Source organism: Culex quinquefasciatus, chromosome 1 (genome assembly GCF_015732765.1).
Source record: "Culex quinquefasciatus strain JHB chromosome 1, VPISU_Cqui_1.0_pri_paternal, whole genome shotgun sequence".
NCBI classification, from domain to species: Eukaryota; Metazoa; Arthropoda; class Insecta; order Diptera; family Culicidae; genus Culex; species Culex quinquefasciatus.
In genome coordinates, this window is record NC_051861.1 from 64,851,986 (window position 1) to 64,924,074 (window position 72,089).

The 72,089-nt window shown below is 42.9% G+C and overlaps 3 protein-coding genes and 4 long non-coding RNA genes across 7 annotated transcripts; 4 read left to right on the forward strand and 3 right to left on the reverse strand.

The window, feature by feature from the left end:
* Window positions 1–26,437: 26,437 nt before the first annotated feature.
* Window positions 26,438–28,966, forward strand: LOC119770086 (uncharacterized protein K02A2.6-like). The gene has a single exon (XM_038264294.1). It carries the CDS (start codon window positions 26,438–26,440, stop codon window positions 28,964–28,966), a length of 2,529 nt encoding a protein of 842 aa, XP_038120222.1.
* Window positions 28,967–29,067: 101 nt separating this feature from the next.
* LOC119770090 (uncharacterized protein K02A2.6-like) lies at window positions 29,068–30,789 on the forward strand. Its single transcript, XM_038264300.1, has one exon. It carries the CDS (start codon window positions 29,068–29,070, stop codon window positions 30,787–30,789), a length of 1,722 nt encoding a protein of 573 aa, XP_038120228.1.
* Window positions 30,790–49,469: 18,680 nt separating this feature from the next.
* Window positions 49,470–50,088, forward strand: LOC119766560. Its single transcript, XR_005276981.1, has 3 exons — window positions 49,470–49,780; window positions 49,856–49,932; window positions 50,000–50,088. It is a non-coding gene; the product is annotated as an uncharacterized LOC119766560 (long non-coding RNA).
* Window positions 50,089–53,425: 3,337 nt separating this feature from the next.
* LOC119766552 lies at window positions 53,426–55,813 on the reverse strand. Its single transcript, XR_005276977.1, has 4 exons — window positions 55,724–55,813; window positions 55,564–55,655; window positions 55,396–55,460; window positions 53,426–53,492 (listed from the first exon to the last, which is right to left on the reverse strand). It is a non-coding gene; the product is annotated as an uncharacterized LOC119766552 (long non-coding RNA).
* A 205-nt stretch (window positions 55,814–56,018) lies between these two features.
* On the reverse strand, window positions 56,019–57,578 carry LOC119770091. The gene has a single exon (XM_038264315.1). The coding sequence runs from the start codon at window positions 57,576–57,578 to the stop codon at window positions 56,019–56,021; it is 1,560 nt and encodes a 519-aa protein (XP_038120243.1).
* A 4,215-nt stretch (window positions 57,579–61,793) lies between these two features.
* LOC119766550 lies at window positions 61,794–62,500 on the reverse strand. The gene is made up of 4 exons (XR_005276975.1): window positions 62,265–62,500; window positions 62,105–62,196; window positions 61,937–62,001; window positions 61,794–61,875 (listed from the first exon to the last, which is right to left on the reverse strand). It is a non-coding gene; the product is annotated as an uncharacterized LOC119766550 (long non-coding RNA).
* A 6,009-nt stretch (window positions 62,501–68,509) lies between these two features.
* On the forward strand, window positions 68,510–69,618 carry LOC119766555. The gene is made up of 4 exons (XR_005276978.1): window positions 68,510–69,067; window positions 69,143–69,219; window positions 69,287–69,359; window positions 69,417–69,618. It is a non-coding gene; the product is annotated as an uncharacterized LOC119766555 (long non-coding RNA).
* Window positions 69,619–72,089: the final 2,471 nt, after the last annotated feature.

A 72,089-nucleotide genomic window follows, 5' to 3' on the forward strand; every position in this document is an offset into this window, starting at 1 on the left:
TAAAATTTAAGAATTTAAAATTTAAGAATTTAAGAATTTAAGAATTTAAGAATTTAGAATTTAAGAATTTAAATTTAAGAATTTAAGAATTTAAGAATTTAAGAATTTAAGAATTTAAGAATTTAAAATTTAAGAATTTAAGAATTTAAAATTTAAGAATTTAAGAATTTAAGAATTTAAGAATTTAAGAATTTAAGAATTTAAGAATTTAAGAATTTAAGAATTTAAGAATTTAAGAATTTAAGAATTTAAGAATTTAAGAATTTAAGAATTTAAGAATTTAAGAATTTAAAATTTAAGAATTTAAGAATTTAAGAATTTAAGAATTTAAGAATTTAAGAATTTATTTCAATTTCAATTCGGTTTTATTTGTGAATAATCAAATTACAATTTGTACATATTATGAACCTAACAGAGTTTTTGTGTTCATTTCAGCTGTGTGTTACGTCTTAATTCGGTTTAGAGCAATTATTACTGTTAATTAAATGCACAAACAAGAGTAAGAAAAAGTTTTCAAAAAACTTACGCAATTGCTAATGATAGGGGATAGGAATAGAAAAAGCTTACAACTAGATCACAGCAAAATTTAATCAATTATAGATGTGCTTGATCATGAGCTCCCCAAGGGCCAGGAATTGCTCCGCTTTGTTACGGCAGGTCCGGAACCGCGTCATCATCTCCCCTGCGAGAGCAAAGAACTCCGGCAGGGTAAAGAGATCTTCCCCGGTGACTTCTTGTTGGGCCGCATTGCCGCTACCGGCAGCGACCACGCTGGCGAACGATCGACCCCATCCAGGAGGGAACGCTGGGTTGTCCGCTGGAACTGTACGATGACCAGCAGCCGGCACGGTTACGCTCGTACTTCGCTGAGGAGGGTGGGACGCTGCTGCTTTCTTTTCCTCTTTTCCTGCTCCTCGATGTAGGTTTTCCGTGCGCTGCATCCACGGTAGTTGCTGGTATGGTTACCTCCACAGTTGGCGCACTTGATGCGCGCCTTGGTTTGCTCTGCCTTGTCCCCCAAGTCCGCCTTGCACGGCAGTGCGCACGCCTCCGAGAGGTGTGTTTCACCGCACTTCACGCAGCGGGGTGGGAGGTTGCAGTTCCGCGAGCCGTGGCCAAATTTCTGGCAACAATGGCATTGCGCTGCGTCCGTCGGGTTCTTTGAGTAAAACCGCCAGTTTACCCAAAAACCGTCCAACGCCTTAGTTTTCCGCAGGTCTTGAATTTTGACGGTGCCGCGGTCGAAGTACAACAGGTACAGTGTGTGTGTACCTGTGACCGTTGTCTTCCGCGAGAGGACTTTTATGTCACGCGGCGTAATTCCAGCACCCGAGAGGTCCTTCTTTAGGTCGGAGATCGGGCGGTCTTGGTACCCTGCAAGACGACCTTCACGGCAGTCTTCTGCACGGGGTCGAATGTGTAGAACTTGAAGTTTTTATTCTTCAATTTCTCCACAACCAGGTCGAAGTTCTTGCTGTCAAATGTGTAGACTTGCACTGACGACTTACCGATTTTCAGACAATATCCGAGGCCTTCCAGCAACTCGTCAATATCGTCCGTCAACGTGTCCAAAACATAGATTGGAGGTGGTCTACGTTCCTTTGGAGAATTATTCGTTTTTGACGTCAACACTTTCTTCCGTGCACGTTCATCGTATTCGTCGTCGTCGGTAGTGCTGCTACCGTCGGTGTTGTTGTTGTTTTCTTCGTCGTCGCTCAGCATCTGGAACTCGTTCCTGATGGGAATGTTGGCGGATGTCGACGTGTTGGTCGTGGCACCGGAAGTACCGGAACGGGTTCGCACTGGTGATCTCGGAACATATCCGGGATGAAGTAACTTTTTGTCGATGCCTTCTGCGCTCACGCTCCCCTGCGCGATGGCGGTCGACACGGCGTTGGCTTGTTTACCTTTTTGCACACGGCCGGTAGACGAACTTCGCGGATTTTTCGAGGCCGCACTCGAACTGCCACGGCCGGCCTTTGGCATGCTGCAGGAGCAAACTCGCGGGTAATCACGGTAGACTACGGCGGAAAATTTCTAAAAAACTATAGAGCACTGAGCACTTGACTGCTGCTTGCTCTCGTACGTACACGGAGGTCATTTAAGAATTTAAGAATTTAAGAATTTAAGAATTTAAGAATTTAAGAATTTAAGAATTTAAGAATTTAAGAATTTAAGAATTTAAGAATTTAAGAATTTAAGAATTTAAGAATTTAAGAATTTAAGAATTTAAGAATTTAAGAATTTAAGAATTTAAGAATTTAAGAATTTAAGAATTTAAGAATTTAAGAATTTAAGAATTTAAGAAGAATTGTGGTGCAGAGTATACCGTATATTTTTTAATAAAATGTATATCAATTTTAATAATATAAAATATGATGTGTAAACAACGTAACATATGTTTCAGCAAAAATTGTATGGTCATCAATTATATAATCAATTATATAATTAATTATATTTATTATTTATTTGGTATAGTCTAATACCTTTTTATGATTCCTTCATTGAAAGTTCAACAAAATACATTGAACATTTTGGTTCATATAAGAATCCAAATTGGTAGCACCATCACAGGTACAATTTATGATTTGACAATTAAATATACCTAGTATTTTAACACATATATTTAGTCTGTTCAAAAACAATTTAAGATCAGAAATCAATCTTTAAACAATAAAACCAGACATTAAAAAATACCCCAACATCCATCAATTCCAAATATACAAATGTCCCTTCAAAAGACTACTTAAATTTAGTAATAATAAAACATAAAATTTATTACAAGTACATAATAATAAAATGCTTGATTTAACCCAACTTACAAATTTTATGTAAGCGTGCACTCACACCAACTTGCAGTTACTTTTCAACACGAAAGAGAAGAGAGAGCTTGCAGAAAAGTACGGGAACGGTTTTGCTGCAACTTCAGCCTCTCTCATTGCAGAAGTTCTGCCTGGGATAAAAGTTACTTTTGTTGCAGAAAAGTACGGGAACGCTCTGCTGCCGTTTTTGTGCAGAATTGCAGAATTCTGCAGTACGGGAATAGACCTAGAAATTAGAGTGTTTTGTATGTGCCTGTGCACATCGGATCGTTGGTAGCGGGAGAGTAGCTTTGGAGCATCGCAAATCAGAGAGAGGTCTTTAGTCTGGTTTTCAGTGTTGAAGCGAGCAGTTTAGTTTCAAGTGGTGGGTGGTGGGATCTTGAATTAAAGAAAAGACTCTCGCTCGGTTTAGGCCAAAAACTACGACAGGAAGGTCTTTGTCGTAACTCAGGCCAGGTCTTTATTTATTCTTAAAAACTCGGAAGCGAACCTTCGGTTTGTTTCTGGTCCCACCACCCACCTCATAAAACACAACCGCTCGCTACAGCATTAAACGCCAGACTAAAGAACTGATTCCGAATAATCCAAATTCCGATCGCCGAAGGCCAGTCCCGACACAGTCGGTCCACAAGCGCACAAACACACACGCAACTCTCTCAAACCTCAACCACGCCGCGTGTGTTCATTCCGAATTCATCAGCCTCACTCTCACGCCACATCCGCAACGATCGTAGTATTCGTTCGTTTCTGCTCTCTCTTTTTCCCTACCAACGTGCGCGTCGCGCACACTTCAATCCACCTCGTCGACGCGCTCCAACTTATACAGGCGCACACGCGGAGCAGGCTCATTACATTGCACACGCGGTTGCTCACTCTTTGTGTGCATCTTCGTTGTCTAACGGAAATCAAGAAACATTTGAGTTTCAACTCTAACATTTCAAATGGTCACATTTGATTACTTTATAACATTTTGCGCTCTTTTGCGAATTCCTCAAATTCTATCATAATTGCCCGCTCTATCTGCGACATTTTTTTTCTCCTGTACTCTAGACTCAACCAAAAACCTCAAACGCTTGTTCTCGCTCGCACTCCCCATTATAAATTCTCCCTAGAATTCAATCAATAGCTCCAACATAAGTCGTGTAGGGTTTCAGGCTACCGTTTCTTAAATCTTCGCTCCAAACTAACTGAAGTTCTCAAAACCAACGCTTGTTCTCACTCAAAATCTCCATAATAAATTCTCCCTAGAATTCAATCAATAGCTCCAACATAAGTCGTGTAGGGTTTCAGGCTACCGTTTCTTAAATCTTCGCTCCAAACTAACTGAAGTTCTCAAAACCAACGCTTGTTCTCACTCAAAATCTCCATAATAAATTCTCCCTAGAATTCAATCAATAGCTCCAACATAAGTCGTGTAGGGTTTCAGGCTACCGTTTCTTAAATTTTCGCTCCAAATTAACTGAAGTTCTTAAAACCAACGCTTGTTCTCACTCAAAATCTCCATAATAAATTCTCCCTAGAATTCAATCAATAGCTCCAACATAAGTCGTGTAGGGTTTCAGGCTACCGTTACTTAAATTTTCGCTCCAAACTGACTGAGGTCCTCAAAACCAACGCTTGTTCTCACTCGCATTCCCGATAATAAATTCTCCCTAGAATTCAATCAATAGCTCCAACATAAGTCGTGTAGGGTTTCAGGCTACCGTTTCTTAAATCTTCGCTCCAAACTAACTGAAGTTCTCAAAACCAACGCTTGTTCTCACTCAAAATCTCCATAATAAATTCTCCCTAGAATTCAATCAATAGCTCCAACATAAGTCGTGTAGGGTTTCAGGCTACCGTTTCTTAAATTTTCGCTCCAAATTAACTGAAGTTCTCAAAACCAACGCTTGTTCTCACTAAAAATCTCCATAATAAATTCTCCCTAGAATTCAATCAATAGCCCCAACATAAGTCGTGTAGGGTTTCAGGCTACCGTTTCTTAAATCTTCGCTCCAAACTAACTGAAGTTCTCAAAACAAACGCTTGTTCTCACTCAAAATCTCCATAATAAATTCTCCCTAGAATTCAATCAATAGCTCCAACATAAGTCGTGTAGGGTTTCAGGCTACCGTTTCTTAAATTTTCGCTCCAAACTGACTGAGGTTCTCAAAACCAACGCTTGTTCTCACTCGCATTCCCGATAATAAAATCTCCCTAGAATTAAATCAATAGCTCCAACAGATGTCGGGTATGGTTTCAAGCTTCCGTTCCTTAAATCTTCGCTCCAAATTAACTGAAGTTCTCAAAACCAACGCTTGTTCTCACTCAAAATCTCCATAATAAATTCTCCCTAGAATTCAATCAATAGCTCCAACATAAGTCGTGTAGGATTTCAGGCTACCGTTTCTTAAATCTTCGCTCCAAACTAACTGAAGTTCTCAAAACTAACGCTTGTTCTCACTCAAAATCTCCATAATAAATTCTCCCTAGAATTCAATCAATAGCTCCAATATAAGTCGTGTAGGGTTTCAGGCTACCGTTTCTTAAATCTTCGCTCCAAACTAACTGAAGTTCTCAAAACCAACGCTTGTTCTCACTCAAATCTCCATAATAAATTCTCCCTAGAATTCAATCAATAGCTCCAACATAAGTCGTGTAGGGTTTCAGGCTACCGTTTCTTAAATTTTCGCTCCAAATTAACTGAAGTTCTTAAAACCAACGCTTGTTCTCACTCAAAATCTCCATAATAAATTCTCCCTAGAATTCAATCAATAGCTCCAACATAAGTCGTGTAGGGTTTCAGGCTACCGTTACTTAAATTTTCGCTCCAAACTGACTGAGGTTCTCAAAACCAACGCTTGTTCTCACTCGCATTCCCGATAATAAAATCTCCCTAGAATTAAATCAATTGCTCCAACAGAAGTCGGGTATGGTTTCAAGCTTCCGTTCCTTAAATCTTCGCTCCAAATTAACTGAAGTTCTTAAAACAAACGCTTGCTCTCACTCAAAATCTCCATAATAAATTCTCCCTAGAATTCAATCAATAGCTCCAACATAAGTCGGGTAGGGTTGAAGCGTGCAGCCGGCTAAGTCCAAGGCACTTCGACTGGATATTTCGGATCAAACACTTTCACTCTCTTTCACTGTCTCATTTACTGACTGCCTTTATTTGATTTCAGCTTGGGTTTTTATACTAAATCTAGTTATTTACTTAATTATTTAATATCTTATATTTTTACCCCCACTCTAGTTTTTGATGTTGCATAATATATCCGTCCTTTTCGGTTTCACACCAAAAATTCTTCCTCTAACTTATATAATATATTTTTGTCTCATTTACAACCCCCACTCCAACCTGTATTTTTCTTGATATAATGAAAAGTTTCCTTAATTCCCAGAATTCTACAATATATAACTCTCTTTTTTCTTATTTTATTTATTTTCCCCCACTCTAAAAATCCTTCCAAGTTATACATAATATCCTGGCCTATTTTATTTCTCTCACTCTTAAAATCCTAATATAAATGTTCTATTTCTTTCCACCGCGCTCTAATTCTCAGATTTTTCTCAGAAATTAGTCGCAGTCCTTTATGACTTAACCCATAGATAATGTAATCTTTATTTATTTTCCAGTCGTGCCTGTCCTTTTCACAGATATTGTTATTTGTTTGTTTCTCGTCGGGCACCTTTCTGCGCGTGCCACTTAAGTGGGTCATAAAAGTGTTGTCGGGTTTTCCCGTCCTACGCTCCTAATTGATTTTTATTTGTCTTCCTTTTTCTTACAACTCTCCTGATTCGCCTTTTCCTAATATTTTCGTTTTTAACAGAGAAAATCTACTGTGAATTTTTCTGGTAAGGCGAGGGTCGCTTCATATCCCCACACTTACGAGCTAGATGTTTGTCTGCTAAAGACGATCATCTACTGTCAGCTAGGTATATGTTGGAAATTGGTTAGACTTAATATTTAACTTAATTTTGATTGTTATTACAATTGATTCTGTTCGATGATGATGATTATTAATTGATGATCTCGCTGATGTTGTGGCTGATGAAAAAACTATCAACCTTGATGTTGATGTTGTGGCTGATGACGTTCCTTCCGTGTTGAAAAAAAATTATATTGTTGTCATATCCACTCTTTTATTCAATATCAATCTTACGGTTTAAAATAATCAAGTCATTGCTTGGTTTTCAGTGAAAATGATTCTTGTCAACTTAATCTGATACCATTCTGTTTATGTCGTTTCTTTTCCAGCATATTTGAAGAAATTGTGTGGAGATTTGCGTCAATCCTTTATGTGTGAATACACTGTGCTATCCATTCAGTTGTTTTTAATTTGTAGCGAATTGCAGTTCCATTCATTTGTTTTGATCAGCATTAAACTGTGATTATGCAGTTTCATCCAATTGTAACGAGTAGCGATTGTATAGTATCCAATTGTTTTGATCTATATCTGATGTTCAGATCATGTTTCATCCTTCGTCTCATGAGTTAATCGTTCATAAAGTATTCGGTTCCATTCACATTTATTTTGATTGAACAGATATATCTTTCCTCCACACAAAGTTATTGCTGCACTGTTGCCATCGTTTTTCCAATTATCAGATTATCAATCCATTTGAATCAAGTTTCACCTTTCACCTCACAAATCCTATCATACCTCAACCGTTTTCGATTAATTGTTAGAGCTCGAGGAACTTCTGCGATGCTTGTTGATCTTGATGTCCCATTGGTGAACTCCGGAATCTTAATTTAATAAGTGTAGTGTTTGTGTATGTGGGTTTATAATTTAACGTGTATTTGTTTTTTTTTTCACTTAATTTTAAAACATTTTATGATCTTTTAAATTGTATTGTTGCATTGTATTGATTTTTCTTATCATTATTATTATTATTTATTACTATGCCCAGTTGAATATTTTACCTTCTTTTTTTAAATGTGTAAAGTAAATCTTTCCCAGTTCCTGAGGGGAACACCCGTGAAGAGAATCGGGGCCGGCATTTACAAAGCGGATTCAGTGGCAGTTTTTCACTCAACTAATGTTAACATGGCGACCTATGATGTCGTGATAAGGTCCAGTTTGTGACGATACACTACCTTCCCTTTACTAAGCAATCGAATCCAGAAGGGAAAAGATCACCAGTTGTGTTGGTCCGAGCCGGGATTTGAACCCCGATCTACCGCTTACGAGGCTCGGTCATTAATGTGCTATAATATATATTCCTTTCTTGTCATGGCTAAAAAAATAAAAAAATAATTATTATTACAAGGAGAGTAGCCTACCTAAGATTTCGCTTGCGGAATCATCCTCCTCTCTCTCTTTTTATGCTGGAAATAGGTCGTTAACGCTGGTTTTTGTATATTTACTAATTATTCTGGAACTACCTTCTATATAATAAAAAAAAAATGAAAATTATTATTTTTGTTTGTCGATATGTCGAACCATTTATCATACTTAAAACATTCTTTTACACATTCATTCTGGTCTGCAGTACCTTGTCCATATAAACACTCATTCATTCATTGATTCATTCAGTTCGCATCTCATTTTTGTTATTTTTTTATATTTTTTTTTTTAAATTTGATTTTCTTGAGCTCTTTTTTATGTTATCCTATTACGACGCCAAATAATTTATTTTTAATTTTAATTACTTGAACGATAATTATATAAGTTCCTAGGAAAAATGATGATATTTCCGAAAATATTGAAATTCTTTTCATAATCGCTTTCAATAGTCTTATTAATTCATGATCCATTATTGGCGATGCTAATAAGGAATCGAATTTAAACCCTTGGTGACTGGTATTTTGCCCTGCCAAGGTTCTATACATTATCGTTGCTGCAATTCTGCCAGCGTTTTGTCCGAAAATCATGTTTCTCATTTTGTTTATACTTTCAGGATTATAAATGCCAGTTTCTATCAAATTTGGAATGGCTTCATAATTCCAATCTGTTACTAAGTCAGAAGTTAGTATAATTGGATTGTATGTTTCTCTTAATCTACTATCTACAGTGTACCAACGACCTCCTAAAACATATTTTACCGGTAATAACGGACTACAATCTATTTCGGTTCCCTTGTCTTGAATATGTCATGTATTTTCATTCATTTCATTCACACTTTAATATAATATCTTGTACTTTTCCATAGTTATTAGAGTGCACTCTTTTTTCTTTGAATATTTGTTTTTTTATACCACGTGGATTTTCAAAATTGTTAATTCATGCTATTATTCCATGCATTTAGTTTACATTTCTGTGATTTGATTAGTAAATAGCATTTATATTTATTAATGTTTTAGTTTAGTTAAGGCACTTTAAATACTTTCCTCTAATGTTTTAATCGCATGCAATCTATGACTATTTTAATCATTATAAGTTTAGCTATTTCTATGTTAATTATGATTCATGCATCCATATTAACTTATAACATTTAATTATCTAATTTAGTCATTAAACTTTTTCAACCTATTATTATGAATCTTCTCTAATTTATTACCATTTTTAATTACTGTTGTTTGCTCACTTGGCAAATCCACCACTTCATAAGGACCTCTCCATAAGCTTTGTAATTTTTCCCGACACCTGATGGAATAGTTTCAACTATAACTAGATCTCCATACCAGGGTTGCCATTCTCTCGCATTTTTGTCATAAATTTCTTTTCTTTTGTGTTTTGAAGCCAATACATTTTGTACAGCTTTGTCGTGAATATTTTTAAAATTTGCTTTCATCTCTGTAACATAATCATCGTAATTTAGTTCTGTCTCCGTAACATTGTAGACTGAATTCGGAATTCTAGCTTGTCTACCATATAATAATTCAAAAGGTGAATATCCAGTAGATGAGTTTACTGTGGTATTAAATTGAAACGTGAAAAATGGTAATAACTGATCCCATGTTTGAGGATTTCCTGCAATGTAATTTCGTAAGAACGTTTTAAGTTCTCTATTTGAACGTTCAACTAAATTTGCCTGTGGATGATAGGCACTTGTATTAATTTTCTTGATTTTTAATATTTTGCAAGTATGTTTTAATAAATTACTCATAAAATTAGCTCCTTGGTCTGTTACGACTTCTGCTGGAGCACCAAATCGACAAATGAAATGCTCTACAAAAGCTCTTGCCACTGTCGTGCTTTCTTGATCCGGTAAAGGAGCAACTACTAAAAATCTCGTAAGATCGTCTTGAATGACTAATCCATACCGATTATTGTCTTCGGATATAGTTAAAATTACTATATCCATATAAATTTTCTGAAAAGGTTCTGTCGACGTTGTCGTAATTTTCATTGGAATTTTGTGTTTTGGCCAAATTTTATTTTTTTGACATAATTCACATTGCTTTACATAATTTTCAACGTCTCGACGCATATTATCCCATGTGAAAAGAGGACTAATACGTTGAAGCATTCTTCTTCCACCTACATGACCTCCTAATGGTGAATCATGAAATTCTTTTAACACCGTATCTCTGTCTTCCATTTTAACAAACATTCTAGTGTCATTTGATGCATATAATGTGAATATTTTGTTATATTTTCCAGCTATAAATCTTAAAATGTTTACATCTGGATTGTGTTGCAAATTTCTAAACGAAACAATTTATATGTTTCGAACTGATTTTATGAAATCAGGACAATTTTCAAAACTTTTACTAATCCATTGAAAAGTTCTTCAATGTTTGTTACTGATTTAACTGAGCCATTGATAATTAAACCATACATTTTGTGTTCCGGAATGGATAAAATATTATCATACAAGTAATCTTTCATACCATGTGGTAGGTCAACTAATTGAGATAATTCTTTAAATGCTGTTTTACTATTTAGTATTACGAATGTGGCATCTGCATCACTTTCGTTTAGCATTGTTTTTGTAAATTTAAGTAATTTAAAATCAATTTCATCCTTATTTTGAGCATCGAAGAAGTCGTCCAAAGAATACTTTTTCCATGAATCATCTTCCTTTTCATTTCCAATATCGATTGTTTGTAATACGTCGATAGTTTCATTTAAATCCTCTTCATTTTGCGAGATATCATTTGTTATATCTATGTTGATATCATCTATAATTAGATTTTTCGAATTTCCAATTTGGTTTGATGAATCCTTTTGTTGACGTTTCTGTTGTCTGGTCACGACAGCAATTAAATTATTTTCTGAATTAATTTCCTCAACATCTTCATGTTTAATGCGAGAAAGAAAATCTGCAACAACATTTTCTTTGCCTTGTTTGTATCTAATGTCACACCCAATTCCTTGAATTTTTAATCTTAATTTTGAAAGAGTTGGTGAGGTTTCTTTTAATCTCCAAATTGCAATTAATGGTCTATGGTCAGTATAGACAATAAACTGTTGATTAAAAATATAGTGTTTAAAATACTCAATAGCCCATACAATAGCAAGTAATTCTTTTTCAATTGTATAATATTTCTTTTCAGAAATACTTAATGCTCTACTGGCGTATGCAATTGGATTGTCATTTGTTTTGGCATTTGATAATACTGCCCCTACAGCATAATCACTAGCATCTGTAGTAATCACAAATGTATCATTATAATTTGGACGAACTAAAATTGGTTCTGTCATCAAGCATTGTTTTAAATCATGAAATGCTTTTTCACAATCCTCTGACCATTTGAATTTGACATCCTTTTTAGTAAATTATTTAAATGTTTTCGTTTATCTGCCATATTTGGTATGAATTTTCCGTAAAAGTTAACTGTTCCAAGAAACGAACGAACATCTTTTATGTTTTGAGGACGTTTTAAATTTTTAATAATATTTATATTATCTTCCGTTGGTCTAATTCCATGTTTGTCAATAGTATGACCCAAATATTTAATTTGTGTCTTCAAAATGCTACATTTGGACGGTTCCACTTTCAAATTATGACGACTTAAAGCATTTAAAATTTTGAACAGATTATCGTTATGTTCTTTTGTGGTATTTCCGAATATAATAATGTCATCCAGATAGACAAAAGCCTTCACTGGTTGAATTTCAAAAAGAATAATATTCATTAGCTTTTGAAAAGTTGCCGGACTGTTTTTGAGACCCATAGGCATTCTTAAAAATTCATAATGTCCCTTCCAAGTAGAAAATGCAGTTTTAGCCGCATCTTTTGGATGAATGAGTATTTGATAAAATCCTGATTTTAAATCAATCGAAGAAAAATATTGAGCATCACCAATGTTATCCAGAATCTCGTTTATTAATGGAATCGGAAAAACAAATGGTTTCGTTATAAGATTTAATGCTCTAAAATCAACCACGATTCTGTATTTTTCTTGCCATCAGCTCCCACTTTCTTCGGGATGCACAGTACAGGAGCATTCCAAGGACTTTTGCTAGGTTGAATAATTCCTAATTTAAGCATTTCTTCGATCTGTTCGTCAATATGAGTTTTCGTAGATTCTGGCATTCTATATTGCCGTTTATTAATTGGTATTAATTGGTCGAGGAAAAATAATTTATTGAATTTTCGAATCATGAAAACTATGGCGTCATGATTTTCATTATTTAGATGTTTTAAATTAATTGTTTCTAAAAGTTTTTTTAATCTTTCTTCGCCGCATACATATTTGAACTTTTTATATTCAATGACGTCACAATCTTTGTCAATATCCAAGTTTAATTCCTTGGGAATGCATAATTCATCATCAAAATTACTTTGAGGTGAATTATGTATTTCATACGTTTGAGCATTATTTTCACAATAAGCTATAATATTTGCGTTTTCTTCATTCCCGTCATTTTCATCGTCACTTGAAGTAGATATCTCTTCACAATTAATATCTGCAAGATTCTCCTCATTTTTGTTATAATGATTATTAAAATATAATCTTGGTTTTGTAAAACAATGAAATTAAAATTTTTATCAATGAAAAGAGTGTGTCTCTTCAAGAATTCTGCACCAATAATTCCCGGTACAGGTAAATTCTTCATAACATAAAATTTTGTACTGAAAATTGTGTTACCAATCAACAATTCGATTATAACTGAACCCATTGTTTCATTACACGTATTATTGATGCCAGTTAAAGAAATATTATCTTTAAAATTGACATGAGAATAACCTATTTTATTTAAAACATTGCTTCTTATTATATTAACACTTGCACCTGTGTCAAGCAAGTAGTGAATAAAATTAAACGGGTTTTGTTTTGAAGCAATTCTTAATCTAAATTGTAGAAAAGGAGTTAAAATTATTTTGAGAATTTCGTGAGGGGGGTTATAAAATTCTCTTTGCTCTCTTAAACTATTATTATTCCAAATATTATTCCGATTATAATTCCGTCTCCTAAAACGATTTCGAGCTCGGAAATTAGAGCGTCTATTGAATTTTCCATTTTGCCGGGTATTTCGGACGCCAAATCTATCGAAAACCCCAAAAATTAGTTTTTCGTTGTGGATAATATGTTTTAGAATTATTAGACATATTATTCTGTTGAGAGCTATTTTCTCTATTAGCGTTAAAATTTTGGTTCGGTCGATTGTTTGAATGATTTTGGTTAAAATCATGATGTTGTTGTTGATGCCGGAATCTATTATTTTCCTGCGTAACATTTCTGTTATCATTATTCCTGTGGTAATTTTGGTGATAATTATTTCGAAAAACTGGTGCACTATTCGCTAAATTACCGTTATTATTATTATTGTAGTGTTTACATTGGCTTCTGAAGTTGGTTTTCACAGTTGGTGTCTGTATGTTCATTTTCTGTACGTGTTTCTGAAGATCTTCAAATTCTTCATCACTGACGTAATGATGTTCGAGAGTATTCAAAAATTGCCTAAAATCTGTTTCCACAATATTTCTCGCAGTGCGCTGTAATTCAATGTTGTTTAAACCCGCAATGAAATGAAGTTTAAAATTTTTCATAACTAAACTGTTCTTATTGAAGTCTTCTACGGACTCTAAGTCTGCAAGAATTTCCAATGCTCTGTTTTTGTATGACTTAAATTTCTCAAATTGCTTTTGTGAGATTGTACCAATTGTTTTGAAAATATTTACCGATGATTTTTACACTGAATTCTTCAATCATATTCTGTTCAACCTTTTCCCATGGTAAATTTGAAATTGAATTTGCAAAAATTTTGCTCTACCTTTTAATTTCAGTTTAATTACATTGATCAAAGGGGTATGAGACACTCCTTTTGGCATTTTACTGTAAAAATAATTAATTTGATCAATAAATGAAGTTAAATCTTCTGCATGTCCAAAGAAATCTGGAATGCAATTAATTGCTGAATCCATTGGAAATTCGTAAGAACTTGGATTTTTAGTGTTCTTTTTAATTTTTAAACTGACGGGAATAATCTTTAAATTTTCTACCTCGCCATATTTCTCCTCATCATCAGAATATATAATTAATTTTTTAGCAAAACTTCAAGAGCTTCTTGAAGATTTTTGTGATCTTCTTTGAACCCATTGTTAATTTTGTTGAACTCTTTAGGTTGAAGAGTATCCCTTGAAGCAATTAATAGTTGCTTATAATTTTCAACAGCTTCTGCTATTTCTATTGTCTTCTGTTCGATTTCTTCTTTAGATTTAGGAATAGCTTCCAATAAATTTGCTATTTCCAACGAAAAATAGTTGTCCAATTTATTTAATTCTTCCATCGTGATTAAGGAAGGAAATTTGTCTTACTTTTAAAAAAGTAAATTATTTTCTGCAGACTCTCAGGCTGTTTCCTTAATTAGAGAAATCCACAAGTTTTTTTAAGTTTAGAGTTGGTCAGAAAAACTCTAAGTCCCCGAAAAAAAGGTGTTAGTAAAAATATGGAAAAAAATGGTACTTACCAAATTATCATTTTAAGATTCTTGTGACACTTCTAACACTTTACTTTTCTATTACAAAACTTTTCTAACTGGTTAAGCCAGCAGAAATGACGTTCCAGTTTCAGAGTGAAACTTTCCGCTTGTCACCACTTTGAAGCGTGCAGCCGGCTAAGTCCAAGGCACTTCGACTGGATATTTCGGATCAAACACTTTCACTCTCTTTCACTGTCTCATTTACTGACTGCCTTTATTTGATTTCAGCTTGGGTTTTTATACTAAATCTAGTTATTTACTTAATTATTTAATATCTTATATTTTTACCCCCACTCTAGTTTTTGATGTTGCATAATATATCCGTCCTTTTCGGTTTCACACCAAAATTCTTCCTCTAACTTATATAATATATTTTTGTTTCATTTACAACCCCACTCCAACCTGTATTTTTCTTGATATAATGAAAAGTTTCCTTAATTCCCAGAATTCTACAATATATAACTCTCTTTTTTCTTATTTTATTTATTTTTCCCCACTCTAAAATCCTTCCAAGTTATACATAATATCCTGGCCTATTTTATTTCTCTCACTCTTAAAATCCTAATATAAATGTTCTATTTCTTTCCACCGCGCTCTAATTCTCAGATTTTTCTCAGAAATTAGTCGCAGTCCTTTATGACTTAACCCATAGATAATGTAATCTTTATTTATTTTCCAGTCGTGCCTGTCCTTTTTCACAGATATTGTTATTTGTTTGTTTCTCGTCGGGCACCTTTCTGCGCGTGCCACTTAAGTGGGTCATAAAAGTGTTGTCGGGTTTTCCCGTCCTACGCTCCTAATTGATTTTTATTTGTCTTCCTTTTTCTTACAACTCTCCTGATTCGCCTTTTCCTAATATTTTCGTTTTTTAACAGAGAAAATCTACTGTGAATTTTTCTGGTAAGGCGAGGGTCGCTTCAGGGTTTCAGGCTACCGTTTCTTAAATCTTCGCTCCAAACTAACTGAAGTTCTCAAAACTAACGCTTGTTCTCACTCAAAATCTCCATAATAAATTCTCCCTAGAATTCAATCAATAGCTCCAACATAAGTCGTGTAGGGTTTCAGGCTACCGTTACTTAAATTTTCGCTCCAAACTGACTGAGGTTCTCAAAACCAACGCTTGTTCTCACTCGCATTCCCGATAATAAATTCTCCCTAGAATTAAATCAATAGCTCCAACAGAAGTCGGGTATGGTTTCAAGCTTCCGTTCCTTAAATCTTCGCTCCAAATTAACTGAAGTTCTTAAAACAAACGCTTGCTCTCACTCAAAATCTCCATAATAAATTCTCCTAGAATTCAATCAATAGCTCCAACATAAGTCGGGTAGGGTTTCAGGCTACCGTTTCTTAAATTTTCGCTCCCAACTGACTGAGGTTCTCAAAACCAACGATTGTTCTCACTAAAAATCTCCATAATGAATTCTCCCTAGAATTCAATAGCTCCAACATAAATCGTGTAGGATTTCAGGCTACCGTTTCTTAATATTTCTCTCTAAACTAACTGAGGTTCTCAAAACCAATGCTTGTTCTCACTCCAAATCTCCATACAAAATTCTCCCTAGAATTAAATCAATAGCTCCAACATAAGTCAAGCAACGTTCATCTCACAAATTTCCTTCCAAGTGGCCAACGAGCAACGCTCATCTCACAAATTTCACTCTCTGTGGTCAACGAGCAACGCTCGTTTCACAAATTTTACTCTCAGTGGTCAACAAGCAACGCTCGTCTCACAAATTTCATTATCAGTGGCCAACGAGCACGCTCGTCTCACAAATTTCATTATCAGTGGCCAACGAGCAACGCTCGTCTCACAAATTTCCTTCCAAGTGGCCAACGAGCAACGCTCATCTCACAAATTTCACTCTCAGTGGTCAACGAGCAACGCTCGTTTCACAAATTTCATTGTCAGTGGCCAACGAGCACGCTCGTCTCACCAATTACATTATCAGTGGCCAACGAGCAACGCTCGTCTCACAAATTTTACTCTCAGTGGCCAACGAGCAACGCTCGTCTCACAAATTTCATTATCAGTGGCCAACGAGCAACGCTCGTCTCACAAATTTTACTCTCAGTGGCCAACGAGCAACGCTCGTCTCACAAATTTAACTCTCAGTGGCCAACGAGCAACGCTCGTCTCACAAATTTTACTCTCAGTGGCCAACGAGCAACGCTCGTCTCACAAATTTTACTCTCAGTGGCCAACGAGCAACGCTCGTCTCACAAATTACATTATCAGTAGCCAACGAGCAACGCTCGTCTCACAACTTTCACTCTCAGTGGCCAACGAGCAACGCTCGTCTCACGAAATAATGTCTAATAATGTTGCGTATTCCCGAAAAGACACGCGGCAAACCAGCCTCGAAACGACGCGCCGCACTTTCGGCAAATGAGCGCTGTCAAATCCCATACTACGCGTTTTGTTTTTCTTGATCTTTTCTTCGAATCGCGTGGCATTGGCTAGGTATGTTTTTTTATTGCACCAAAAGTACAGACAATCGCTGGCAACAATGTCTATGGCACATTCTGAAACGCCGCGCTGCGTGTACCTTTGAAAAAACGGACAATACCAACGAGCAACGATCATCTCAAACATTATACTTCTATGTGGCCACGGTGGTTACACGAGTTACATTATTACATTAATGTTTCTTTTTTTTAGTATACAACCAACAATTATCTCCATTGTACCTTGCTTGCAATTTCATTCAACAAGCCTAGCGTATTCCGTTATATTTCGTAGTAACTCACTTAACATTTTCACACATTGTTGCGCAGCCAAGTTATCAGGGCAGCATGCCCTCTGGAGTAAGCCTGCAGCGTTGCAAGGTCAGGAACTATCCACTGGTAGGGTTTCCTCGGCGATGTCACTCCAGGTACTTACTTCGGGACACTTTTGCACCTTACTCACTGCACTATTACTTTGAACTATAACTGGACTCCACTTGTATTTCTTTCTGAGGGAAACACGTTGGTAGGATGATCTTCGAACTTGATTTTATTGAATCTTCAACAGGGTTTTGTTCCAGGTTGGATAAGTTACAGTAGCAATGTATGAATCACCTAATGCTTGATCATGTTACGTTAGCATTCGATATCTACGTAGAGAAATTTCGTGACCGAGTACATCCCTTCGATGCCCTAGTTTATTAATTAATTGATCCGATCTTCTCCTAGAACTAAACATGTACCCCAAAGGGTCAAATAGTTAAGCGGGTTGCCTACATTTCAAGCAACACTTAGATGTCCTGAGATTTCAAATCATTCTTGCCAGATTTACCGTTATTCTTCTATGGATCTTCAAGAGCGATTGAAAGCATTTGTAACGTTCTCGTCCATTCCTCCTGTAGGATAGAAAAGGATGGCATACTAAAAATGAGTAGACCACGCCTTCTTTTAAGTTGACATAATGTAGTCCGAGCAGATGCCAGACATTCTTGGAAATCGATCGTACGATCTCGCCTGATTTCTTAGCACTTTCTACATCTTGTGCGCTGAAAACAATAGATTCTTTGTATCCTCACTTATGGTTTGCTGTGACGCCACTTGGTTTTGACCTTGATTTTAGAAATGTTGTGACTTCTCGCGACACTTGCGTTTCGTTTTGATCATCGATATTGAGCTGGACTGATTTCAAATATTTATTATGCTCGCGCGGCGTTCCGGGGCCCGTAAATCGTCCTAGATTTACAAAGTATTATTAATGCTGTGCAATGTTACAACTGGATAAAGAGGTTGTCTTTCTGCAATGATTTCTCTTGTTTCAGTTTCTTCTTTAACGGCCTCTACTGTATCGTGCCTTTCGCTACGTTGTGAGGTTCGTTGCATCGTATTCTTATGCGATAGAAAATTGGTAAATGAATCCCAAAATGCTGCTACAAGTTGCCAACCCAAGCCATAGATGTCATATAAAATTCTTCCATGCATGATAGTGTCAATTATAAACTTAACGATTCTTCCAATCATATAGATTCCTATGAATGTAGAGGTTATATTGCCAAGGTATGTAGACCATGTCATCAGTTTGTTCCAGTATCTCTCGATTACATTTTCAATATATTTATCTGGCATGAGTGCTTCAAAATTGAATCCTGGAAAGTTTGGTTGCTGTCCGATAAGGATTTTGTGCATTACATTTGACGCAACGCGTCTATCGCCTTGCTCATAAATTAGATTTCTCATCTTCACTACGCTCTCTGCATCGTATACTCCACTCTGCATGAGGTTTGGTAACGGGGTGTACGACCAAGTTGTTAATAGGTCGGTTGTTAGTTTCATAGGGGCAGTTGTTTCTCTGAATCTACTATCAGTAGTGTACCATCTTCCACATATTTGAAATTTTGCTGGCAGCAACGGAGTACAATCAATTTGCGTTCCTCTGTTTTGGAGTACTCTAGTTACCGGAGCAATATACATAGTTTGATTGTTGTATATTACTGGGATTTCCTGGTAACATATTTCGTCAGATTTGGGAGTTACGTATACTGGCTTACATTCCAGAATATGTAGGACTTCTCCCGCTACTACTGCGGTAAAACCAGATCGTTTGATGATACTGGTGACAAATTCAGTAGGGTTAAGTCTGACCAATGTCAGTTTTGTTTCCATTAGATTTTTGTCTACCTTACACATTTCGGTCATAACCGTGTTGTAAAGTTGAGACATGCTCTGCCCAACGTAATTTTCAACGAGCGTTATTTTGGAGTTGAAATACGTGAACAAATCAAAATTTCTTCCTGGTGAAGATTTTTGGTGAACGGAGAGTTGGATCCGATAACTTCAACTACAATTATGCGAGGGTGATCGGTTAGATAGCCAGGATGACCACACACCTTTGTTTGTTCTCTGGTACGGATAGAGAACAAGTGCGTATCAGAAACGGTGCTGTAAACTACGTTGAAACCTTCACCGTGTGTTTTCGTGTTCTCATTTTTTTTTTTTTGTTAACTGTACCTTCGTAGATCACCTCGAATTCAGTTTCTTCGCACTTATTATTAAATGCGACATCCCATGTTATATACCCGTCTTCGGAATCAAGGCATTTTCCATGAGAGTATGTGCAAGTTAAACCGTTTCTAAGCAGAATGACATCGTTTTCGTAATCAACGACGGCGGTGTAGTCGCGTAGAGTGATTTCGTATTCGTAATACACTAACGCGTCAAACCATGTGAATTCTGGTGTCTTGTAAGTTTCACCTTTGCAGTCACTGTTTCTCACAGTTCCTTCTATTAGAGTTTCACCTCTGGTAGTTTCATTCCGTTTTATTTCGTTTATTTGATGCTCATATGTTAGCCTTACAATTCCTAATTGTTGTGATGTTCGACATTCTTCAGAGGTGAATTCTTTTACGATGTATTTATAGCTTCCTTCGTAATCAGATGTATGAGAGTGCATTCCGCAATGCCTTATCTTTCTTTTATGATAACTTTGCATTGGTAAACTTTTATGTCACTCTTAACGTTTCTTTGAAGAACTTGAATCTGAACTTCATGCGTTGTTAAATTGTTCGAAGGTGGGAGGCATGAAGCAACGTCCAACAAGGAATAGCTCGTTAGATTTACTTCGGGGCTTCCACAGTCATACGCTATAAGTCCAGACCCTTCAAAGCAATTTATATGTCCCAGAAAGCTACACATTAAGTATAATGTTAGCAGCAGATTCTGCCTTGGAAAGGTTTGCTTTTTTCCAATGATTAGTTTAGTTTTATTTGGTTCATAATCGTCATCATCATGTTCAATCGAATTTATTAGTCCCACAAAGTTTCTGTTTTGAATCTTTGTTTGGCTTCGAGTGATACGCTTGTTAGTATCGTTAATGTCTGAAAGTTGATGTTTTTGACCTTCTGGAAGGCCTACATCCAATACAGCTAACTTGACTACTGGTCTGATGTATACGCCAGTGGTAGTCTTTACATCAGCCGATCTTACGCATCCATCCTTTGATGGGTGTACTTTTTCGATAATTCCTTTCTGCCATTTTGCTTTTTCATTATCATCTGCGATAAGAACTATATCGCCAACTTTTACGTTTCTAATGGCTTCTGTCCATTTTGATCTCTTAGCTTGTGTGGGGAGATATTCATGCAGCCATCTGTCCCAATGCCAACAGTTGAACTCTTTTCCAATGCTGCCTTGTAGCTTCAGCTTTAGAAGCATCGTTTAAAGATGGCTCAGATCCGCCTGCGCACCCGATCAGAAAATGATTTGGTGTTAACGGTTCATCATCAGTAGCATCCAATGAAATAGAAGTCAAAGGCCTACAGTTTATGATGAATTCAATTTCAGTTAGTAAAGATCGAAGTGTGTGTTCAGGCATGGTTTCACTTGGAAGCAGGGTCTTAACTTCTTGAACCATACGTTCCCAAGCTCCACCGAAATGTGGAGAAGCGGGTGGGATGAAGTGCCATTCAATACCTTCTGATGACAATCGATGACGGATCTTTTTCATTTCGTTATCTGCACCGACAAAATTTGTACCATTGTCGCTGTACAAGAACTTCATTTTTCCTCGTCTGCTTTGAACAGATTTCAAGCACATGATGAACGCATCAGTGCTTAAATCATGAGCCAGTTCTAGATAAACTACTCGAGTGGTCATACAGGTGAAAACGACACCCCAACGCTTTTCGGATCTTCTTCCGATTGATACGTTATATGGGCCAAAATAATCAACACCTGTATGAGTAAAGGGTTTTATGAACGGCTGCAGACGACATTCAGGCATTGGTGCCATTCTCGGAGCTAAAGCTTTAGCGCGCGAGTTTTTGCAAAATTGGCATCGAACACTCATTCTTTGCATTCCTGCGTTAATGTGAATGATATGATATTTCTGTTGAACTGCGGCTATTGCTGCTTTGGTTTTCTTATGTTTAAATAACTCATGTTGATTCTTCAATACGAGATCTGATACATGATGTTTTTCTGGGAGTATGAATGGATAACGCGCGCCATAAGGTACGCATTCTGCATTTTTATAGCGAGTTTCAGATTTCATTGTTCCATCTTCCGATAGAAACGGTGAAAGTGTTCGTATTTTGCTTGATTTATCGATGGTTTTCTTGGTTTGTAAATCCAACATTTCATCAGGAAATAGGGTACGTTATCCATTAGTGGACCCCTTTCCTATAGTGGACCCTCTGAAGGGTTTTTGATGAAAAATTCAATAAAATCACAATTTTAAGCGTGTTTTTGTCTACAAATCTTTTATTTGGCAAGTTCAGCATCATTTAAAACAATGTTGGCTGACATTGACGTGTCCTTTCAGCCAAAATAAGTGTTTTGAGTTCGACATCTGAAATCAGCCATGGCCACTAGCATTTTCACAACAAAACTGCATTTATATTTTATGATTGAATTAACTATCCAATCATTTTTGACTGATTATTCAACTTCAGCAGGTCGAAATAATGTAAGTTTAAGTAACTTTACTAAAATAAAACGAAGAACTGCTCATTTTCGAGCAAAAATTAGGGGTCCAATATAGGACAACGAAAATCCAAACTTTTCCTAAAGTGGACCCTGTTAATTTAACTTACAAAAATAAAGAAAACTGTGTATTTAAGCAAAAGTTTCTCTTAAACATACAAAGAATGCTTGTTGTAATCAACTTAAACGCATATTTTTTCAATTGTGAGTATAAATATAGCTGTTTTTATGTTAAAAGTACCAATATGCTGAAGCCGAAAGAATTTATATTTAATCAAAACTTTAGTTAATGGTACTTAACTAAAGCATCATAGTTGCAGTTTGAAATGATATTTTATAATAATAAATCAATAACAAAACATTATTTATAAATAAACATGCGTGGTTTTATCAGGAACTGTAAACAAAACTATTTTTTAGTTTCGGTCAATCATTTATGTAATTAATATGGAAAAAAATGCATCAAAATTACTTTTTTAAACTATTTGTATGATTACAGTGGTTTTTGAAACGTTTTCTCGGATCTTTTTCTGAAATAAATGTGTTTAAATGTCTGTTAGGTTTTTTGTTGTTTAAAGCCAAATTTGTTAACAAAACATATTTGTTCATGATGAAAAGTGAGCAAATCCAACTTTTATTCATTATATCTATGATTAGACCTACACCATGCATCAAAACATTAAATATCGGTTAAATTTGGTATAAAAATAACAGTTTGCCTATAGTGGACCCGGGTCCACAATCGGATTATGGACCCGGGTCCACTATAGGAAAAGGGGGTCCATAACAGGCAAAAAAAACTTTTTTTTCAAATGGCTATTTTTCTGCTCAAAAACAAAAAACTGGTGAAACAAATACTCAAAATTGTTCAAAACACTCCAGATTCCATTATTTTGTACAAAGGGTTATGAAAAAGTGCTTAAAATATAGAAAATTTGTGAAATATGTGCTTCGGCTCTACTAGGGGGTCCACTAATGGTTAAAATACCCTAACTCCCATTGTGCTTTTTGGATTAACATAGTCTCCGCCTTTTCCATGTCAGAGGCTGTTATCTTATTGTCAAATGTTATTTTCTTAGCTTTACATTTGAGCCAGTTAAAGTACTTCAAGACGATACACACTGATCTCTTCAAGCGGTTCCAATCCGAGCACCAATTTATGTTCATCCATTCCAAGTTAGGTTTCTCTACCGATGAGATTGTGAACATAGGACGAAGCTCTTCATGACTTAGATCAACAGTTTGCTGTCCTTTTTTTTCTAAATCCCACTGAGATTCGTCTGTTATCAAAAACGGGGTCCGTCTATCCATTTTGAATTGGATAGGATCGTTTTAGTTGCTTCATCGGCAGGGTTTGAAGCCGAGTCAATATATCTCCATTGAGATTCCACTGTACTGTCAAGTATCTCACTAACTCGATACTGTACAAATTGCTTATATTTTCTTAGTTCAGATTTTATCCAACTCAAAACAGTTTTTGAGTCAGACCAGTAAACTACATTGTCAATCGACAATCTTAGTTCTTTCAAAACCGTGTTTGCTAATCTAGTTCCGAGAAGCGCAGCTTGTAGCTCTAGACGCGGGATTGATAAAATTTTGGTTGGAGCAACCTTTGATTTTCCAGCTAAAATCGTTACGTCAATGCCTTCAGTTGATATGGTTCTTATGTATACGACAGCCGCATATGCGTTTAAGGATGCGTCGCAAAAAACATGAAGTTCACGTTTCGTTACGTTTATATGAGTAACATCTGGAAATCTTTAAAGTATCCAATGATGATAATCTTTTCAACCAACATTGCCATTCTTTATTTATATTCTCTGGGATTTTGTCATCCCAATCAATTCCGACTCTCCACAAATTCTGCATAATTATCTTAGCCTCGATTGTGATGTGAGATATTAGTCCTAAAGGATCATAGACGCTCATTATAGACGATAGAAGTTGTCTCTTTGTTGGTTGTATCATGGATTCAGTATTTGTTTTAATTTTAAATTTGTACTTGTCATTTTGTATGTCCCAGTACATACCAAGTACTTTTTCATATGTGTTTTCTTCATTATCAAGTTTTACTTCCTTCAATGGTGAAACTCTATCACCAGGAAGTAGTTTTAAAAGTGCTTTGGAATTTGAAATGAAGTTTCTCATTCTAAAGTTCGCGCGGTCATGTATTTTTATGACATCTAGGACAATTTGTGTTGCTTTAGTCAGATCGCTAAAGCTGTCTAGATAATCATCTACATAGTGATTTTTAATTATTGCTTCGACTGCTTCAGGGTATTTATCCTCAAATTTTCTTGCGTTCTCATTTTTAATGAATTGAGCACAAGCTGGTGAGCACGTAGCTCCAAATGTCATTACATTCATTTCATATATCTCAAGGGCATTTTCCGGATTTTTCCTTGAAATAATGCGTTGGGATTCTCTATCCTCTTTTCTTATTGCTACCCGGTGAAACATTTCCTCTATATCCCCGGTAATTGCGGTAATAGGTCCTTCTCTGAAACGCATTTTAACGCCGAGAGATGATTCTGTCATATCTGGTCCTGAGAGAAGCTTCGAATTTAGTGAAACACCATCAATTTTTGCCGCTGCGTCAAAAACCATGCGTGGTTTTGGTGGCTGTTTGTTCTTATTTACCGTTATGAAGTGAGGCAAGTAAAATGTTTTTGGAGTTTCAATCAAGGCTTCTTCCGGGCTCAATTTCCGCATATAGTCCTTTTGCAAGTATTCGTCGATTTTGTCATGATACCAATCTTTGACAACTGTATCCTTGTATAATTTCTTTTCCAGCATCAAGAACCGACTTAATGCGGTTTTATAACTGTTTGGTAGTTCAACCACTTCGCTTTTCCAGAGCAAACCAATTTCATAACCACTTTTGGTTAATTTTATGGTATCATTCATTATCTTGAGTGCGCGTTCATCGATTTTAGAAATAAGCTCATTTTGGGAACTTTTACCCCGAAGGATTCAATAGAGAAATAATTTGACATGATTTCTCTCATGGACCTTTCTTCATTGTTGATCTCTTCAATTACGAAAAGATGATTCTTTTCTTTTGAATAGCTATGGTCACTTCCATACAACAACCAGCCCATTTTTGTCAACCGGGCAACTGGCTCATTATAAGCCCTATACCTTTCTTCGATTCCTCTGAACAAATGTGCGTGTTGTAGGCCTAAAAGAATTGTTGGTACTGCCTTTTCATAAGAATCGAATTCAATATTTTTAAGATAATCAAACTTTTTCTTTAATGTTGTTACATTTATTGACTGTGTAGGAAGCGATAAATCTTTAACAGTGCGCATATTATTTAAGTTGAATGTTTTTCCGTTAGGAGAAATCATTTTAAATTCTACGGTCATACTTTCAGAATCTTCTTGAGTATTTCCGTTGGTCCAAGCCAGTAACATAGGTTTGTATGTACCTTTGATTTGAAGACGGTCGACAACTTCTTTTTTAACTAGGCTGACTGATGAACCGGAGTCGAAAAATGCATATGTTTCGAATTTATTGTCACCGTTTACAAGAGTGACCGGAACAATTTGATAATAAACCTTATTATGTTTCTGAACGTGGCAATTCACCTTGGCGGCTTCTTCTTGATTTGTTGTAGCAGTTTTCTCCTGTGCTTTCCTAGTGTTTTTTTATGTGCAACAGGCGATTATGTTTGCTTTTGCAGCCCCCTATGTTGCAAGTTCTAGAATACTTGCAATTTTGTAGAACATGGTTAGAGTAGCAACAGGAATAACATAATTTATTCCGAGCGACAAATTGACACACATTTATTATCGCCTGTAGTGTGGTAATTAAGTCTGTCAAGCCTTTTTTCATTGAACGCTTTATTTTCCTTTACTCCCCTTTCGGCCATTAATGAAGTAGCCAATTTTTCTTCAGGTTTCAAGAACTCGTGGAAGTCCTTTAAGGTTGGCGCAACGTATGGGTTTAAGTCATCCGCTGCATCCTTCCTTCTAGCAATTTGCTTGAGCCAATTTTGATGTAGACTGTATGGTAGCTTGTTAGCAAGATCGATTATCAATCTATGGTCGTTAAGGTATTCTTCATGTTTGAGACATTCCATGTTAATTGCTATGGCAACACTGTCCATAGCGAGACGCCGCACGAACACACTCAACGTTGTGCGGTTGGCGCACACCTTGCGAGGTGACAGCTTTGTCTAAAGCGAGCCACGAAAGAATAAAGACACGTTTTTGTAATCGCTCACTAAAGTTAGTTTTTAGACTTAAATAAATCTCTAATGTTAGTCTCTAACTCGCGTTTGTTATTAGCGAAAGACATAACATTGTTTGGCGACGAGGAGTAGTTTCGGTTCGAAGTAGTTTCGCGTCGGTTTTCGGGTTTTCGCGTTCGAGCGGGGTTCCTAACCTCAAAATGCCCCCGAAGGTGACGCCGAAGAAGGACGGGCCGCAGCAGCAGCCGGATCTCACGGCGATTCTGGCGCAGCTCACCGCCTACTTGGAGAACCAGTCCAAAACACAGGAGGCTCTCCTTGAGCAGCTCTCCAAGCCGAAGGACAACGAGTTCCTGATGGAAGCACTTTCCAACACCATCCCGGAATTTGTTTACGATCCCCAAAGCGGACTGGTTTTCGACAAGTGGTACTCCCGGCACGAGGAGGCCTTCAACAAGGGCGGGGAGAAGCTGGAGGAAGCGGACAAAGTGCGGCTGCTCGTGCGAAAGCTGTCCTCGGTGGATCACGACCGCTACGTGAACTACATCCTACCGGAGAACCCACCGGACAGATCGTTCCAGGACACGGTGGACACGCTTAAGGAGATGTTCGGGCACCAAACGTCCGTGTTCTTCCGGCGCTACCAGTGTCTGCAGACGACCAAGCGGAATGCGGAGGATTTCGTCACGTACGCCAGTACCGTCAACCGAGCGTGCGAGGATTTCAACATCCGGACGATTACCTCCGACCAGTTCAAGTGCCTGGTGTTTGTCGCTGGTCTGCAGTCGGAGCGGTACAAGGACATCCGGACCCGGTTGCTGGCGAAAATGGAAGGCGAGACGGCGGAGCACCCGATGACTCTCAAGAAGCTGTTATTGGAGTGCCAGCATTTGGACAACCTCAAACACGACACTGCTGTTATTGAGGGTCCGAAGCCGGCCGTCAAAGCGGTCCAGCAGGATCGCAGCGGCTTTCGCGAGTCGGGCAAACCGGAACGGAAGTTCGACAACAGGAATCCGGCCAAGGCAACCCCACGACGTCCGTGCTGGCAGTGCGGGCAGATGCACTTTGTTGCAGACTGCTCGTACACGAAACACACCTGCAAGACGTGCGGCAAAGTGGGACACAAGGAAGGATACTGTGCTTGCTGCTCCAAACCCTCCGGTTCCGGAGAAGGTGCATCACACACAGCACCCGGAGGCGGCAAGAAGAAGCACAAAAAGAAGCGGGCCGACGGCGGGGGAAACTCAAACGGAGTGTACGCTGTTAACAAGGAAGGTGTCGTCGGACGGCGCAAGTTCGTGGAAGTTCTGATCAACAACGAACCGATCGAACTCCAGCTCGACTGCGGATCGGACTATACCATCATCTCGACGGATTCCCTTCCCCTGCTCGGCAACCCAGAAACCATTCCGACGGAACTGCGGGTGGCCACAGCCTCAGGCAAACCCCTTCCGCTGGAATTGGAGTTCGAGTGTGACGTCACGTTCCGCGGGACCACCAAGCGTTCCGTGTGCTACGTCACTCCTGTGCGCGGTTTCAAGGTTCTTGGGAGCGACCTGATGGAAGCTTTCGGGCTGTACGACATTCCGATCAACGACTTCTGCAAGCAACTCACAACTGCGGAGGACGCTTTGGCGTGTGGTGCCGCGCTGAAGGCGAAATTTCCGGCGGTGTTCCAGGAAGGACTCGGACGGTGCACGAAAACGAAGATCCAGCTGTTCCTGATCGACGGGGCGAAGCCGGTCTTCAAGCCTAAGCGGCCAGTGCCGTTCCACTCGCAGCGGCTGGTCGAGAAGGAGCTCAACCGATTGCAGAACATGGGAGTGCTGGAGCCGGTCGACTACTCGGACTGGGCGGCACCCATCGTGGCAGTTCGGAAGGCGCAGCGCGACGCAGACGGAGATCCGGTGGTCCGCATTTGCGCGGATTACTCGACCGGATTGAACGCTATGCTGGAGGCGAACAAGTACCCTCTCCCTACCCCCGACGACATCTTCGCAAAGCTGGCTGGCAGCAAGTTCTTCAGCGTGATTGACCTGTCGGACGCTTATCTGCAGATGGAGGTAGAGGAGGAGTCGCAGAAGCTGTTGACTATGAACACACACAAGGGGCTGTTCAAGGTAAAGCGTCTGCCGCCGGGAGTGAAACCCACTCCTGGAGCCTTCCAGAAGGTCGTTGACAACATGCTCGCCGGCCAGGAAGGAGCGGCGTCGTTCCTCGACGACGTGCTGGTGTTCGGCCGAACGCGCGCTGAGCACGACCGGAACTTGGAGCAAACGCTGCAGCGGATCCAAGATTTTGGTTTCCGGCTCAAGATCGAGAAGTGCAAGTTCTACATGACGGAGGTGAAGTACCTGGGCCACATCATCAACCAAAACGGAATCCGCACCGACCCGGGGAAAGTGTCTGCCATCTCGCAGATGCCACCGCCGAAGAACCTCACCGAGCTGCGTTCGTTCTTGGGCGCGGTCAACTACTACGCGAAGTTCATCAAGGAGATGCACCAGCTGCGTAGGCCACTCGATCTGCTGCTGAAGAAGGACGCAAAGTGGGCCTGGTCGGACGACTGCCAACGATCGTTCGAGCGCTTCAAGGAGTTGCTCAAGTCTGACCTGATGCTGACCCACTACAACCCGACGTTGGACATTATCGTGGCCGCTGACGCTTCGCAAACCGGAATAGGCGCCACAATCCGACATCGTTTCCTGACGGTTCGGAGAAGATAATCCAGCACGCCTCACGATCGTTGACACCGGCGGAGCAAGCGTACGGGCAGATCGACAAGGAAGCTCTGGCGCTTGTCTACGCTGTCACGAAGTTTCACCGGATGCTGCTGGGACGACGGTTCGTTCTGGAGACAGACCACCAGCCTCTGCTCCGCATCTTCGGGTCGCACAAGGGAATCCCGACACACACGTCCAACCGACTGCAACGACTGGGACTCGTTCTGCTGTGCTACAACTTTGGCATCGACTACGTCTCCACGGCGAACTTCGGGTACGCGGATGTACTCTCCAGACTCATCGATTCGGCGGCCAAGCCGGAGGAGGAGTACGTTATCGCCGCTCTGTATCTGGAGGACGACATGTCGGCGGTCTTGGAAGACTCCGTTGGCAACACACCTGTCACTTCCAAGATGATCGCCGCTGCTACCGCCCGGGACAAGGTGCTCAAGAAAGTGGTCCAGTACTTGGAAGGTGAGTGGCCGGCCAGCGCAAGCGAAATCGACAACCTGGACGTGAAGGCGTTCTACCACTGGAAGGAGAGCCTGGCGCTGACTCAGGGCTGCATTCTTTTCGGCCAACGAGTGGTGGTGCCGGAGACCTACCGAAAGCGGATTCTGCAACGCCTGCACCACGGTCACCCGGGCATGGTCCGGATGAAGAGTCTGGCTCGGAGTTTCGTCTACTGGCCGCACATCGACAAGCAGGTGGAGGACACGGTGAAGCAGTGCGCGGACTGTGCTGCAGCTGCCAAATCTCCCCCACACTCTCCACCAGAAGCCTGGCCAACACCAGCGGGACCATGGCAACGCATTCACATTGATTACGCGGGCCCGATCGATGGTCTCTACTTTCTCATCATCGTGGACGCTTTCTCGCGATGGCCCGAGATCTACCCGACGACGACCACGACCGCTAGGGCCACGATCCAGTTTCTTCGAAGCACGTTCGCACGCCTTGGCCTGCCGATGGTACTCGTGTCGGACAACGCGGCTCAGTTCACTTGCGACGAGTTTGAGTCCTACTGCAAAGCGAACGGAATCACCCACATCCTCACCGCGCCCTACCATCCGCAATCGAACGGGCAAGCGGAACGCTTTGTGGACACCGTCAAGCGAGGAATGAAGAAAATCAACAAGGGAGAGCCACTGCAGGAGACACTCGACGTGTTTCTGGCAACGTACAGGTCGACGCCGAGCGGAACAACCGAGCAGAAGTCACCAAGTGAACTGCTGTTTGGACGTCAAATGCGCACCACACTCGACCTACTGCGACCACCACCAACACCGGTTGCTGAGATGAAGACAACTGCTGAGAACGACCAGAGACGAGAATTTGCACCTGGCGACTTGGTGTATGCGAAGGTGCACAAGCGGAACGACTGGTACTGGGAGGCAGGAAAGGTCATCGAAAGGCTCGGCTCGGTGAACTACAACGTGTGGTTGGACGGCCAACGTTCGGGGCTGATCCGGTCGCATATCAACCAGCTTCGTCCACGGCACGAGTCAGTGGATTTGCCGGCGCGCGGTCGCGCTGTTAACCTTCCGCTGGACATTCTCCTGGGCGAGTTTGGGTTCGCTCAACCAGCAACCGAGGACGTCACGCAAGCAGCTGTGGTGGAACCTGAAGGCGCGAACCAACCAGAAATCACCGAGCAACCTGGCAACAACGATGGACCGGAACCAGCTGTGATCCAACGGCCGATCCGGCGGGCTTCGACGGGAAGTATTCCGCTGAGTTGCGTTCCCGTGCCGACGACGACGATCACCAGAAGTGGACGCGAGGTTCGGCTGCCGCCGAGGTTCGATCACTACGTGATGTCTTAAAGAGGGAGATGCTATGGCAACACTGTCCATAGCGAGACGCCGCACGAACACACTCAACGTTGTGCGGTTGGCGCACACCTTGCGAGGTGACAGCTTTGTCTAAAGCGAGCCACGAAAGAATAAAGACACGTTTTTGTAATCGCTCACTAAAGTTAGTTTTTAGACTTAAATAAATCTCTAATGTTAGTCTCTAACTCGCGTTTGTTATTAGCGAAAGACATAACATTAATAACTAAGTCCCCAATACCAGAGACAAAATCAATCATGCTCTTAGGATTGTCAAATCTGGGACTACGCAAAGATAATACATCATTCATTAGGCCTTTATAGACAAGCTCGATACTTCCGAATCGATCTTCCAAAATTTTCATAATTACTGTCACATTATCTGCATCCATCAATAAGGAGTTCACCTTTTTTTTATATTTATATTTATTCAAATTTCTTTTCCATGTACATTCATTCAGTTAAAATATTATTGAGTGTCCAATCACAAACGATGACTTTTCACCTCAATTTTAAATACTAGCAACTTTCATTTATTCATGAAATATTGTAGCTTTCGCTATTCAGTGATTTCAAATGTAGGAGGTCCTACATGTACAAAAGGAAAAGGGATACCTTAAAACTAACTTATAAACTATATAAAGAACGGATCAATGCAGCTGAAGACTGCAATGATTTTTGTCGAAATGCATCAATTATTTTATTGGACATAACATCCAAAGTGTCAACTTCGGCTAATTGATGAAGTTCACTGGTGCTGAACCAGGGAGGAAGTTTCAGAATCATTTTCAGAATTTTGTTCTGAATCCTCTGAAGTTTTTTCTTCCTGGTTAAGCAACAGCTTGTCCAGATCGGCACAGCATAAAGCATGGCAGGTCTGAAAATTTGTTTATAAATTAACAGTTTATTCTTGAGACAAAGTCTAGAATTCCTGTTTATAAGTGGATACAAACATTTAATATATTTGTTACATTTAACCTGGATACTTTCAATGTGATCCTTGTAAGTAAGGTTTTGTCAAAACCAAGTCCAAGATATTTCACTTGATCCTCCCACTTTAAATTTACCTCATTCATCTTTATAATGTGATGACTTTTGGTTTAAGAAAATCAGCCCTTGGTTTGTGAGGAAAATAATAAGTTGAGTTTTGCAGCATTTGGAGTAATTTTCCATTCTTTCAAATAAGAATTGAAAATATCCAAGCTTTTGTAATCTTCTTGCGATGACATGAAGGCTTCTGCCTTTGGCGGAGATGCTTGTGTCATCAGCAAAAAGTGATTTCTGACATCCTGGGGGCAAATCAGGCAAGTCAGAAGTAAAAATATTGTATAAAATTGGACCCAAAATGCTTCCTTGAGGGACGCCAGCACGTACAGGTAGTTGATCAGATTTGCTATTCTGATAACATACCTGCAGAGTACGATCCGTCAAATAATTTTGAATAATTTTCACGATATAAATCGGAAAATTAAACCTTTTCAATTTCGCAATCAAACCTTTATGCCAAACACTGTCAAATGCTTTTTCTATGTCTAGAAGAGCAGCGCCAGTAGAATAGCCCTCAGATTTGTTGCTTCGAATTAAATTTGAAACTCTCAACAACTGATGAGTAGTTGAATGCCCAAGGCGAAATCCAAACTGCTCATCAGCGAAAATTGAATTTTCATTAATGTGCGTCATCATTCTATTAAGAATTATTCTTTCGAATAATTTACTAATAGATGAAAGCAAACTAATGGGCCGATAGCTTGAGGCTTCAGCAGGATTTTTATCCGGTTTCAAAATCGGAATTACTTTGGCATTTTTCCAACTACTGGGAAAATATGCCAAATCAAAACATTTGTTGAAAATTTTTACCAAGCAACTTAAAGTTGCTTCTGGTAATTTTTTAATTAAAATGTAAAAAATGCCATCCTCACCAGGGGCTTTCATATTTTTAAATTTTTTGATAATAGATTTTATTTCATTCAGATCCGTATTAAAAACTTCATCTGATGAAAATTCTTGTTCAACAATATTCTGAAATTCTATTGAAATTTGATTTTCAATAGGACTCAAAACATTCAAGTTGAAATTATGAGCACTCTCAAACTGCTGAGCAAGTTTTTGAGCTTTTCCCCATTAGTTAATAGAATATTATCACCATCTTTTAAAGAAGGGATGGGTTTTGAGGTTTCTTAAGAACCTTTGAAAGTTTCCAAAAGGTTTGGAATAAGGTTTAATTTGTTCGACATCTCTTGCGAACTTTTCATTTCGCAGGAGAGTGAATCTGTGGTCAATAACCTTTTGCAAATCTTTTGAATTCGCTTCAGTGCAGGATCACGAGAACGTTGATACTGTCTTCGGCGAACATTTTTCAGACGAATCAGAAGCTGAAGATCGTCATCAATAATGGGAGAATCAAATTTGACTTGGACTTTAGGAATAGCAATATTCCTAGCATCCAAAATTGCATTAGTTAAAGATTCCAAGGCTGAATCAATATCAGCTTTGGTTTCTAAAACAAAATCATGATTTAAATTATTCTCAATATGATGCTGATACCTGTCCCAATTAGCTTTGTGGTAATTAAACACAGAACTATTGGGTCTGGTAACTGCTTCATGAGAAAGTGAAAAAGTTACTGGAAGATGATCAGAATCAAAATCAGCATGAGTCACTAAAGGACCACAATACTGACTTTGATTTGTCAACACCAAATCAATTGTTGATGGATTTCTAACAGAAGAAAAGCAAGTTGGCCCATTCGGGTATAAAACCGAATAAAGACCAGAAGTGCAATCTCTGAACAGAATTTTACCATTGGAATTTACTTTTGAATTATTCCAAGATTGGTGTTTGGCATTAAAATCACCGATGATCAAAAATCGAGATCTATGCCGAGTAAGTTTATTCAAATCCCCTTTGAAATAATTTTTATTTTCCCCAGTGCATTGGAATGGCAAATATGCAGCTGCAATCATAATTTTCCCAAAAGAAGTTGTAACCTTTTGTTACATGGTAGCTAAGTTTAATACCATATTAATCTTTAAAATCAAAAAATAAATAAAACAAATATCCCATCCATTTCCTTTCCCCAAGCTGGCATCATAATCCATCCTTTAAAATAAATAAATAAGTAAAACTGAATTGGCTCATAATATTCACCACTAACAGAATTTGATAATTCTGACAACCCCCCGTCCGATGCCAGCTAACGCTCCGACTCCCTTTTTCATGCCCGCCTTTTCCCAGGTCTGACATCTGTCAAACAGATGTTCGCCCTTGACTACGGACAGAAATCAAAAGGGAGAGGTAGAAAGCAGGGAGGAAGCTGAGCAACGAAAGTCCTCACACGAGGGTGGAAAAACTAATAAATAGCCGCGGAAAAACTGTTAGAGTCTCTTTTGGTAATCAGCCAACAAACTTCCAACAGTTTTCCCGCGACTATAACAAGTTCATACGTAGGTAATCAACCTGTTCGCGAAAGACGGCACGTGAAGCTACAGAACGTGTGCCAGCGTTCGCCGGGAAGCTCGTCCACGTTGGCTGAGAACACGGTCCAGTGTCCGTCGAGAGTGTGTTTCAACGTCCGTCAGAGGTGCATCGGTCAGCCGGAGGCCGGAAATACGGCAGTGACCAGCTCGGCAAGCTACCGACCGCACTGGTGAAGGCGCGGACCGTATCACGAGGTCAAGCCCCGTGTGGAGCCGGGGATTGTCTCCTCGCCAACCGGAAGTAAGCACAGACCGGGACCGGTACAACTCGGTTCGAGCCGGCGCTACCCTGCTGCAGCCGTTCAATACGACCATCTCAGAAGAAACGGGCCCACAAACTCGTCGCAGCATGCAGCATGGTCTGGTGAGCATGATGTTTCCTTCCTTCTTACCAAGCATGTCCCTTCCCTAAACTGTAAATATAATTAAAAAAAACCGCATAATTAAAGAAAATGCTTCCCTAAACTCAAACCTGGTGTGAAGTTTTCCCCCCTAAGAAATCTACCCTGAGTGAAAAAAAAGATATAGTTTCACTGGCGCCCAACGTAAAATTTTATTAGGAAAAGTGCCAAATTTAGAGCCAAATCTGGAACTTTTTCGTGGTTGCCGCGGGAGAGTTGAAAAGCCATTCGCCATTTCAATACAAAAGCGGTGAACACGTGGTGTTGAATATTGTACTATTAGAAGTGAGTTTCAATTTTTCATCTCAAGTGATGATCCATTCATTTAGTTAGTTATTTTCACAATTTACTATCAGTTTTCTAATTCAAATATTTTTCATAAAGATTATAGTGTGGGTTTGATTTATATTTAATTTGGTGAAAAAAATATAGATTATTTGGTGTAGTTTCTAATCAGTTTAAGGTGTGAATTAATATTAGTATTTAAAAAATGGCCGAAGAAGCCCAGCTTTCTTTGCAAGTAGCAGAACAATTAATTTACGAGTGGTATCATGATCTTAAAACAGACCAACTCCCAAATGATGAACTAAATTTCGAACTTGCGATTAGATCAATCCTCATAAGAGACGATCCTACTTTGGTGCGAAGGAAACGAGCAGTACGAGACCATTTGAAACACGAGAAGGAACATAATACCAAAATTGTTCCCCCGTCAGGACATAACCTGTATGATACAGATCATGAAAAATGTGACCATAAATTCAATGAAATTACAGAACTTATGAATAGCAGCACTGTTCCGCAGGTTCTCGCCCGTTGCAAAACTAGACTTTTGCACTTGGGGCACAGGATAGTAATTTTGTTGAAACACACGCACAAACCTTCACAGCAGATTTTGGCATTACAACAGCTTTTGTTGGATGTTGTAAGAACCTTAAAAATGCATTTTTATTCAGCAGACGCTGTATCTGAGTCAGAGTCAAATCCTCCCGGAATTGAGGAACTATTTGATGATCAAAACAACACTCCTCTCATCCCCGCTATGCCTAAACCCAAACCCCAACCAGCTCCTGCTCCAACTCAAGTCGTACACCTTTCTAGGGACGACATCGAGTGGATTCGTAGCTTAAATACTCGTTTATATGGCATTGAAAACAAAATGGAAAGTTTAAATCTAATTCAAGGATTACACACACGATTATCTGAAGTGGAAAATAAGATAGAAAATTTAAGCATTCAACAAGAAGTAAATACAAGCCATACAAACGAGCAACCAGCGCAAATATTTGCCAATCTTGGTATAAATTCAAACAATAACACAGCAACTTCTTCACAGAAGCATGGTAGTTTTAACCCTCAACCGTCAAATTTGTTCAGCAATTCAAATTTTAACAACCAAAATTATAATCATGCTTATAATCAACAAGGACACAGCACAGCATCCTCTACACAACAGCAATTCAATCCAAACCCTCAACCGTCAAATGTTTTCAGTAACCCCAATTCCAACAATCAAAACTATAATCCAGCATTTAACCAAAAACAATCCCATCAGAACAATATTCCACCATGGTTTAACCCTGTGCCAGACCCCACACCTAATTACAATCAGCAGTATTTTTATGGAAATTCTTTCAACAAGCAGCCAGACTGGAGCAATTCTAGCAATTGGCAAGGGCAATTCCCACCTTGGTTAGCACCTTACGGTACAAACCCATCAATGAATGCTAACGCTTTTCCTAATTATTTTAATCCATATTTCAAAAATACTCGCACACACTACCTGTTTCAAAATGGTCAATCACCAAGTATAATGGAGAAGACCAAGGCTTAACTCTGAATGAATTTTTAGAAATAGTTAAAGAGATGGCTTTAGCAGAGCATGTCTCGGAGAATGAACTTTTTGAGTCGGCTATTCACCTGTTTACAGGTTCTGCACTCAAGTGGTACATGACCATGCGGTCCTCCAGCAGGCTGACCAGCTGGCAACACTTAGTTTGGGAACTTAGGCAAACTTTCATGCACCCTGACTTAGATTCATTAATCAAAACAAAAATTTACCAAAGACGTCAAATAAGAAACGAATCGTTTCACGAATTTTATCACGAAATGGAGCGATTGTTCCGCACCATGGGTGAACAGATATCTGATTTAGAAAAGGTTCAGATACTAAAACAAAATATGCGTATTGATTATAAGAAACAGATTAATTTCCAGCCAATCACAACTATTGGTCAATTAACGGCTGCTGGTCAGAAGGTAGATGCTTTGACGTACCCAGCCTACAATAAAGTATTTGGTACCGAGAAATCTGTTAACATGGTCAGTTCGTCGGAACCGAAACCTAAACCTGTAAAAAAAGAATCGAACAAAACTTTGCCTTCATCACCGAAGAACCCTCCTCAACCAAATACATCCCGCAACAACTACAACAATAGCCCACATCCGGGTAGTAATAACAGAAATCAGGATTCATCTAACCAACCCTATCCTACTCGACCACAACAAAACGCTGCGGCCTCTGGACCTAGTTTAAGGGCACAGATAGGGCCAGTAAGTCAATTAGAAACAATGATTAACAATCATCGCCCTCCCGCTCAGAACCAGTGCTTTAACTGCGGAAATTTTGGGCACTTGATGCAATTTTGTCCACTTCCCAAATGTGTTCTTTGCGCAGTTTGTGGATTTAGAGGTTACCCCACAGATAATTGCCCTTTTGTATAAAAACGACTTGACAGCGAGCCAAAACCGCCGCCCGCTGATTTAGACATAGAATTGCGTGACACGATTGAAGTGTTTTTTGAAATTGCCCCGGAAAATACTTATAAAGATAATCAAGATATTTGCACCATTTCATATCCTTTACCAAATGATAACCGCCCGTATTCCTTAGTCAAAATTTATGATCTTACCGTCCAAGCTTTGCTGGACAGCGGTAGTAATTTAACCCTAATTAGTGGATCTATGTATAGTAAATTAAAATCTAATATAATATCTCCTTTAGAAACCCCTCTTGTTCTTAAAACCGCTAGTGGTGATCAATTGGACATTTTAGGTAAACTTTATTTGCCGTTTACTTTTAACGGATTGGTTAAAATAATTCCCACACTTGTGGTCCCTAATTTAGCTATTAAATGTATTTGCGGAATGGATTTTTGGGAAAAATTTAATATTCACCCAACTGTCAATCCCCGTGGTGTACAGGATAATGATCAACATGAATTTAATACATATTATATTGTTCCTTTTCCTGCGACCGGCGATCCGGAAGAAAACTTAAATTATAGTGCGTCTCCATCACAAGTTGCCTCTGATTTTGGAGACCAAACCCAACACTTGGCGGCTCCACCGATCGTTCTTACGTTGGAGGAACAAACAATCATAGATCAAATCAAAACACTTTTCATCCCTGCCGGGGAAGGTCCATTGTCATTGACACCCTTAGCCACCCACAAAATAGAAATTAAAGATGAATGGAAAAATAAAACTCCTGTACGCCAATTTCCTTACGTTATGTCTCCTAAAACTTTGGGACTGGTATCTACCGAGCTTCAACGTCTTTTAGACAATGATGTTATTGAACCAAGTAATTCCGACTGGTGTTTGAACTGTGTCCCAGTAATCAAACCAAATAAAATAAGATTGTGTTTAGACGCACGGAAAGTCAATGAACGCACGGTTCGCGACGCATACCCCCTTCCCCACCCTGGTCGAATTCTGGGCCAACTACCTAAGGCCAGATACCTTTCGACCATTGATTTATCGGAAGCCTTTTTACAAATTCCGTTGGAACCCGACTCTAGGAAATACACGGCTTTTAGCGTCCAAGGAAAGGGCCTATTTCAATATAAAAGAATGCCTTTTGGGCTCGTCAATAGTCCAGCCTCGCTGGCCCGATTAATGGACGGAGTGCTGGGTCGTGGATTGCTGGAACCCAACGTATTTGTCTACCTCGACGACATTGTCGTCGTGACGGAAGGGTTCCAGCAACACATTGAGCTCTTGAAGGAAATCGCACACCGACTAGCAGCGGCCAACCTAAGCATTAATCTTAAAAAGTCCCAATTTTGCGTTTCCGAAATCCCATTCTTGGGTTATTTGCTCACTTCCGAGGGTCTTCGCACAAATCCAGATAAAATTAGACCAATAGTGGAGTATGTACGACCCACCTCAGTTACAAAATTACGAAGATTTCTTGGAATGGCAAATTATTACCGGCGGTTTATACCGGATTTCAGTGGGATAACAGCTTCATTGACCGACCTTTTAAAAACAAAAACAAAATTCATCACTTGGAACGACGATGCTGAACTATCTTTTTGTGCGATTAAAGATCGTTTAATTAGCGCTCCAATTCTTGGAAGTCCAGATTTTGACTTGGAATTCACTATCCAAACAGACGCCAGCGATGTGGCCGTTGCTGGGGTTCTCACCCAACAACAGGCAGATGACGAAAAGGTTATTAGTTATTTTCCCATAAACTCACTCATGCCGAAAAGAATTACCACGCGGCTGAAAAAGAGGCTCTGGCAGCCCTGCGTGCCATCGAAGCCTTCCGTGGTTATATCGAAGGCTATCATTTCACCTTAATCACAGATTCATCCGCTTTGACCCATATATTGAACACCAAGTGGAAAGTTGGCTCACGCTGCAGTCGCTGGAGCTTGGACCTTCAACAATTTCCAATGACCGTGTTGCACAGAAAGGGGAAGGAAAATGTGGTCCCCGACGCGCTTTCGCGCAGCGTGGCCACACTCCTTTCTTCTTCCGGTTCAACTTGGCACTCGCAAATGTTGGAAAACGTCTTAGCTCAACCCGACGACTTTGTAGATTTCCGAGTGGAAAATGGGAAACTTTTCAAATTCGTCACCAGCAATAACGATCTCTACGATCACCGCTTCGAATGGAAATTAGTTCCGACAGAAGACCAAATTGAATTAATTTTACATAATAACCACGATGAGAATTTTCACACCAGAGTGGATAAAACTTTAACTAAAATTAAACAACGTTATTATTGGCCGAAAATGTCCCAGGACATTAAGGCTCACATTCAAAAATGCACAACGTGCAAGGAAATTAAAGCTTCTTTTGTGGCCACCACACCAGAAATGGGAAAAACCAGGCAGGCAACCCGTCCCTGGCAAATAATTTCAATTGACTTTGTGGGTCCCCTCCCACGCAGTAAAAAGGGAAACCAACACATGCTAGTTATAGTAGACTATTTTTCAAAGTGGGCTATGATTCATCCGGTGAGAAAGCTGGATAGCTCAACCGTTTGCCGGGTACTGAAGGAACAATGGTTCTACCGTAACTCCGTTCCAGAGGTCATTATCAGTGACAACGGCAGCACTTTCGTGTCAAAGGAATTTAAAAATCTCCTCGACACGTTCGAAATTAAACACTGGTTAAATTCAAGATACCATTCACAAGCTAACCCGGTTGAACGGGTAAATCGCACAATTAACACTGCCATACGTTCGTACGTTAAAGAGGACCAACGATGCTGGGATACAAAACTTTCAGAAATAGAATTAATGCTTAACACTACAGTCCATTCAGCGACAGGGTTTACGCCCTATTTCATAACTCACGGGCAGGAACTGTCCGAACGGGGCACCGATCACCTGTTGGACCGTCATAACGAAGCACTGACGGAAGCACAGAAAGAATCACGCCGAAGGGAAATGTTTAGCCGGATACACGATGTGGTTCACAGAAATTTGGCCAAGGCCAGCGACGAGTCACGAAACAAATATAACCTTAGAACTCGCCAGTTCGCGAAAGCATTTTCCGAGGGCCAGTTTGTCTACAGACGCAACATGAAACAGTCTAGTGCAGCTGACAACTACAACGCAAAATACGGTTCACAATATTTACCATGCAAAATTAAGAAAAAGATTGGAACTTCTTCATATGAGCTGGAAGATCTCGATGGGAAAAATCTTGGGGTCTGGCCCGCGGTCCATTTGAAGCCTGGATAGATAGTAAACAAAACACTTTCGGTGGGAAATTCACCACCCCTTTTCACATTTTATTCATCCTGCAAATTCGGCGTTTTTTTTCAATCTGCAACAAAGGACAGGTAGGAAAACTAAAATTGTTTAGCTGTATTTCACCTTATTTTCCTAGCGCTGCACTTTTCGTTCACGTCGGCTTGTTTTCATTTGCCAGCTGTTTTTTTGTCAGATTGACAACCGGGATGACGGAAGCTTATGCCCGCCTGGCTAGAAGTCCCAGGTGGCAAATTTGAAGTGATCGATGCTGATGGGATAAACGTACCAGTAGAGGACCAACTTAATTTGTAATTATAAAATGAAATAATGTAACTGTTTGCAAGTTTATTGAGTAAACTAATTGTACTTAACTTTAGGGCGCCCCAGAATAAAAAAAAAACATTTGAACAATTAGTAGGATATAATCAATTGAAACATAAGAATGATCGAATTTAGAATAAAAAAAAAACTATATATAATCCCTTATAAACACAAAAATCATAAATTCAAATAAAAAAACAAAACCTTTTCCGTAACCGAGCGTGAAGTAGGAGTCCCAGCAGGTGAATGTTTTAGTATTTGGATGAGAAGATCTGCCCTTAAGGGTTCAGCTAATCACTCGCCTAAATACGACGAAATATCAGCTGGCAGTGGGATCCGCTAATTATTATAATTAGTGATAATAAAGCTCGAACGTTGAAGACATCTCAATTTATCCCGTAACCGTAACGTGTCGAAGGCGTCCCAACAGATGAATTTTCTAGCATTAGTGGGAGAAGATCTGCCCTTACGAGTTCAGCTAATCACTCCCATGAATGCAACGAAAAGTCAGCTGATAGTGGGATCCGCTAGTCAAAGATTGTGGGAGACTAGTTAGAATAAGTCGCGGTTTTAAGTGAGTCTGTCTGATAATGGGTATTATTAATTAAAAATGTTATAAAATAATATTTGTTTATACTACAATCCACTGTTTGCTTATGTATGTGTCCAAAGGAGTCTCAGCAGTTGAATTTTTCAAGCTTTAGTAGGAGAAGATCTGCCCTTATGGGTTCAGCTAATCACTCCTTTTAAAGCAACGAAAAGTCATCTGGCAATGAGATCCGCTAGCTTATTGCTAGTTAGAATCTACACAAAAAGCTTAAATCTCTTGTATAAATTTAAAAAAAATATAATTATATATAATTTGGTTTTAACAACCAATCATACTGTGCGTGCCCAAAGGAGTCTCAGCAGTTGAAATTTTCCAGCCTTAGTGAGAGAAGATCTGCCTTAAGGGTCCAGCTAATCACTCCATCGAAAGCCACAAAAGGTCAACTGGCAATGAGATCCGCTAGTGTGCCGGCCCGGCACCTAGTTAGAATTAGCACATTGAATTTTAAATTATTGAATATATAATACACAATAGGAAAATCAAATTTGTAAATATTGCGAATAACAAAATATAAATATAATATAAATATACTTGAATGTACTGTAAAGATTTACTCGCACCCTTTTAAGATTCAAAACTTTGCGTGCCCTAAGGAGTCTCAGCAGTTGTATGATTCAAGCTTTAGTAGGAGAAGATCTGCCCTTACGGGTTCAGCTAATCACTCCTTCGAAAGCCACGAAAAATCATCTGGCAATGAGATCCGCTAGTACGTCATATTGGTAACTAGTTAGAATATGCATTGAATTTTTGAATCCTTTTTACATTTTTCACAAATAGCTACAAAAAAACTACTTCTTTTCCAAATTATTATAATTGAAATTCACTATCATAATCTAGTTTATTTAAACCAGAAATCGTTTGATTATAAAATTGAAGTAGATGTGAGGATTAACTTAATAGATCTGATGAACCCTGATCAAAAGATTCCCACTAAAAAAAAAAAAAAAAAAAAAAAAAAAAAAACCAAATTACAAAAAAAAAACAATTAAAAAAAAATACCTATTAGCATTTTTTTATTAGGGTAAGGGGAGAAATGTAACCTTTTGTTACATGGTAGCTAAGTTTAATACCATATTAATCTTTAAAATCAAAAAATAAATAAAACAAATATCCCATCCATTTCCTTTCCCCAAGCTGGCATCATAATCCATCCTTTAAAATAAATAAATAAGTAAAACTGAATTGGCTCATAATATTCACCACTAACAGAATTTGATAATTCTGACAACCCCCCGTCCGATGCCATCTAACGCTCCGACTCCCTTTTTCATGCCCGCCTTTGCCCAGGTCTGACATCTGTCAAACAGATGTTCGCCCTTGACTACGGACAGAAATCAAAAGGGAGAGGTAGAAAGCAGGGAGGAAGCTGAGCAACGAAAGTCCTCACACGAGGGTGGAAAAACTAATAAATAGCCGCGGAAAAACTGTTAGAGTCTCTTTTGGTAATCAGCCAACAAACTTCCAACAGTTTTCCCGCGACTATAACAAGTTCATACGTAGGTAATCAACCTGTTCGCGAAAGACGGCATGTGAAGCTACAGAACGTGTGCCAGCGTTCGCCGGGAAGCTCGTCCACGTTGGCTGAGAACACGGTCCAGTGTCCGTCGAGAGTGTGTTTCAACTTCCGTCAGAGGTGCATCGGTCAGCCGGAGGCCGGAAATACGGCAGTGACCAGCTCGGCAAGCTACCGACCGCACTGGTGAAGGCGCGGACCGTATCACGAGGTCAAGCCCCGTGTGGAGCCGGGGATTGTCTCCTCGCCAACCGGAAGTAAGCACAGACCGGGACCGGTACAACTCGGTTCGAGCCGGCGCTACCCTGCTGCAGCCGTTCAATACGACCATCTCAGAAGAAACGGGCCCACAAACTCGTCGCAGCATGCAGCATGGTCTGGTGAGCATGATGTTTCCTTCCTTCTTACCAAGCATGTCCCTTCCCTAAACTGTAAATATAATTAAAAAAAAACCGCATAATTAAAGAAAATGCTTCCCTAAACTCAAACCTGGTGTGAAGTTTTCCCCCCTAAGAAATCTACCCTGAGTGAAAAAAAAGATATAGTTTCAAAGTTTCAAGTTCAATGCCCAAACTTTCAATAACTTTTAACTTAAAGTCACGTAACGTGCTATAAGTCATACTACGGTGGATAACTATTGCAACTCCACCGCCATTTCGATTCATTCGGTTATTAGTTATAACTTTATAATCTGGATCACTTTTCAAATAAGTGCCAGTATTTAAAAATGTTTCGGTTATAACAGCAACATGCACGTTATGAACTCGTAAAAGTTGAAAAATTCATTTTCTTTCGCTTTTAAAGAGCGAGCATTAAAATTCATAATATTGATGGAATTACTTAGATCCATGATTAAACTTCAGGGTAAGAACAACATCATTCGCAAATTTTAATCCAATCTGGATTGCTTCCATCATGGATGTAGCATTACTCATTGTTTGAATCAAACCAAACAGTGAGTTTTGCAAAAAGTCATTTTTCAAACGTAACATCACCGAGATCAGAAGATCCCAAAGCGTTGCCAGCAGAAAAATTTTCAAATGAGATTTGAGGTACCTGCCCAATTTCAGAAAGATTGGTAGAGGATTTAAAATTCGTGGATGAACCCGAAACGACGTTAGCATAAGAAATGCCATTGTTGTTACCTAACTTTTCCACGGTAGGGGTATTTCTAGAATTGTTCGAGTGAGACAGCACGAACGTTTGATTTAAAGATGCAGGTACAACCTGACTTTGAGAAAATTTCGGTTTGGATTTCGGCTGATGCTTAGCACGAGAATCCAAAACCTTTTTCTGATGGGGCAATCCCAGAAATTTGATTTGTGATTTCCACCACAATTTGCACATTTAAATTGGGTGACTTCTTTCACGGGACAATTGTCCTTGTCGTGAGAAGAATCCCCGCAAACCATGCATTTTGGAACCATGGCGCAATGATCAGTACCGTGACCGAATGCCTGGCAACGCCGGCACTGGGTCAGATTCTGGCCATTACCGCCATGTTTCTTAAAATGCTCCCACTTTACCCGTACATGGAACAAAAACTGAACTTTGTCCAAAAGTTTCAAATTGTTGATTTCATTTCTGTTGAAATGAATCAGATAAAATTGTGAAGTCAAACCAAAGCGAGAAATATTCCCGTTTGATTTTTCTTCATTGGTATTACTTGGGATGGGGCAAAGCCAAGCAACACCTTAAGTTCGTTTTTGATCTCATCCACCGACAAGTCGTTGGAGAGACCTTTCAAGACCGCCTTGAATGGCCGAGCATTCTTGGTCTCATACGTGTAGAAATTGTGTTTGTGGTTTTTCAAATAACCAACAAAAGTTTGGTGATCTTGTAAAGATTCCGTCAACAAGCGACATTCTCCTCTTCGACCAAGCTGGAACGAAACCTTCAAATTGCAAGTTTCCTTGCAATTCTTCAGTTGCGTTCGAAAGCTGGCCAAATCGGAGACGGAAGTCACAACAATTGGCGGAGCCTTTACTCGTTTCTCGACGGCAGAAGGCTCAGTACGAGGAGAAGGTTCGTTTTCATCAGTTTCGGATAAAACACCGAAACTGTTTGTCAATGGTATTGGAGGATTGACCTCACATTCAGAATCAGAATCAGACCTCAGAAGAGGCTGTTTTCTTTTTCTGTTTCTGTTAGCTGGTTTAGCGTTCAAACGCTTCACCGACGTAACAACCAAATCTTCAGAAGATTTGCGTTTACCTTTGTTTTGACGCATTTTGCAAGCAAAGTTCTCTTAAAAAGATGGCTTCGTTTGTAAAATACAACAAAATTCCAGGTGGTGTTAGTCTTGAAAAGACTGTTTAGAATTTTGGAAAATAACTCAGGTAGTCTTTAAAAAGACTGTGAATTTTGTTTTGAAATAACTCTGAGCTTAGGTAGTAAAAAATACCGCAGCTCTAGTGTCCGTTCACCACGAAGGTTCGCAAGACACTGAAGGAGTTCACCTTGGTAAGTGCTTCTCCTTTCAAGCTTTTTTGTAAACGATTAATATTTTCCAGATCAGAAAATTTTCCATTTTGTGTAGTTTCATAAAACGTACGTTTGAATCTTTGACGGGTTTTGTACGACCCGTCAAAGTTGGGCAATTCCAAAAGTGATTGTCTTACCATAAAAGTATCTGTTGATGCACGATTGTCTATCTTAACTTCTTTCATTGTTTCGACTATCGCTTGAAAGGCTTTTACATGCAAATCTTGGGTTAGGTTGGCACCATTCTCGCTATCTGATTTTGGCTTCTTGTCAGTTTTAGCTTCTTGCAGAGATTGAATGGCCTTTTGCTGATTTTCTAAGTAATCTGCTATCGCTGCACATTTTATGCATAGCCAAGGGTCCTTCTTTTAGGAAGAGCTGATAGCTCAGTACACGTTACGTGGAACCAACGATCACATTCGTCACAACAAATCATGCAATTTACCTCATCCTTTTATCGCACATGCGACAATTTCCGTTTTTGTTAGCTTTGAACTTGTAATCCATCTTTTCTTTGATTACTTCTTCCCTTTATCAAACCAATATATTTGATAATCAGGTAGTAGTCCTTCCGATGATCCCTGCGATGTTGTTGTCCTTCTGGTTTCGAAGACTGTTGACCTTTGATGACTTCAATGTTTGATGCTGCTACCTTCGATGAACAATCCAGCTCGCACGCGATGAACAAGATTTTTCGCTGACAAGTTTCTGAGCTCACAGAACGACGACGACGAGTTTAGGTCTTCGTCTACTATTTCCAAGTTCGTTTCTCGGAATTCACGAACGATGAATTTCAGTCTTCACCATCTGGTTTCTGAGCTCACTTCTCAGGACGCACGAAACGACGAATTAGAGTTTTCGCCAACTGGTTTCCGAGCCTCTCTCAGAATGCAAAACGACGAATTTTAGTCTTCGCCAACTAGTTTCTGAGCCTTTTCAGAATACAAAACGACGAATTGGAGTCTTCGCCAACTGGTTTCCGAGCCTCCCTCAGAATGCAAAACGACGAATTGGAGTCTTCGCCAACTAGTTTCTGAGCCTTTTCAGAATACGAAACGACGAATGGAGTCTTCGCCAACTGGTTTCAGAAAAGGATGGCATACTAAAAATGAGTAGACCACGCCTTCTTTTAAGTTGACATAATGTAGTCCGAGCAGATGCCAGACATTCTTGGAAATCGATCGTACGATCTCGCCTGATTTCTTCGCACTTTCTACATCTTGTGCGCTGAAAACAATAGATTCTTTGTATCCTCACTTATGGTTTGCTGTGACGCCACTTGGTTTTGACCTTGATTTTAGAAATGTTGTGACTTCTCGCGACACTTGCGTTTCGTTTTGATCATCGATATTGAGCTGGACTGATTTCAAATATTTGTTATGCTCGCGCGGCGACACACATAAACCGCATTTTTAAACGTTAGCGCTAAAACGCATGATATCGAATCAAAATCAGCCACAACGTGTAGCCGAAAAGCTAAATCTCAAAAAAAAACTGTTCGCCAACAATTCGTCTTCACATCAAAATTACACCGCAATTCAATATACTTGTTCGTCAGAAATTTCTTGAATCACACAGTTAAAAATCTTGCTTGAAATTGCAAACTCATTACTAAACTAGGACAACTGTAGATACATCCTTTTTTCCTTCTTGTTACAAACTACAACTCATCTAGAAAGACATGCTATTTCGTCTCCAATATAGCTTGAACAATCCATCATCAATTCTCATTTTTGTTTCCATAGCCCATAACCAAACAATTACAATACATATTTCAATAAATCACGCAAAAAAACACAAGCAATCACCCATTAACAATTCTTTCGGCATGAAATTCTAGCATCATCGGACTAAAATAGATGAATGCACATCATCAGGGCAACTCGTCGACTCAACCTCCACTTGACAAAACAATTTCTCCGGCACGATGTCTAATCACCATCGGCTCGACATAGGTCAGGATTGCGAAACCTCACTACGACTTCCCGACCCAACCTTCACTGACTCGGATCCAACCTACTCAGCGAGCCAAAACATCAAATTAAATCAAAATGCTCGCTCAGCAGCACCACCTTGGCGCTCTCTATGGCGAGGTTCCTACTCGAGACTTAACGGGCCACAAACATGGCGTCTCTTCCAAAACTTTTGTGTCACGAAAAAAAAAACTTACCGGCTTCCAACTGCTCACCAAACCAACCATTCGGGGCACTCAACACATCGTAACACTATTTTCACTGTTACTTCGTTCACTTCTTGTGGGACCATCAAACAAACTTTTAGAAGAAATTCTTAAACTTTTCTTTTAATAATCCTTCCAACTGCGCCATTGTCGTAACTCAGGCCAGGTCTTTATTTATTCTTAAAAACTCGGAAGCGAACCTTCGGTTTGTTTCTGGTCCCACCACCCACCTCATAAAACACAACCGCTCGCTACAGCATTAAACGCCAGACTAAAGAACTGATTCCGAATAATCCAAATTCCGATCGCCGAAGGCCAGTCCCGACACAGTCGGTCCACAAGCGCACAAACACACACGCAACTCTCTCAAACCTCAACCACGCCGCGTGTGTTCATTCCGAATTCATCACGCCACATCCGCAACGATCGTAGTATTCGTTCGTTTCTGCTCTCTCTTTTTCCCTACCAACGTGCGCGTCGCGCACACTTCAATCCACCTCGTCGACGCGCTCCGACTTATACAGGCGCACACGCGGAGCAGGCTCATTACATTGCACACGCGGTTGCTCTCTCTTTGTGTGCATCTTCGTTGTCTAACGGAAATCAAGAAACATTTGAGTTTCAACTCTAACATTTCAAATGGTCACATTTGATTACTTTATAACATTTTGCGCTCTTTTGCGAATTCCTCAAATTCTATCATAATTGCCCGCTCTATCTGCGACAGTCTTGTCCCAGGAATCGGACAGGGCGTTGTTGCCTTCTAAAGTCAGACGCTTCTGCGGGATGTCGTAGTTGGCGTCGTCCCGGGTTAGCTTCCACAAGATCTGGGTCATGTCGTTCGAAAAGGACAGGACAATGTCCGTGTACTTGGAGTCGGTCGCGATCTGAGTGAGACAGCCGGAATGGCCAACCAACTGGCCGCAAGGCTGCATCTCGGTCAAGATCTCGGTCATTCTTGATTGAATACTTCACTTGAGCAAGTGTCAAAGTTAAATGTTTGCGCCGCCCAGTCACGGCGTTCTCGCAGGATTCTTACAGAAATCTTACAGAGCGAAAATATTCTTACTAGAACGCTGCCATAATCCTGCTAGATTTTATCAAGAATTCTTTGAGAATTCTAGCTCAAATGCAATATCCGGTTCTAGCAGGAGCCGGCGAAATCAACCGGGGTTTTATCCCTTATCCCCGAATCCCACTTTCCCGAATCCTATATCCCCGAAAATCATTTCCCGAAAATTCCACATCCCCGAAAATCCTTTCCCCGAAAGTGACACTTCCCCGAAAATCATTTTCCCAAAAATTCCACATCCCCGAAAATCATTTTCCCGAAAATTCCATATCCCCGAATGTCATTTACCTGAATGGCCATTTCACCGAACTGTCGTTTTCCCGAATTTACATATGCCCGAATGGTTACTTCACCAAAAAATCAATTTTCCCGAATGATAACCTTGATATAAACTAAATTGTTATTTTGAGATTTTTTTTATAAAAGTATGACGTTAATATTAAATTCTCCTACGTGTTTTTTAAGATTAAAACCGTAGAAGGCCATCCTTAAACTACGCGGACGCTTCAAGAGTGCGGGGTATTGAGATCATCCACGTTCCATAAAAAAGATTTTTTTTTGTAGCGGCGATTTTCAGCAAAGGACAATTTTCCAAAACGATATCTACGTGTGTGGACGGAAGCAACAGCATCGACGGTACAACATCGCGTGAGGGTCCCTCGTCAAACAGCAAACACATCTACACCACCGGGGTAGCTGAGCGAAGTCTACGTCGATCGGGCCGTCTAGCTAGTGCCAACCAGAAGAAGAGGAAGAATTAAGCGAAACCAGTAGGGATTGTACGCAGTGCGATTTGCAGAACGCCACCTTTTTGTTTAAAACGACTTAAACATAACAATTAGTAGTTTTAAAACATTGCGCTGAACGATACTCCGTGTACGACCGAAGCGAGTGGTTCTAGACCGTGGTCGCGAGAACCACACAGCTACTTCGGTAATTAACGACTCCCGCAACTTTAGGTTAGAATTCAGATGATTTGCTAATTTCCTATTTAATTTACATGTAAAGGTTCCGAGCAGAACCTGGCAAGTGTCCAAACGGCCAAGGAGGCCAAAAAGATCCCCAGAACACGCGTAAGCAATTAGGTATGATCAAATGTGAATTAGCTCCAAACATACCTCCTAACAATCTCTGTACGAACGATTACCGTAGGCTGGGCAAAACTGGTCGTCATCGAACATCGTTGTCGTGTTTAATGAGCAATCGGATTAGCATAGCATAGCATAGCATTGGTGTCTACCCGTAGCTGCTACTTCGTTATTGACCAGGACCCCCAAAAATTGCTCCGTGGACCACAGATGAAAAGTAGGAACCAATCATCACCCTTTCGCAATTTTCAAAGATCCCTATCATGCTGATCAATACCGACGCCGGCCACGACCAGTGGTAAGACACGGGGAAGTGGATGGGAATGTTAGTCCGATACTTGAGTGATGGGACCGCCAAATCGACTACGTCTCCGACAAAGTATCACATGAGTTTTGAGGGGTTAGTAAGATGGGTATGAGGTCAGGATTCACCGTGGTAGGTGATGCGACCATAAGCAATTTGTTTATCAGTTGCAATTTTATAGGTCTTAGGCAGCCGGCTGCTGTAAGACACACCATCAATGATTTAGAAATAGTTTTAATTCGAACGCGGCGCCAAATAATCATTCATTCCCCCGTCGGCGTGCCTTCCGAGCAACGACGCTGTGAGAAGGGCTTTTTCCTCCTTTTACTATTTAAGCAAAATATTAAATTGTATTTTCTGTGGTTTCCGATTAAATTATATCAAAATTTTATAGTGAGGTTTGCAATGATTTCATCGTGTTGCAGGATTTTATGACGAAATGTTCCGAAAACATTGATCTACGAGACCGACAAAATTGCGAGTAACTGAAAATTTTGTTTCGAGCAGTTATTAATAAAGTGACACAATCACGAATGGTACGTTTTTACGAATGGTACATTTTAAAGCCGAAGTCGTTATAAGTGGTTTTATCTTTTACGTTATATTTATAATTATCGGAAAATAAGATCAGAGTAAAAGGAGAACAAATCCGTAAAAACGACGCATGAACTCGAGTTAGACATTCTCGTTTAACGACCGGTATATTATTATTTACGCGACTTTAAGGAAGGAATGAAGAAAAAGAAGAGGGAAAGTGGTGAAAAATATGTAAAATATAAGATACATACAAAGATAAAATAAGCATAAGCATAATCTTAGGTGCCTTTTCTAGAAAGGCAACAAAAATCAAGCGCGACGCCTGCGACGTCCGGCAGAGAGCGCAAAACTAAATATTTCCCTCCACCACACTACCGCATGCAAACAAACACTGCCACCGAACTGATGATGGAATATTTTAAATTATTATCCCTCCACCACACCACCTCATGCACACAAACACGTCACAACGAGAATAGAATTATGCTAATAAAAAAACTAACTAATAAAAAAATAAAGAATATATTTCTGGAAATACTATTTGCACACCAAGGGTTACTTTGAAACATAAATCCCATACATCCTCACACATTCTCACAGCAAGCCGTATGCGCCGCAGCGCAATTACGGCTCGCATCTCTTTCCTCATGCACTCTCTCGAACATGCACTCACTCAAACTCATTCGTAGAATATTCAAGTACGACACACACACAACACACAAAGAACGCTCTCACCCGGGTCACAGCATGCCGTGAGTCGCGTTTCCTTTGCTCGATCGATCTCGCCTTCTCCTCTCCGGGCAACGGACGAGCGTTGAACCGTCGTCCAGCACCCCGTTACAGACGCTGAAGTCACAGGGCTGAAATAGCAGTCTCGCCTCCGCAAAACAAATGCAGCTGCCAACACAAGCACAGAAAGAGGGGAGCTGCCTCTCTTCATGCCCCCCTGCTTCCATCCGTCAAATATAAACCAAAACGAATTTTCGAAAACAGAACTTCTGCTTATCTGTGACTAAAACTGCCACACACCACCCACACACACACACGATCACCCGATGCTGTGCCATTTCTCAGCAGCACACCGCGATCATCTTATACGCCACTTGAGACGCGCTCTCATCTCATCCCTTGGGTTCGGTGACTCTCTCTCACCATTCTCCCGTCTCACATTTTCACTCTTTCACTACCGTTAACTCAAATAAATCGCTGTTCGGATCTCTCGCTCTCATTTCCTAAGCCCTCCCGTTTTCACTTCTAAAGCACACTTCTTCCGTTCAAATCTCCCCTCTCTAATTCTCTTTAGAGCCACTCTCCAACAATTTTCGCTCTTCCATTGCTCTCACGCTCGCCGTTCTTTTTTCGCTGGTCGCCATTTTGAACCATCGGGCTATTTTCACAAAACTACAAAATTTTATTTTCAATTTTGCACAATCATCACTGTGTTTTTCAAAACAACAATCAACACACTTCTCAGATCTTCTCTCACACAAAACCTAGGAAAGGCCAACATCCGGGTCATGATCGAAAGAACCGCCGCGGACCGTGCTGGATGTCGCCTTTATGATCCGTCAAGAAAACGGGTAAATTCACGAAAAAACAACATTTTCACAGCAAAAATCATCTCCTTACACGATTACACGTCTTAACACCAAAAACTTTTTACAACAAAATCTAAAAATACGCAAAAATTTAAAAAACCACGACGACCCGAGACCGAAGACGTCTGCTCTCGCCCGCAGCTCAACTCGCTCTCCGTTGTCGTGTTTAATGAGCAATCGGATTGAGGGAAAACTAATTTTTTTTTTTTTTTTTTTTTTTTATGGCCCACCACAATCCCCCACACCAAAAAGCTCATTATTCCAGAGCCCCCTGGTTATGGACGCAAACTAATTTCAGCTCGAATTCAAAATGATAATAAAGCAATGTAATAAAAAAAAATGAGCTGACTTTACTAGGATGTGCGGTAGTTTAACTACTATTAACTTTTAGGATGGTATCCCAGTGGAAGCTACTTCCTTTTAAGGGAACCACAACAATGTAATGATTTGTTAACGCTATTGACGGGTTAATAAAATTAAATGACGATTAGTTGAAAGTTTCGTTTAATTTTTGTTTATAATGTTGTTTGATTCTAGCATTAAAGATGGAGCGGTTTTCTAATAACTTTAGATTATCTGGCAGCAGATTATAAAGTGTAGGTCCTATGAAACTTAATCTATTTTGACCTCGTGTTGTATGTGCTCTAATGCGTTGAAGGTTGTTCCTCTGACGAGTGCTGCGGGAGCTATTTGTAGTTATTAACTGAATTGTATGATGGAATTTTGGGTTATTAATAACATCATGAACAAACAGCGTAGTTTGGATGTCACAGAGATTGGTTAATGGTAAAACTGAGTGACATGCATCCGAATACAAAGTTAAAGTTGAATATAACAAAGGTTTGTTGAAAATTATTTTTAAACAACGGTTTTGCAGTGTTTGTAATTTTAAGTCTACAGAACATCTACTGATAGCAATGAACTTAATAAAACGAATTATTTCAGCTTTGAGCTGCGCTACACAAAACAGCTGCTGCAAAGAGTTTCACCCAAATCTACATTCTCAAAGAATTACGTGAGTCCTCGTGAACAGACAAAGCACACGATGGCGACTGTTCGGGACGCCAACGGAAACAACTTCTTGGTATCAGCCCAATTTATTGCACGGCAGATCAAAGCTGCAATTTTAGATTAATATTTAGTACATGTAGTGTTTGTGTGTATGTGTTTTCAATTCAATTCAATTAGTGTTTATTAGTAAATAATCAATTTACAATTTAGTGTTTCTTATAACCTAATAGAGTTTTGGAGTTCCTTTCAACTATGGTCTACACTATAATTCATTTAGATGTAATTGGATATTCTAACAATGGATTTGGCAAGAGAAGGAAAAATAAAAAAACCTTCAAGATTTGCTAAGGAAAAGGATAGAAATAGGAAAAGCTTAAAACTAAATCACAGTTTGTATTGTCTGTTGACGTCGAAAAATTCGCTGCACAAGGCAGCTTATCCGTTGTAGATGTACTTCATCATCAGCTCACTGAGAGCTTGGAATTGTTCTGCCTTGTTTCGGCAGGCACGAAAGCGCGTGAGCATCTCTCCAGCAAGGGCGAAAAACTCAGGAAGCGTGAAGAGATCATCACCAGTAACATCAGCTTGTCCCGGGGAGTACCGACGCCAGAAGCGGCTACTCTAGCGTATGAACCTCCCCAACCGGGAGGGAACGCTGGTTTGGTCGATGGAACCGCTCCGCCGCCAGCTGCTGCAGCGTTCGAGCTCAAAGTCTTCGGAGGTTGGCGGGACGCTGGCGCTTTCTTCTTCTTGTCCTGCTCCTCGAGGTACTTTTTCCGCGCGGCACAGCCACGGAAATTCGCCGTGTGGTTTCCACCACAGTTCGCGCACTTGACGCGCGCTTTGTGCTGCTGGGCGTTTTCCCCAGCTGGTCTTTCCGCGGAAGATTGCACCTTTCGGTGAAGTGGGTCTCACCGCACTTTACGCACCGGGGCGGAAGATTGCAGTTTCTTGAACCGTGTCCGAACTTTTGACAGCGGTGGCATTGGGCTGCGTCGGCGGGATTCTTCATGTAGAATCGCCACGTCACAAAGAATCCGTCCAGTGCTTTGATCCGCCGAAGGTCCTGAATTTTGACGGACCCACGATCGAAGTACAGGAGGTACAATGTGTACGTACCTGTCACCGTTATCGTCTTTGAGAGCACCTTAATCTCTCGAGGCTTAACCTTGATGCCCGATAGGTGTTCTTCCAGGTCGGAGATCGGGCGGTCCGGATATCCCTGAAGGACGATCTTCACTGGGACCTTCTCTGCAGGGTCAAATGTAAAAACTTGAAGTTTCGCAACTTCAACTTCTTCACCACCATGTCGAAATTCAGTTTGTTATGTGTAATAACTTGCACTGACGTTTTACCTATTTTCAGACAATATTGGAGGCCCTCAAGCAACTCGTCAACATCGTCTGCCAGCGTATCCAAAATAAAAATTGGAGGTGGACGTCGTTCCTTCGGAGAGTTACATTTTTTCTTCTTTTCTTGCTTGCGCGCAAGTTCATCATCGTCATCGTCGTCGCTAGCACTACTGCTGTCACTGGCGGTGTTGTTTTCTTCTCCACTCAGCATCTCAAATTCGTTGCTGGTGGGAACGTTGGAAGTGGTTGTTGTCGTGGTGCTTGTGGACGGCTGCTGCTGCTGCTGCTGGCCGGAAGTGCTTCCGGATGCCCGAGTCGATTGTCTCGTCCGTACAGGGGACTCACGTGGACGGTATGACACGTGTAAAAACGATGGATCGGTGACGTCACTGGGCACGCTCCCGTGCGCGATGGCGGTCGATGCGGCGTTGGTGTGTTTACCTTTCTGCACTCTGCCAGTAGATGAGCTTCGCGGGTTTTCGAGGCCGCACTCGAACTGCCACGGCCACGGCCGGCCCTTGGCATGCTGGAGCAGCAAACTCGCGGGTAATCACGGTAAATTACGGCGAAAAAATCGAAAAGTTTGAAGAGCTCCGAACACTTGACTGTTGCTGGCTGGTGTTGCCAGTCCCGATGTGTGTATGTGTTTTTGTCTTACAATTTGTTTGTTTCCTGTTTTCCGTCCAACCCGATCCGGATTTGTGTTCTACGTTTGTGCTGTAGCTGTAATTTTAGGTTATGTTTAACAGCGTGTTCGGTCTTACATGTTTGTACAGATTTTGCATGTTTTTGTTATGTTTTTCATGTTTATCTGTTTCAAACTTACTTGTACACAAACAGCGGTTCTGTCCTGTGTCGTCCTAAACCGTCTTGTCCTCCCTCCGTGAATCACCACCCGGATTTATCCGCGTGTGGTTCCTGTTTCGTGTTGCATGAACTTTGTGTTATTTATTTCACTGTTTGTTTCAAATTAAATAACAACTTACGAATTTGTGTCCGTCTACTTGTTGTTCACCCGGCCCACAAACTCCTCTCCCGAATCCTCGATTCTAAATCAAACTCCTAATCCTCAAACTTCCAAAAATCACTCCACTTTCCTCTCCTGACCAACTTGTGCTTGTAAATTATGATTGTGCTTTGTTTTGGTTTGTCGTCCCTCTGCTCGTGTGTTTCGTCATTGTTTCTTCCTTCTTCCTCACGTCTCACGCGCGTGAGATGCCGTCGCGCCGTTCGTTCCCACGCAGCAGCATGGTGTCGACCCCGTCGCGGCAGTGAGCGGCCTCAACATTCCCCGGCCCGTAAACCCGGTTCCGAGGCTTCTGAAGCAGGTTTACCCTCGATCTCCAGCACGGCCAGCCTCGCTGTCGCGCGCTTCACCAGCCCGCTGTTGGTTCGCACCAATGCTTGGCGAATCCTCCCGTCGCCGGACACGATCGGCTCTTCGACCACTCCGCGAATCCAGGACTTCCTGTTCTTCCCGTCGACGATGTACACCAGGTCGCCCGCCTTCAGCGGCCTCGACTCACCGAACCACTTCGTGCGTTGATTCACCGACGGCACGTACTCCTTGATCCAGCGCTGCCACATCACATCTGCCAACTGTTGCGACCGCTTGTAGGCGTCACGTAGAGCTTCTGCAGGGTGAGGGGATGGCGGAACCGCGTTGGGTTCGTTCGGTGAAACTCCTCGGATGAAGTGATTTGGTGTGAGGGCCTCCGCCTGCGACGATTCTTGAGCCACGTACGTGAGCGGACGTGAGTTTATCATGTCCTCCGCTTCCGCCAGACAGGTCATCAGAATCTCGTCCGTCAGCCGCCGCCCGTCGTCTAACGCCTCCAGCGCCTCCTTCACAGAGCGGACCAGACGCTCCCAAACACCCCCCATGTGAGGTGCAGCGGGTGGGTTGAAGGTCCACTTCGTTCTCGACGTTGTCAGCACCTCGGCGCAGTCGTTCCCGATGCTCCGCACCGTCTCCACCAGCTCCTTGCTCGCGCCCCGAAAGTTCGTTCCGTTGTCGGAGAAGAACTCGACCGGAGGGCCTCGACGACAGATGAAACGGCGAATCGCCATCAGACACGTTTGTGCCGTCAGCCCATACGCCACCTCCAGATGCACCGCGCGCGTGACGAAGCATGTGAACAGCGCTACCCAACGCTTCTCGGACCGACGTCCCACTGACACGTCGAGCGGACCCAGATAATCAACCCCGACGTAACTGAACGGGCGAAGATTCGGTGTGATGCGTTGCACAGGAAGCGCCGCCATCCTTGGAACCAACGGCTGATTGCGGTGCACCTTGCACCAGACGCACGCCGCCGCCACTTGTCGAACCAGTGTGTTGACCCCCAGAATGAAGAAACGCTGGCGCAGCTCGTTCTTGATCGTCTCGCGATATCCGTGTCCGAACTTCTGATGGTAGTGCTGGACAATCATCCGGGTGACATGGTGATCCTTCGGTAGAATCACTGGGAATCTCAGATCGAAAGGCAGAAACTCCGCGTTCTCGGTTCTCCCTTCCATCCGCAGCAAACCGTCTTCGTCGACCAGTGGAGTCAGCTTGTACAGCGGACTTGACTTTTCGAGGGCGAGCCACTGATCCGCCGGACGATCCTTGTTCCTGGTCAGCACTTTCACCTCGTCGATGAAGCTCTCCGCCTGCACCATCTTCAGCAGGTACACCTCCGCCTGCTTGTACTCGTCCTGCTGCAGAGCCACACGTACCGATGGTACCGTCGTCGGTCTCAGCATCTTCGCCTGCGCCTTCGTCGCACGCAGCGTCTCCATCGGCAGCCCTTTCGTTTTCCGCTTGAGGTTCGACACGAATCGGTGAGCGCACGCCATGGTCCTCACCAGCATCGTCCACCTTGAGAAATGGTTCACCTCCACGATGGTGTCCACCACCTTCACGTCGTGTAGAAGAAGATGCACGCGAAGTTCCTCCGTGGTGTTCGGTGGGGCAGGCTTTTCTTCGGCCAGTTTACTTGCTGGTCGTGGATGAACCTCGGGCAGCAGACCCACGGACTGTCGGGCCGGACGTTCGGGTCCTTGCCCCACTTCGTCAGGATGTCGGCGATGTTATGTTGTGTCGGGACGAAGTTCCAATCCATCAGCGACGTCATGCTCAAAATGGCACCGATCCGAAACCCGACGAACTGTTTGTAGCGACGCTGATCGGAGCGGATCCACGACAGGACGACCGCCGAATCAGTCCAGAAAAAGGTCTTGCTGATCGGGAAACTGTGGTTGTCGTGAATCGCCTGGGACATGCGCGCCGCAAGTACACACGACTCCAGCTCCAGACGCGGAATGGACATCATCTTCAGCGGCGCCACCTTGGACCGACTCATCACCAGCGCCACCACCACTTCGCCCCGGACAATCGCTCGGAAGTACGCCACGCATCCGTATGCCTTGTCGCCCGTATCCGCGAAGATGTGCAGCTGAATCTCCTCAATCTTGTCCCACCGCGCGTTCCCGAAGTAGCACCTTGGTAGTTTGAAGTGCTTCGCGTCCGCCAAAATGTTGATCCAACGCAGCCACCTCTGGAAAGCCAACTCGTCGATCATTTCGTCCCACTCGCATCCCGTGCGCCACAGATCTTGCACCAGGATCTTCCCGAGAATGGTGATCGGTCCGAGGAATCCCGCTGGATCGAATTGCGCCATGACCACACTCAGCACGATCCGCTTGGTCGGACGTCGCTCTCCCGCCAGAACGTCACGGAACTCCGGCTTCGAGGCCACCGCGAAACAGAACACGTCCTGATCCGGTTCCCAGACTATGCCGAGTACACGCTCGTAGAAAGCCGACTTTTCCTGGTTGAAGTGCACGGATGTCTTCACGCTTCGTTCTCCCATCGCGTCCACGCTTCGTTCTCCCATCGCGTCCAGCACCTTCTTCGAGTTCGACACCCAGTTCCGGATGTTGAAACCTCCTTTCGAGTGGATGAACTTCACCTCGTTGGCCCGCCGAATCGCTTCCTCGACCGTGTCCACCGAGTCGTAGTAATCGTCCACGTAGTGTCGCTCCTTTATTGCCGCCGCTGCCTCCGGGAACTCCTCCGCATACTGGTCCGCGTTCAAGTTCTTCACGAACTTGGGGAGCAAGCCGACCCGAAAGTTGCAACGTCCATGTCGTACACCTGCGGAGCGTCGGCAGGGTTCTCGCGGAACAGGAAGCGTTGAGCTTGCTTGTCCTCCTCTCTGATCCTGATCTGATGGTACATTTCTTGGATGTCCCCACCCAGCGCGATCGGTCTCTCCCGGAAACGACACACAACTCGTGGCAGCGGCACCAACATGTCCGGTCCCTTGAGCAGCTGTGAGTTCAGCGATACACCCGCACCGACGCCGCCGCGTCCCAAACCAGTCTTGTCTTGTCCGGCTTCCGAGGGTTCAGGACGACGTTCAGTGGCAGATACCAAACGGCGTTGCTGGGCGTCTTCAGCTCCTCGGCCGTTGCTTTGTGCGCGTACCCCTTGCTCTGGTACTCCGCGATCTGTTGACAGACGTTCTGCTTCAACGCCGGGTTCTTGTCCAGCTTCCTCTCCAACGCCTGCAGCCGCCGCGTTGCCATCGGGTAGCTGTCCGGAAATCGCCGCTCGTCCTCGCGCCACAGCAGACCGGTTTCGAACCGCTCTCCGGTGCGCTTCGTCGTCGTCTCCAAGATCTTCTTCGCTCGTTGTTCTTCGGCAGACTCCGGCACCGCAAACGATGCAACACCAGCTTCGTCCAGGACGTACTGGTCCCTCATCATGTCGTGGAGTTCTTGGTTGCTGGCCGGCTTGACGACATGCAGATTCAGGAACGTATGCACCAAGGGCTTGGGTGTATCAGGTCCGTACACGGTCCAGCCGAGCTTCGAACGGACTGCAATCGGTTCGCCTTGTTGACCGACTCTTGATTCCAGCGGCGCGAAGAGATGGATATTGTCAAGACCGATCAAGATGGTCGGTTTCTCCTTGACCTGCTCCGCAACCTGTACGCCCGCCAGATGACCGTACCGCTTCTGCACCTCCTTAAATCTTACATCTTGCTGCGGCAACTGCAGCTTCGAAACCGTCCGCACGTTCTCCAACTGGAACATCTCTCTCGAACCTCTGGCCGCAAGCGTCAGGCTCACCCGACGAGATTGGTTCTCGTGCCGATCGATCTCGGCAGTCCAGGACACGACCAGCGGCTCCAGCTTTCCTTGCACTCCCAGCTTGTTGGCCACGTACTCCTCCATGAGTGTACTCGACGATCCTTCGTCCAAAAACGCCAGAGTGTTGAACGCCTTGCTCCCCGCGTACATGGTGATCGGAATTGTCCGGAAGATCACCCCGCCGTCGACCTTGTGCGTGTTGCAGTCAACCCGCTGGAACTGCCTCGCAGCTTCCTCGCGGTGAAGTAGCGGATGATGTTGTCCTCGACAATTTCCGATCTGGCATCGCATTTTCGAATGGCACGCGCTGTTGCCATGGCTACTCAAGCACACAGTACAAAGCTTCAAGCGCTCCACGGTCTTCATACGCTCAGGCACCCGCATTCCTCTGAACTCGCTACAGTTCCGTATCAAGTGATTGGTTTGTTTACAGACGTAGCAAGCCATGCTCGTTCTGCCACCCGCCGCTTTCTCTTTCGTCGCTTCGTGCAGGTGCACGAACTCGTTCCGCTTGCCCTTTCTGCCGTGTGCTTTCGTCGGCTCCTGAAGCGAGAGCGCCGCAAACTCGGCCACCTCCGACACGTCCTCGACCAGTTCCGACAAAAAGTCGGACAGCATTCTCAGCGGAGTGTTGACCTTTCCTCGCCTGTAGCGCACCCAGTCGAGCTGATGACTTGTCGGCAACCTTTCAACCAGCTCCTGGACCAGCATCGGGTTGTTCAGATGGTCTTTCATGCCCGACACTTCCAGGTGATCACACAGTTGCTTGATGGTGATCCCGAAATGGATGAACGTGTCAAGATTTTCGCTTGTGGGAGCTGGCGCGTTCCGGACCTTCTGCAAAGAGCCCGAAGCAGCTTCTCCGGCCGGCCAAACATGTGTCGCAAGTCTTCGATGACATCCGGCACCGCATCCGGCAGCACGAGCCGACCCTGCACCAACGTCAGCGCTGGCCCTTCGAGACAATCCACCAACCTCTTCAAGTTGTCTACGTTCGTGAATCCGCAGGCTTCAGTGGTGTACTTGAAGCTGCTTATGAAGAGAGGCCACACCTCCGGCTCCCGGAGAACTTCGGCAGATGTCGCGACATGGCTTGTCTAGCCGCCAACTGCTCCTTCGTCAACTTCGTGACCGGTTTCCCCGGCCCGTCAGAGACCTCGCGCGATCCGGAAACCGGTGTCGTCGGGTCCTCCTTCTCGTCGCTCTCATCACCACTGCTGTCGGGATCGGAATCGCTGAGTTTGGGGACGGGTAACTTCGGCTTTCCTAGAACCCCCTTCGGAGTGTCCGTCGAGCCCGCGCCCGCTCCCTCGCTCTTGCCAGCCGGTGGATCCACCGCGGCCTTCTCCAGCTTCTGTTTGCTCTTCTTGACGAGATTCTTGATCTCCTTCTGCTTTGCGAGGAACTCTTCCTCCGCAGCCTTCTGCCTATCAAAAACTCCTGCTCCATCTTGAGCTTCAGCGCGCGCACCTCGTTCGCCGCCGCAAACTCCCTCTCCTGCATCTCTCTCTCCATCTGGAGCTCCTGCTCGGCAAATTTCTTCTCCATCTCGATCCGCTTCATACGGATCATCACCTCCTGAGCCATCTTCTTCTCCCGCTCAACTCGTTCCAACTCCAACTGTTCCAGCACGTCCTTTGGCAGGTCAGCAGCGCCGGAAGTAGTGCCCGCATCGCTTTTCGGCTTCTTGGCGTTCTTCCGGGTCTTTGGCACATGCAGCGACTGAGAACAGTTCGGGCAAAAGTAGTTCTCAACTTTTCCCGATTCTCCAGCGCACGCTAAATGTGCCCAAAGCCGGCAAGCTTCGCACTCCACCGTCTCAGCGTCGTCACCCTTCGGTTTGCCGCAGACTACGCAGCCTGCTGGAACATCCGGCTTGGGTTTGGGGGCCATCCTGAACTGTTCCACGAAACAAACAAATTCTTTGATGATGTTCGGGACGCCAACGGAAACAACTTCTTGGTATCAGCCCAATTTATTGCACGGCAGATCAAAGCTGCAATTTTAGATTAATATTTAGTACATGTAGTGTTTGTGTGTATGTGTTTTTGTCTTACAATTTGTTTGTTTCCTGTTTTCCGTCCAACCCGATCCGGATTTGTGTTCTACGTTTGTGCTGTAGCTGTAATTTTAGGTTATGTTTAACAGCGTGTTCGGTCTTACATGTTTGTACAGATTTTGCATGTTTTTGTTATGTTTTTCATGTTTATCTGTTTCAAACTTACTTGTACACAAACAGCGGTTCTGTCCTGTGTCGTCCTAAACCGTCTTGTCCTCCCTCCGTGAATCACCACCCGGATTTATCCGCGTGTGGTTCCTGTTTCGTGTTGCATGAACTTTGTGTTATTTATTTCACTGTTTGTTTCAAATTAAATAACAACTTACGAATTTGTGTCCGTCTACTTGTTGTTCACCCGGCCCACAAACTCCTCTCCCGAATCCTCGATTCTAAATCAAACTCCTAATCCTCAAACTTCCAAAAAATCACTCCACTTTCCTCTCCCTGACCAACTTGTGCTTGTAAATTATAATTGTGCTTTGTTTTGGTTTGTCGTCCCTCTGCTCGTGTGTTTCGTCATTGTTTCTTCCTTCTTCCTCACGTCTCACGCGCGTGAGATGCCGTCGCGCGCGGACGTGCGCAGCCTGTGTGGCCGCGGCAGAACTCCTGCAAGTGAATCAACCACTATCGCACCGAATACAGTACAAACTGAAACCTCAGCTACTGCAACAAAGGCGCCGGCTGGGTCGATTCTCACCGAGAAGGCCAAAGCGGATTTACTGTGGATAGCAGAGCAAAGGGAGTACGTTCTCCGTGAAGTTGAAAGACAACGGCTGGAACTAGATCAAAAGAAGGAGGAAATGGAAAGGCTGAGCCGCGAGGCTGCCCAGATGCTGAGCATGAATCTGCAAGCAGTACAAAGCACGTCTGGCCAACAGTCCAGCGCGAACAGTTCGGAAGGTTGGGTGCAAAGGATTATGGAGGAGATCAAGAATATATCTATTGGCACTCCTGGACCGACCGGACACGACACGCAAACATCTGGTTACATGCACAGCTCCACTCCCACGTTAACAAAGGCAGCCAATATCGGGACTCTGCCTACGAACGTAGGCACGTTTACAGTGCTTAACCGGCCCACCATTCCATCGACGGGCTACTCTTGTGGCACTGACTCCTTCTTGTCCCTACTCGAACACCAGCAACAAACGTCGCAGCAGCAGCCACCGCCTCAGCCGCCACACGGTTTGTCGCAAACTTGGCCGCACCCACAACAGACTTGGACGCATTCTCAACAAGGTGGATATCAGTCAAATCAGGCTTGGCCTCAGCCGCAAACGAGTGGGCCGCAACCAGGTGCGCCTCAACCACATCAGGATGCACCGAACACGCATCGGAGTGGACCAGAACAGGCTTGGCCTCAGCCACAGCAAGTTGACCATCAGCCACAACCAGGTCGGTCGCAACAGCTTGCGCCGCAGCCGCAACAGGCTTGGCAGCAGTCACAACCAGGTGGACAGCAACAGGTTGCGCCGCAGCGTCAACAGGCTTGGCCGCAGCCACAACTAGGAGGATCGCAACAGAGTGCGCCGCAGCCTCGACAGACATGGTCGCAACCACCACAAGGAGGACAACAACAGGGACCACAGCAGCTGCAGCCTCAACAGGTTCAACCGCAACCGCAACAGGCTTGGTCGCAGCCGCAACAGGCTTGGCCTCAACCACAACCGGCTTGGCAGCAGCCGCAACCGAATTGGCCGCAGCCACAACAAGGTTGGCCTCAGCCACAACAGGTTTGGCCTCAGCCACAACAGGTTTGGCCTCAGCATCAACAGGATTGGTTGCAACAAGGACTGCAGCACATGGGACAGACGCCTCAGGACTGGACTCCCCCCCCATGTCCAACACCGCAGCAGTTACTGGCCAGACAGATCATGCCAAAGGATTTACCTAAATTTCATGGAAACCCAGAGGAATGGCCACTCTTCTTCACTGCGTTTACTAACTCCACCAACGCTTGCGGTTATTCAAACGTGGAGAACATGGCACGCCTTCAGCAGGCGGTGCAAGGAAGAGCTCTGGAACAGGTGAGGGGCCGGTTGCTTTACCCGACACTCGTGCCCCAGGTGATGTCGACTCTGTATATGCTCTACGGAAGGCCAGAATTGATCATCCAGACGCTACTGGACAAGGTGCGAGACTGCCCGTCGCCAAAGGCAGAGAAACTAGAAACCCTAATAACCTTCGGCATGACAGTTCAGAACCTATGTGACCACATAATAGCCGCCGGTCACGTAGCACATCTCTGCAACCCAGTCCTTCTGCGAGAGCTGGTGGAAAAGCTCCCAGCACAACAACGTCTGAACTGGGCTCTATATAAACAACAGTTTCCGGCAACCGACCTCAGCACATTTGCTGCTTACATGGCGAAACTCGTTGAAGCGGCGTCCGAGGTCACGGTCATCACTGATTCCAAACAGCCACGTCCGGGACGAACTGAACGCGGCGTAGAAAGGAGCTACGTAAACGTTCACTCAACCAATGACTCGCCGACGAGAGATGAACACCCCAAAGAAGAAGCACCGAAAAAGGAGACCGTGGACATCAAATGCTTAGCGTGCAACGCAACTAACCACAAGGTGAAAAACTGCGAGACGTTTCAAAAGTGGGAACTCAATTTGCGCTGGAAGCTAGTTCAAGATAACTACCTCTGTCGAACATGCCTGGGCAAACACGGACGTCGCCCGTGTAATCTAAGAACGCGATGTGGTATGGACGGATGTCAGGAACGGCATCATGAACTACTGCACCGCGAAACTCCAAAGGACCAAACGCCATCACAGGAGGGACACAATCAAGCCGGAGAAACGAAGATCGCAGGAGATGGGTTTAATGCTCACCACACTACAAAGAAGGCCACATTGTTCCGAATCCTACCAGTAACACTAACCTGGAACGGGAGATCTGTGAACACATACGCATTCCTTGACGACGGTTCCGACTTGACCCTAGTCGAACAATCTATTGCGGGACAACTGGGAATCGACGACGGTGTTCCTACTCCTCTATGTCTATCTTGGACCAGCAACGTGACAAGACAAGAACCGAAGTCCCAACGCGTTCGTCTAGAGATCTCCGGAGAAGGCAAGAAAGAGCGGTTTACTCTGAACGATACGAGGACGGTAGCCAGCTTGGACCTGCCGAAGCAGACAATGCGGTTCCCTGACCTCGCGCGAAAGTTCACCTATCTACGAGGTCTGCCAGTCAGAAGCTACGAGGCAGCCACCCCTGGAATCCTAATCGGCTCTAACAACGCGGGACTTATTGCCACGCTGAACCTGCGCGAAGGCGAACTTGGCGATCCACTAGCCAGTAAAACACGACTGGGCTGGACTATCTATGGATCTTCTTCAGACGGACAGAGAACGACCAACTTCACGCTACACGTCTGCAACTATCAGGAGGACCAACATGCTGACCAGGAATTGCACGACCTCGTGAAACGCCACTTCACAGTCGAGAGCATCGGCGTTTCAGCAGACAAGGGCCCTGAATCCGAAGAAGACAAGCGTGCTCGCCGCATCTTAATGGAGACAACAAAACGTGTTGCGGATAGGTTTGAGACCGGCCTTCTCTGGCGCCATGACGAGACCAGGTTTCCAGACAGCTTCCCGATGGCGATGCGCCGCCTGGAGTGTTTCGAACGAAGAATGAAAAATGACCCCGAGCTGCAGGCAAGCGTTCAGCAGCAAATCAAAGAGTACCTGGAGAGTAGTTATATTCACGAGGTGACGCCGGAGGAGATTGAAAGCGCAAACCCTCACAAAATCTGGTACCTCCCCCTGGGCGCTGTGCGGAACCCAAAGAAGCCAGGAAAAATCCGACTAATTTGGGATGCATCAGCTAAAGTCGGGAACGTCTCCCTGAACGCAATGCTCCTCAAAGGACCTGACCTGCTCACCCCTCTGGCCTCGGTGTTGTGCGGCTTTCGAGAACGACCAGTAGCTGTTTGCGGCGACCTACGACAAATGTTTCACCAGTTCAGAATTCGGAGCGAGGATGTACACAGCCAGCGATTCCTCTATCGGGAACACCTCACAGAACCCGTCAAGGTATTCGCGATGGATGTAGGAAGCTTCGGTGCCACCTGCTCACCCTGTCAAGCCCAGTATATAAAAAATCTGAATGCCAGAGAGCACGAAAAGGAATTCCCCGAAGCGGCCAAAGCGGTCTTAAACAAGCACTATGTCGACGACTACCTTGATAGTTTTGACACAGAAGCTGAAGCCATCAAAGTCGCACTGGATGTCAAGGAACTGCACTCCCGCGGGGGATTCGAAATAAGAAATTGGCACTCAAATTCAGAAGCTCTTCTGACACGGGTCGGGGAGCCCAAAAAGGTCTCCACGAGAGCCATCAGCATCGACTCGGAGAGCGAAGCAGAACGAGTTCTGGGGCTGTTGTGGCTGCCGGAAGAGGATCTTTTAGCATTTGCCACAGAGCTACAGCTAGACGGAATTCCTCCAACAAAACGGAACATCCTGCGTTGCGTTATGAGCTTGTTCGACTCCCAAGGTTTGCTGTCCCACATTACCATTCAAGGGAGGATGATCATCCAGGACACCTGGCGCGGCAAGACGAATTGGGACGACGAAGTCATCGAAACAATACGCGTGCGGTGGCTCAGATGGACACAGCTGTTTAAGAAGGTCGGAGAAATTAGGCTAAACCGGGCGTACTTCCCAGGATTCTCTGCAGCGGAGATTGGCGCGGTTGAGCTACATGTCTTCACCGATGCGAGCGAGGAAGCTTACGCCTGTACTGCCTACTTCCGGGTCGTAATCAACGGGAAAGTGTACGTCACGCTGGCGATGGCTAAAGCTAAGGTTGCCCCGTTGAAAGCGTTGTCAGTACCACGTCTGGAGTTAATGGGGGCTCTGCTGGGGGCACGGCTGGCAAAAGCTGTGATGGAATACCACTCCTTTCCTATCTGTCGCCGGGTCTTTTGGACAGACTCAAAAACAACGCTCGCCTGGATCCAGTCGGAACATCGCCGGTATCGACAATTTGTGGCCTTCAGAGTAGGAGAGATTTTGAGCAAGACTGATGTCATTGAATGGAGATACGTCCCAACTCTAATCAACCCGGCTGACGAAGCAACCAAATGGGGTAAGGGACCCAGCACTGACGTCAACTCAAGGTGGTTCAGCGGACCGGAATTCCTCTATCTACCAGAAACGGAATGGCCGGCGCAAGTGTCGACAGAACTGGATACGGACGAGGAGCTTCGGCCCTGTATGGTTCACCGGGAGCATCAAACGGAAGATGTCTACGAAATCAACCGCTTCTCCCGTTGGGAGCTTCTTCAAAGGACAGCAGCATACGTTCACCGCTTCATCGGGAACTGCAGGCGCAAAATGCAAAACCAGCCTCTCGCAGCGGGGTGCTTGAAGGGGAAGAGTTGCGGACAGCGGAGCGCAGCCTGTGGCGCACGGTGCAGCTGTCAGAATATCCGGACGAAGTTATCGCTTTAAAACAAGAAGGAGCACGACCCAAGAAGACCATCGAGAAGACAAGCCCCCTATATAAGCTGACACCATACCTGGATGAGCATGGTGTGATGCGAGTCGATAGCCGTATCGGAGCCGTTCCATACGTCAACTTCGACTTCAAGTACCCTATTATCCTGCCGCGGCGTCATTACCTTACCAAGCTGATCGTCGACTGGTACCACCGCAGGTACTTGCACGCCAATCACAGTACAGTCCACAACGAGGTTCGCCAAAGATTTCACGTCTCCAGTCTGTACACAGTTGTTCTCCAAGTTGCAAAGGATTGTCAGACCTGTAAGAATAACAAAGCGGTTCCAACGACTCCTCGAATGGTTCCTTTACCATACTCGAGGCTCGCGGCCGGGGTGCGTCCATTTTCGTATGTCGGGCTCGACTATTTTGGACCCATACATGTACGTGTCGGACGAAGCTCTGTAAAGCGGTGGGTCGCCCTTTTACCTGCCTGACAGTGCGAGCAGTTCACCTCGAAGTCGTCCATACACTCTCGACCGAATCATGCAAGATGGCTGTGCGAAGGTTCGTGGCTCGTCGCGGATCTCCGGTGGAAATACATTCAGACAACGGAACGAATTTTCAAGGGGCTAGCCGGGAGCTGAAGGACGAAATCGAGGTTATTGGAAAAAACTTGGCCGAAACCTTCACCAACTCTAACACAAAGTGGCTGTTCATTCCACCGTCCGCGTCACACTTCGGAGGTTCGTGGGAAAGACTGGTGAAATCCGTCAAGGTGGCACTTCGTTCATTGTGCAGTGATCGCAAGCCCGACGACGAGACACTGCTGACTGTCCTTGCCGAGGCAGGGTCGATAGTGAACTCCAGACCACTAACGAAAATCCCACTGGAAGACGCCAGCCAGGAAGCTCTCACCCCGAATCACTTTTTGCTGCTAAGCTCGAATGGAGTCATACAACCACCTTCGTCACTGACGCAGCCACCGAAGGTAACTCGCACCAACTGGAACTTGGCCAAGCAGCTCGTGGATCAATTTTGGAGACGGTGGATTAGCGAATACCTCCCAATAATATCCAAAAGGACGCGATGGTTCAGTGAAACGGAAGCTCTCAAAGTAGACGATTTGGTGCTGATCGTTAACGAAGGACAAAGGAATGGTTGGACAAGAGGACGAGTACTGACGGTGATCCCCGGCCGCGACGGCCGCATTCGACAGGCGACAGTGCAAACGGCGGCAGGGATACTGAAACGACCAGTAGCTAAATTGGCAGTGCTGAACGTCCAGGACAGCTGTAACGCAACAGTACCAGCGGAACCGGAAAGGCGTTACGGGTCGGGGGATGTGGACGGAAGCAACATCATCGACGGTACAACATCGCGTGAGGGTCCCTCGTCAAACAGCAAACACATCTACACCACCGGGGTAGCTGAGCGAAGTCTACGTCGATCGGGCCGTCTAGCTAGTGCCAACCAGAAGAAGAGGAAGAATTAAGCGAAACCAGTAGGGATTGTACGCAGTGCGATTTGCAGAACGCCACCTTTTTGTTTAAAACGACTTAAACATAACAATTAGTAGTTTTAAAACATTGCGCTGAACGATACTCCGTGTACGACCGAAGCGAGTGGTTCTAGACCGTGGTCGCGAGAACCACACAGCTACTTCGGTAATTAACGACTCCCGCAACTTTAGGTTAGAATTCAGATGATTTGCTAATTTCCTATTTAATTTACATGTAAAGGTTCCGAGCAGAACCTGGCAAGTGTCCAAACGGCCAAGGAGGCCAAAAAGATCCCCAGAACACGCGTAAGCAATTAGGTATGATCAAATGTGAATTAGCTCCAAACATACCTCCTAACAATCTCTGTACGAACGATTACCGTAGGCTGGGCAAAACTGGTCGTCATCGAACATCGTTGTCGTGTTTAATGAGCAATCGGATTGAGGGAAAACTAATTGTAAGTCTACAGAACATCTACTGATAGCAATGAACTTAATAAAACGAATTATTTCAGCTTTGAGCTGCGCTACACAAAACAGCTGCTGCAAAGAGTTTCACCCAAATCTACAACGTGGTAAGGATTGAACAGCAACGATAGCTTTATGCGACGACTCGATGCGCAGGATTCAGTTTGTTCTAGATTTTGTTTAACTGAACTGATTTGTCTTTATCAATTTTAGCTGGATGAAGGCTCTGAACATTTTTTTATTTTTTTTGCGTCCAATTCGAGTTCTGCGACCAACACTTTTAATCAAATCTAAATTGTTGATAATTGAATTACAAAATACATTTTTGAATATTTCATCACCGCCATTTTAGATTTAAAATTACTAAATCACTTTAAAGTAGTTTAGGGACTCGACAGCCAAAAAAAAGACGACTAAACAATTTTTTATTATTCGATTATCCGAAGTGAACTTTTGACAAGGCCTTGGGATAATCGAGTCTGGACTGTATTTTGATTTTCAACTAAATGCATTTTTTGCGAAATGACCAATGTATCAAATCGACGTTGTTGTGTTATCTTGTCGTTTGTCGCTTTTTGACGTCCCGAGAAAAACGCGTTTTAATGTTTGGACTTGAATAATCGAAAAATAGAGCCAAACACGTTTAGTTTGGTTGACCATTCTGTTCATTGTTCCGAAGTTTGGTTGATTTTGGTTGCCAAGGTCCCGAGTAACAATTACAAATTTTTGCGGTTGTCGGGCCTGAACGTGTGTCAAACACGTTCTGACCCAAGGGGTTGGAAACTCTTAGAGCTATACTTATTATGTTAACCAGTATATCAAAATATATGTTAGTATACTAATTATTTCCTTTACATACCGCCAGTATACTTACCAATATACTGAGAGTATCTTAATATACTAACAGTTTATTGCTTTTCGGTTAGTATACTAACAAGTATACTGGAATATCATCAGTATACTCAGTATTCCTAAGTAATATTAGAGTTTCCAGCCCCTTGTTCTGACCTGAAATTCCTCTGGCCAGTTGTCGCACTTACATCAATTTGAATATTCAAAATTCAATTGAAGCTCGGAATTTTTTGAACGTTCAATCGTGGACACGATACTTCATTGATCCCTACTTCCCCGAACCCGGTCAGGCGGGTATGGCCGTTGCCCAGGACCGCGCGCGCGGTTCTGGGCAACGGCCATACCCGCCTGACCGGGTTCGGGGAAGTGGCGTTCGGGGAAATGGCCGTTCGGGGATATGTCATTCGGGAAAATGATTTTCAGAGATGTGGAAAATTAGGGGAAGTGGCCATTCGGGAAAATGGTTTTTAGGGGAAGTCGCCATTCGGGGATGTGGCCGTTCGGGGAAATGGATTGTTCGGGGAAATGATTTTCGGGTAAATGACATTTCGGGAAGTGTCTTTTCGGAGATGTGGAATTCGGGAAATGTCTTTTCGGGAATGTGGGTTTCGGGAAATGTCATAGATTCATCAACCGGTTCTGTAAGAATCCTGCTAGAATGCTACTAGAACGAACTGACAGCCCATTCTGCTAGAATTGTGTAAGAATCCTGCTAGGATGAACTGGCAGGAATTTTCTGCTAGAATCCTGCTAGAATTTAGCTAGAAGCAGTTAGTAAAATATTTTTATTTGCAATTTTTAAAATAAAACGAATTTAAAAATCGAATTTATTCTCACAAATATTTTTGTAATTGTGCTACTCTGCGATTAGTTGTCCAATAAAACACGTATTCAATTAGAGCTCCAATTATTGATCTTTATTCTGCGATCGTATTCCCGCCTCAACTGTCCTCCCTCACTCTGACGGTTCGTCCTCTGCCCCTCTCTCCCCGTTGCCTACCGCGTGTGTCAGGGCCGTATTCAGTTCCCACATCTCCCCTTTTTTCACGAAGAAACGTAATCGGCGAATCTGGCTGGCCTTTTCAAAGATCGTCTTGGCTTCTTTGGTTGCTCCGGTTCAACGTCCTCGTGATCCTCGATTCCTTGGGATTCGTCGCTGCGGTTTGGGCTGGCGTTGCCGTTGTTTTCAGCTTGAGACCACGTGGGACCCTCCATGGCAGCGCCTTCGCTTGTGGACACCTCATCAGCGGCTGGATTTTCTATCCTCTTGAGGTGCGCAACGTTTCACTCGAAAGATTTGCCGCTGTTCGGGTCGCGGATCGTTGCACGAGGTCCGTCGCGCGCCAGCACTACGTACTCCGTCGGATTGAACGTTGTAGATAGCTTGTCACCAGGTAGAAGATTCTGCATAAGAATAGTGTCTCCGGTCCCGATGTATGACTCCCGAGCTTTGCGTCGGGCATCTTCATTCTCCTTCCCTTTTTGTTTCAGGATGCGGTCCCGATCGGCTTCTTCAGTGTTTGACGGAGCTCCCTCGATGTCACTGAGCGCCGGAATCTTCGACCGGACGGTCCGGCCATACAGCATCTCGGTTGGTGTCTTGCCGGTGGTCGAGTGCGGTGTAGTGTAATACATGACCAGATACTCCCGTAGATCCTGCTTCCAGTCTCTGTTCAGAGCGTGGCTGATCTTCAACCTCTTCAGGAACGATCGGTTCTGCTTCTCCACTAGTCCGTTCTCCTGTGGCCAATACGGAGCCGAATGATTCAGGTAGATGCCGTGCGTTTTGCAGTACTCTTGGATTTCTATTCCGACGAACTGCTTGGCGTTGTCCAGCGTTATCGTTTGTGGGTACCCCAGTCGTGTAA

Coding starts and splice junctions, on each gene's coding strand:
- LOC119770091 (XM_038264315.1), bottom strand. CDS start 57,578: ATGGCGTGCGCTCACCGATTCGTGTCGAACCTCAAGCGGAAAACGAAA.
- LOC119770090 (XM_038264300.1), top strand. CDS start 29,068: ATGCTGCTGGGACGACGGTTCGTTCTGGAGACAGACCACCAGCCTCTG.
- LOC119770086 (XM_038264294.1), top strand. CDS start 26,438: ATGCCCCCGAAGGTGACGCCGAAGAAGGACGGGCCGCAGCAGCAGCCG.